The sequence below is a fragment of the Girardinichthys multiradiatus genome, chromosome 10, assembly GCF_021462225.1.
Source record: "Girardinichthys multiradiatus isolate DD_20200921_A chromosome 10, DD_fGirMul_XY1, whole genome shotgun sequence".
NCBI lineage: Eukaryota > Metazoa > Chordata > Actinopteri > Cyprinodontiformes > Goodeidae > Girardinichthys > Girardinichthys multiradiatus.
Window position 1 is genome coordinate 34,351,897 of NC_061803.1, and position 71,324 is coordinate 34,423,220.

Sequence of the window (71,324 nt, forward strand, 5' to 3'; positions counted from 1 at the left end):
CACTTCCCCTCATCACTTCCGCTTTCAAACCCGTTTATGGTGCCACCGTTTTCTCCAAGTTAGATCTTCGTAATGCATACCATTTTGTCAGGATTTGCCAAGGGAATGAGTGGAAGATGGCTTTCAAGACGCCGCTGGGCCATTTTGAGTATTTGGTCATGCCTTTTGGACTATGTAATGCTCCTGCTGTGTTTCAAGCCTTAGTCAACGCCGTTCTTAGAGATTTTTTTGAACATTTTTGTTTTCGTTTACTTGCATATACTTGGATTCTGATTTACTCAAAGGACATTCAGGAGCATTGCAAACACGTTCGCCAAGTTCTTCAGCGTCTTCTGGAGAATCGCCTGTTCGTAAAAGCCGTGAAGTATGAGTTTAACCATTCTTCAATCACTTTCTTGGGCTACATCCTTGAGGGTGGACAGGTACGTTCAGATCCAGAGAAAATAAGAGCAGTACTGGAATGGCCGGTGCCAGACTCACGCAAATCTTTACAGCGTTTTTTAGGATTTGCTAACTTTTACAGACGTTTTATTAAAGACTATAGTCTCGTTGCTGCACCTCTGATTGCTCTGACTTCCTCAAAGATCTCCTTCTCCTGGTTATCCGAAGCCGAAGCAGCTTTTCAAGCTCTCAAGGAAAGGTTCTCCCATGCCCCCATCTTGATCCATCCGGATTCCTCAAGATAGTTCATCCTAGAGGTCGACACCTCTGACATAGGAGTCGGAGAAGTGCTATCGCAGAACTCAGAAGATGGGAAACTTCATCCTTGTGCTTTCTTTTCTTGCAGGTTCAGTAATACTGAAAAGAACTATGACGTGGGTGACAGAGACCTGCTGGGGATTAAATTGGCCTTTGAGGAGTGGCGTCATTGGCTTGAGGGGGCTGAGCATCCCATTCAAGTCTGGACTGACCACAAGAACTTGGCCTACCTACAGTCAGCTAAAAGACCCACGCCATTCTCATTGGTCCTTATTTTTCTCTCGTTTTAATTTATGCATTTCTTTCAGACCCGGACCTAAAAATACTAAGCTGGGTGCCCTCTCCAGACAGTTTGCCACAGATGATTCGGTGAAGGAACCTGCGCCCATCCTACCGCGCAGTTGGACGGTTGGCGCACTCAGATGGGAGATTGAGGATACTGTACTAAAGGCTCAACAACAGGAACCTGACCCTGGCAATGGACTGCCTAACTGCATCTATGTCCCATCTAAAGTACGTTCCAGAATCATCGATTGGCTACACGCAGCTACATTTTCTGCCCATCCTGGTGTTAGTAGAACTATAGCATTCGTTCAAAGAAGGTTTTGGTGGCCATCTATGCACAAAGATGTGAAGGAGTTTGTTCAGGCTTGTGCTACTTGTGCCAGAAATAAGTCCTGTAACCAGTCTCTTGCGGGTCTTCTTCAACCTCTAAGCATCTCAAGTCGACCCTGGTCTCACATAGCTTTGGATTTTGTTACTGGACTTCCCCTCTCCTCAAATATGACAACAGTTCTCACTATAGTGGAGCGCTTCTCTAAAGCATGTCATCTCATTCCCCTCAGAAAATTTTTGTCAGCCCTACAAACAGCCAAACTCCTCACAAAACATGTTTTTCATCTCCATGGAAATCCGCAGGACATCCTATCAGACTGAGGCCCACAGTTAATCAAGTTTGGAAACAGTTTTGTTTAGCTCTCGGAGCTAAGGTTTCATTGACCTCAGGTTACCACCCTCAGTCTAATGGTCAGACCAAAAAATTAAATCAGCAGCTGGAATCTACCTTACAATGTCTCACATCCACTAACCCCTCTGATTGGTGCTCATACCTACCTTGGGTTGAATATGCATTAAATTCTCACATTTCTTCTGCCACTGGACGTTCAACTTTTCAGGCCTCCTTTGGTTATCAGCCACCCCTGTTTGCTGCTGACGAAAAAGATACCGCTGCAAGAACATTTGGAATTCTACTGTCCAGAGCTCACACCATACTGCTTAGAACAAACATTTTGCTGATCGTAAACGCAGACCTGCACCTGAATACCAGCCTGGACAGAAGGTGTGGCTGTCTGCACGAGATATACCCCTTAAGTCTATGTCACAGAAGCTTTCGCCTCGTTTCATCGGTCCCTTTGAGATTGAGACTATAATTAGTCTGTCTGTTGTTCGTCTCCGTTTACCTACAAGTCTTCGTATCCATCCTACATTCCCAGATAAAGTCAGTGATCTCAAGTGACTCAACCTCTTCCCCTCTCTCCATACAGTGAGATTTTTGACCATTACGTTCCTGATTATCATCTTCCTAATAAACAACCTTTTACTCATTCTGTTCTCCAGAGTGTTCTCCGTATGTGGGTCAGATCTATTGCAAATAAAATGATGATAGATAGATAGATAGATAGATAGATAGATAGATAGATAGATAGATAGATAGATAGATAGATAGATAGATAGATAGATAGATAGATAGATAGATAAGCCAGCCATGTTTTGCTATAAAGTGCCATGGGGTGTCTTTTTTGTCAATTGGTGATATATAAGAAAACTGAATTTATTTATTGTTTTTATGAGATATTAAAGACAGTGACTGGCAATAACATAATATTATAGGCTGAGAAATGTGTTAAATAATTTAATTTCCATCCTTTTATTATGAAAATCTAAAGGCTGAAAGAGGAAATTGTTTTACGAGTCAGAACTTTACTTGTCATTCATTGGTCAGTGAGCAAAAGTTATTAAATGTAATAATGTTAGCTTGACTGGGTAGGTCCAGACAGAAGAAAAGCGTATTGTGTGTGTCGGACGACTGTCTCTGCGGGAGTCTTCCGGAGAACACTTCTTCGACGTGTTTTTTTTTTATTCGCTGTGATTATTTCCAGCCGAATATAGCAGCACAAAATGTAATTAGCCTTCATTAGCAAAGAAACTGGGCTGTTAGCAACCGTGGAGCTAAAGCGGCTAACAGTAGAGACTTAACCAGTGCTTCTGAGCTTTTAAAGTTATTGGGTTAGGTCCACAAGACGAGTCCACAGGCTTAGTTAGTGAGACTGTGCGGGGAGGACCACGCCGTCTGTGGACACCTCATCTGATACTTGTTCAGCTGAGGACCGAGAGACTGGAGGCAGTTAAAGTGGAACCAGAAGTTCTGACCAAGATTTCAGACTCTCCGATCTGCAGCATCACTTCAGCTCGGTTTCTTTGGTGTTATTTCACTTTATTTGGTCAGACGCGGATTTGTGCCTGATTCCAGTTTCAGGAAGCAGAAAAACAGAAGATACGATAAATGGCGGAAACCGTGATCTACTAGAACATGTGAAGGTTGCAAACAAGGATTGTGAAAAGGAGAATCCCAAGTGGAGCCAGGATGTCTGAAATTATGAAGTTTGAAGCAGAAGACCCTGGAGGGATCAGTTTGGTTCCTAACGTACCTGGAGCATCCACATCAGAACTGGAGCAGAAACAAGACAGCAAAGATCTCAGTAAGTGACACACATTTGTTTGACTGGATAGGAGAAAATTAACTCTGGCTGGAATTAATAAAATAGCTGCTGGACTGCGGAAAGGATTAAATGATAAAACATATTTAAAAATATCCCAGGAGTCACTGCATCAGAAAAGTACAGCCTGGACAGGTCACTGGTCCATCACAGGTACATCATCAGAAATGACATCTAACCACTCCAGGTCCAAAACAAAATGGAGCTTAATTCTGAAAGTTTTTTTTTGTTGCTTAAACATGACGGTGGAGTAAGACAGACCAGAGAAACACAAAAAACCAAAATAATGATAGTAGACATATAAGTTGAGCATGTAGGGGCTTTTAAATGAAGGCTACATTGTGTTGGAGGAAATGCCTTTGCTGCAGATTACCATAGTGTTGAATGATTGCTTGTAAAATAAATTAGTTTGTAAATTTTGGCACTATTCAAGTATCTGTTGTAATTTCCTGTTTCAGTTTAGAGACGTGTTGCTCCTCTGATGTGGGACTCAGTTTTTCCTGTTTGCCCTCTTCCCGGTCTCTCTTTTTTTTTTTTTTTTAGCTTTTTTGTCACACCTACATGTTTCAGATCATCAAAAAACAAAATCATATCAGATAAAGACTTTAGTAAATACAAAGTCACTAACTGTCACTAGCCACATTGTTCAGTTTCACTAACCACACCCAGGCCCGATAACTGCCAGATTTGTAGGATCAAAAGATCTCTTAAATAGGGCCTGTCTGACAACATGAAGGACAATGCATCATGTCCCAGTGTGAAAAAATATGACAAAAATCACATAGATCCCTTTACAAGGGGTTAAAAGCCATTTCTAAGAATTGTGCCTCTAATGAACCACTAGAGAGCCATTATCCACATATGGAGAAAACATGGAACAGTGGTTAACCTTCCCATTAGAGACTGGCTGACCATAATTACTTCAAGACTGCATAAATTACTCATCCAGGAGGTCACAAAGGAACCCAGAACATTTAAAACACTGCAGGCCTCAGTTAAGGTCAGGGTTCATGTTTCAACAATAAGAAAGAGAGCCTGGGCAAAAATGACAGCCATGACAGAGAGCCAAAGCAATATCCAAAGCCGACCAAAAACTACACAAAGGTCCGTCTCATTAGACAGGAAAAGGTTTTAATGATTTCTAAAATATTCTTTGGCGTGATGAGTGAAAAGTGGAACTTTTTGGATGGTGTGGTTTCATTACCTTTGCTGTAGTGACATAGTAAATATGTTCAAGATCATCACGAATGATTAATGCTAGTTGTTGTTGCCAGGTGTGGCACAACCTGGTAAGTCCAGATTGGTTTGATAGCTTTTATTCACTTAAAAGATTTAATCATCAGTTGTAAACTGCTTTTTATATTTGTTCAGGTTATCTTGTCTGATATTATAATTTGTTTGAAGATCCAAAACATGTCATTGTGACCAAAAAGCTGAAACAGAAGAAATCTGTGAGGTTGGCAGACATTTCTGCACTGTGCAGCATGTAGCCCATCAGGAAAATGTTGCTCAGAGATCATTAAGATGTGTTTTGGCAGACTCTGGACAAGCATCTGTGTTCTCTTTGCTCAGCAGTGGTTTTCACTCTGGCTCTCTTCCAAGGTTACAGTTTTTTTTTTTCTTTTTTGTTAAATCATGAGTGCTGACCTTAGGCCTGCAGTGCTTTAGATGTTTTTCTGGCATCTTTAGTGGCCTCACAGATGAGTCATCGCTGTGCTCTTGGAGCAATTATGGTAGCCCAGCCACTCCTGGGAAGGTTCACTGCCATTCCATGTTTTCTCCATTTGTGGATAATGACTGTCTGTGGTTCCCTGGAGTCCCAAAGCCTTAGAAATGGCTTTTTAACCCTTAGCAGACTGATGGGTGTAAGTGACATTGTTCCTTATGTATTTCAGGGTTTCTTTAGATCTGCATATGATGTGTTGCTTTTTGGTCTGTTTTAGCCTAGATCAGGTTGTCGAACAGGTTTTTTTGTTTTGGATTCTACAGGTCTGGCAGTAATGAGGCCTGGGTGTGGTTAGTGAAACTGAACTCAGCTTTCCAAACAATGTGGATAATCACAGTTAACCGTGATTCATTCAATGGGGGGTGGGCGGATTGGTTTGGATATCCCCTTTTCCTTTTAATATATGAAATCATGATTTGAAAACTGATTGTTTATATATACTGAAGTTATCGTTGTCTGATATTAAAATGTGTTTGATCTGAATCAGAATTCAATTCAGTTCAGTTTATTTATATAGAGCCAATTCACAACACATGTTGTCTCAAGGCACTTCACAACAGTCAGGTACATACATTCCAATTAATCCTAACCATTGAACAGTTCAGTCAGATTCAGTTATTTATTCAAATTGGATAAAAAGTTTTTCTATCTAAGGAAACCCAGCAGATTGCATCCAGTCAGTGACTTGCAGCATTCACTCCTCCTGGATGAGCATGTAGAGACAGTGGACAGTCACTGGTATTGACTTTACAGCAATCCCTCATACTGAGCATGCATGTAGCGACAGTGGAGAGGAAAACTCCCTGTTAACAGGACGAAACCTCCAGCAGAACCAGGCTCAGTGTGAGCGGCCATCTGCCACGACCGACTGGGGGTTTGAGAGAACAGAGCAGAGACACAAAGAGAACACAGAAGCACTGATCCAGGAGTACTTTCTATGGGAATGAAAAGTAAATGTTAATGGATGTAGCTCCTTTAGTCATTTCACCTAGAAAGAAAGAACAGATAAACTCTGAGCCAGAAGAAATCTTTAAATTTTTTTGACAAGTCAAAAACTCGCACCATCAAGCACATCTGCAGCACAAGATGTTTTGTTGTTTTTGCTGCCCAAAGGTTCCAGTTTGGTTCCATCAGACCAAAACACTGATTCAGATACACAATGACTAATTATGTGCAAAAACGTTTTATTTTCCAGCCTTTTTTTGCTTATTAAGTTATCTGAAGAATAGAAAATTGCAGCATAAAGGACTTTTTGTATTAATTTATGTTCAGATGAGTCTCTTAATCTTGAATCTTGATTTGCTGCAACATAAATGACAGGACACACTGTAGAGCAGTGGCTCTTACTTACACTGGGTCCACTTTACATGACAAACTAATTATTGACTTTTATATTAACTAACTAAATAAATTTAAACACTATGAATGAAATAATCTATAGTTAAAGTAAGATAATCCAGTCTAGTCTAATTGCTTTTCATTTTGCATTAGTTTGTTTTGATGCCCATCAGAAACCAATTTTATGGTTCTGTTGTTGGGGAGACCTGGCCAAGGCACCAGTCATATAAATAAAAAACAATTTAAAACACCTAAAACATGAACGTAATGCACAATGAATAACACAACAGATCAGCAGCTATTCTACCACCTCATTAGATAACCAGTGACAGGATCAACACACAGATAGTTGAACCCAAATAGGACAATGTTTTCTATTAAAATATCCAGAATATTCTAAAAATCCTGAAAATGAAATGTGAGTCTGGAAAGGATTTTGATTTTGAAAAGGAAAGCTTGTAGAAACCTCATATATGAAATAAAACGTTATCAGATTTTAAAGTGACAGCAGAACAGAAGATTACTATCTTGCTAAAAATCTAGCAAAACATTAAAAGTAGTTTATTAGCAATGTTTGAACACGTGTAATATCTTGTTCATCTAATATCGCACTTGCTTAGTTTCCCCACTTAAATTTAAGTCAAGTATTTAGCACTCCAAATTATCAACAAATTGTTGCGTTTAAATTTCAGAGAGATACGCTGATATTCGTTTGATAGACCTTTTGTCTGCTAATGGTACTCTGAACACTCATTTTCAGTTCTTTTCAGAACTTCCTAATAGCCTATTTTTTTATTTTAGCAACTAGTTTCAATTTAATCATTCAATTTCAGTAGAAGTGTCAATATTATGATTCTGATAATCAGTATTGGTTTCTGCAGGAATGGCGTCCTGGGCAAGCCCCTCCTACTGCCTTCCCATAACCATTTAAATGCAGGAAATCCTCTGAATTCTGGGCCTTGATAAAAATGCAGGAGAGTCCCACTCCCAGTATATCAAGTAGTCTCCGTGTTCTCAGCAGTAAGCAGAAGCACCAACCCCTCATTGACTGCACATGCATAAAAGCAACAGAAAACATAGACTGGATGAGTTTGATGCAGTTACAGTCAATGCATTAGAATGTACATTCCAATGAGGCTCACTGCTCAGATTAAAAGTACCTTTTAAAAATAACCTTTTAAGCAGGTATTAAATGTTCTTCTCATTATTCCCACTTACAATTATCATAATTAACTGAAATAAAGGCTTTAAAGCATCAGTCTGCATGGAATTAATCTATATAATGTGTTTCACTTAGTAAATTGAATTACTAGAATATAATTTTCTAATTAATCAAATATGACGGTATTTTTTTTGTCTAGTTCTTGTCTGCCCCTCATTTTTAATGACTCCCCAGGCCGCTGCCCATTCGGGCCATACCTACAACAGCCACCACTGATAAATATGTGCAAAACATATCATTTAAGTCTCCTCTTTATAATAGAATAGAATATACTTTATTGATCCCAAGGTGAAATTGCTTATTCTTTGACGTTAGTATGCAAAAAGGTGACTTCGTGATTAAGGGGAATAATTTACTCCTTTTGATTGGTTATTGACTAATTAGAGATGAATAAAAATAAGAATTTTTGTTTTGATATAATTGATATATCATTATTATTATTATTTTATTCTACTTGTTTGATGTCTATTTAGATCAGGCACAGAAACCGCTGATAAAATGAGCTTTTTGTATAAATAGATCACGATATTTCTTTCTTTTAGTTTCATTGTTTGCAAGCAGTTAATGTCAGTGTGTGTTTCTTTGTTCCCAGTCCAGATGGTGGTGATAAAAGAAGAGTATGTCCATGACTGGAGCTCCAGTTCTGACCAGCAGGACCCAGAGCTCCTTGACATAAAGGAGGAAGAGGAGGAACTGTGGATCAGCCAGGAAGAAGAGCAGCTTGTTGTGAAGCTTGAAGATGAAAAGAAATCTCAGTTGTTTGAACTTCATCAAGTCAAAACTCAAGACGACAGAGAAAGAGAAGCTCCAACCAGCAGCTCTGCTGAGCTGATGGAGACAGAACCTGATGGAGACGACTTTGGAGGACCGGACGCAGACTGGAACCCAGATCCATTTTGTTCTTTTCAACCAAGTGACATAACAGTTAAGAAAGGAGGTAAAACATCTAAACTGTGTTCTGGCCTTATGGCGCAGGTTGAAGTCCATGCAGGAGAGAAGCCATTTGGTTGTGTTTTCTGTGGCAAAAGATTCAAACATAAAACATCGGTTAAATTACACATGATGACTCACACTGGAATAAGAGAACATAGCTGTGATCTTTGTGGTAAAGGATTTAAAGAAAAACGTTTTCTTCAGACGCATATGAGACTCCACACTGGGGAGAGACCGTTTGCCTGTAATGTTTGTGATCGCAGGTTTCATGCAAAGAAATTTCTTAAAACTCACCTGGTAGTCCATTCAGAAGAAAAACCATTTTCCTGTGATGTCTGTGGTACCAGATTTAAGATAAAGGAATGTCTTAAAAAGCACATGAGGATCCACACAACAGACAGACCATTTGTTTGTGATATTTGTAATAAACGGTTTTCACTACAAGAGACACTAAAGAGTCACATGCGTGTTCACACAGGAGAGAAACCATTTATTTGTAGCGTTTGCAGCAAAGGCTTTTCACGAAAAGAAAGCCTAAAGGGTCACATGCGTGTTCACACGGGAGAGAAACCGTTTATTTGTAGCGTTTGTAATAAAGGATTTTCACGACAAGTCTATCTGAGAAAGCACATGATGGTTCACACCGCACCATTTAGTTGTAGTGATTGCAGTAAACTTTTTGTAGATGAAATCCAGTTGAAGCGACATGTGAGACTCCACACAGAGGAGAGACCGTTTGGTTGCGACGTCTGTAAAAGCAGGTTTAATCAAAAGCGTCATCTGGAGAATCACATGAAAGGTCATTCAGGAGAGAAACCGTTTGTTTGTGGTGTTTGTAGCAAAGCGTTCTCACAACAAGTCTCTCTGAATAGACACATGCGTGTTCACACGAAAGAGAAACCGTTTGTGTGTAATGTTTGCACTAAAGGATTTTCACAACAAGGGAATCTGAAGAGACACATGAGTGTTCATGTGGGCTGCGACTCATGACTGTTTTTCTATGGTTGATTAAGCTGTGAATATTTCCCTAGTAATTGCTGTGGGCACACCTTCTCTTAGTACATATTTAGTGTCTGTAAATCATTCTATAAATTTCCACAGTAAGTTAAAATCGCTCAGGAAACATGAACTCAAAAAATATATTTTTTCTTCTGTATTCATATTCTGTATTTCCAGATCCAGAATACATAGGATTAATTAAACCTGAATTTAATTTTGCTTCATCGGTTACATTTTAAAAGGCTCTGATAGTGACTGCTCACTCTTCTGAATTATTCTTTTAAATCGGGTGTGTTGGAGCGGGAAGACATCTAAAACATGCAGAGAAGATTTTCCCAAACATTCGATCTGAAACTCGGGGATTATTTTCATCTATTTTGTGGTGAATTGGTACTTTATAAACGAACTGAACTGAATTAAATTGAATAAAACTCTCCAGCTACCTTTAACCTTTAAACATGAATTTATTATGTATCGATGGAGGCTCTGCCCCCACTAGATACCTTTCCATACCAGTGGGAATAATAAATGGGAAATAAAGCTGCAAGCAGCCTTGAAGGCCCTCGCACCTCAGCGCAACTTGGCCTGTGCAGCGACCGCGGGAGCCTGGCATTGCCAGCTGTGCATGACCGACGAGGCTGCCATTAAGTTCCACACATATCCACTAGGAGAGACAGTGAGCGACATGTCATATGATCTTTGGTCATGCAGAGTTTTCATCTGGCGAGAAGCATTTAAAATTTGGGGGAAATCCAACCTTCCAGATGGAAGCTGCATTGAGTTTTTTATTGGTGGGTGGAGCTGAAATGATGTAATGAACTGACTGTGGCAACATGTTCAGCATTGATCCATGATGATGTATACTACATTTCAAGTGGATCCGGTGATGTATGAGGGAGATGGAGCACTGGATATGTCCTAGGGGGCGCTGTTGATCCAAATTTCAATGTAATCCAATAGAGCTGTTTGGGGGGTGACACAGATCAACCATATTCAGTTTGGAGTGAATCGGATCTTCCGATATGGAAGCTACACTCATTTGTTTATTAGTGGGCGGAGCTAAAGTGATGTCATCTATTGACTGTGACAAAATGTCCATCATTAACTCATGATCATGTATACTACATTTCAAGTGGATCCGAGGATGAAGTGACCTAGAGGGCGCTGTTGATCCAAATTCCAATGTAATCCAATAGAGGTCCTTGGGGGCTGACAAAGATCAACCATATTTATTTTGGAGTGAATCAGACCATGCATGTGTAATTTAGAAGCAAATGTATGGCCATGGCCTGGCATCAAAATTCGCCACGCCGCCACAGCCACACCCTCCAGCAATGTCAGTCAATACTGGCGACTTTCTAAGACCATCATGTTATCTGCTACTTGGGATAGTTTCACATTGATTAGGTGAAGAACATCAAAAATTGACTCTCTAAAGGAAAACACGACACTTCCTGTTCTCAGGGGGCGGGGCTTCAATGATGTCAGCATCTGATCAGTGAATATGGTTCAGGGCCAGACGCAGATCAATCTCAGAAGGTTTCAGGTCTCTGTGACCTTCCTTGAAGGAGCTATATCAATTGCATGTTTTATGGCGAGAAGCCAGATTTTAGGATTAGCCACGCCCACACGCTTTCATGTATCAAAAAGCTTTTGATAACTTTTGATCCCCAATCCCTTAAGAGTATACTGAGTGATTTTCAAGTCTCTAAGTCAAAAGCTGTAGGAGGAGTTCACTCAGATATGCGGGCTAGAAATGCCCAAAACAGGGACAAAATGGCAACTTCAATCCAAAATGGCTGACTTTCTGTTGGATTTGGACCAATGCTCCAAGAGACATTTTTGTAAGTCCTGAGAAGTTACATGTGTGTACCAAATTTCAGATTCCTCGATCAAAGCATGGCTTGGGGCTGATTGTTTTATTTTCCAGGGGGCGCTGTGGACGAATTAGGCCACGCCCACCAAATATGTCATCAGATGTCTGTTGGGGACTGGACTAGGATCAATCACATTGAATTTGGTACAGATCAGATGATGTATGTGGAAATTAAAGCCAAACGTATGACCAAGGTGTGACGTCCAACTTTGCCGCGCCACCACGGCCACGCCCTTTTATGAAAAGTTACTGTGCTTCAAACGAAGCTAGACCCACTAGTTATCTGTCTTCTGACACACTTTCAAGTTGATTGGGTCAAGAGGGTCAGAGAGGTACCTTTCCAAGTTAAAAAAGTGACTTCCTGTTCTGAGGGGGCGTGGCTTTGATGATGTCAGCATATGACCCTATAGGATTGTCGGGAACCAGAAGGTCCTCCTTCATGCCAACTTTGGTTTGATTTGGCATTTCTTTGGGAAAGTTATTGCATTTTTTCACTTTGAGCGCGAATGCCAAGTTCGTGTCCCGGCCACGCCCCCTAAACATGCCCAAAAACTCACGACTTTGATAACTTTTAATCCCCCATGCCTTAACTGCATGTTGACCAAATATGAAGCCGATAGCTCAAAATCCCTAGGAGGAGTTCGTTAAAGTTTGAGGTGAGTAAAAGTGAAAAACTGCCAAAAATCGGCCTTTGACCCAAAATGGCCGACTTCCTGTGCGTTTTAGTTCATACCCTCAAGAGACTTTTTTTTTCTTGGTTTGAGGAGCTCTACCTGTGTGCCAAATTTGACAGATCTCTACAACTTATGGTTCGGCCTTTCTCACGTTTGGGGGCATGGCTAAGAGGGTTGGCCACGCCCACTAGCGATGACATTAAGGATGAAGAATTTCACGCGGGGGACAATTTTGGGTAAAATTTGGTGAGTTTTGGTGCATGGCAAAGTCCCCATATTGCCCCGCAAAGACGCAACGGAATAATAATACTAAGAATTCCTACAATTACAATAGACCCTTACAGTTTTCCTGCTCGGGCCTAATAAGCCTTTATGTGTTACTAACCCAAGCTTTGTGGCAGGGATGGAGGAACCTCTAAACAGCTGTAAATACTAAATAAATGGAGCCTATTCAGAAGTTCTGCCTCTGTAATATTTTGTATATTTGTAATATTTTTTCAATTTTTTGTCCAGATTCTGAGAAAAGATCAGTTTGGTGAAAGTAATGGATGTAAATATACAGTTTAAAGCAAGTGTTCCTTGTATAAAAATTAAAGTGACTTGTTGAGTGAATTTTAGCCTGTTGAATATAACCTTACAGAACCATCCTCTAAATTAAAATGCTTTGTTTCCTAAATAAGCATAAAATGTCTTGATTATAAGTTTAAAGTGTGTCTGAGTTATCTTGTCACCTCTGATTATTTAAGTCATTTGTGTAACTTCTCTCTGTAGGTTTGCTAATGTATAAATCTTCTTCACATTGGGTTAACTCAACACCAAATAGATCGGCCTCTGAGGTTTTGATTTATATTTTTCATTCATTCGTTTTTTAGTTACTTGGTATGGTGCTGCAGGTTAAGTCGTTAAAGTCCTATAATTAATGTTTGTCTGTGAAAGGTTAGGTTGGTTCTCTTGTTATTATGATTTGTGGAGAAATGTTAAACACCCGTTGCAACACCGTCCTCTGCTGAAGATTTAAAAACTTCTTTTTGTGTTTGGTTTTACTTTTTTGTGTGATCTGCACAAAAATATGTGTTTTATTACAAGCAATGAAAATCTGTTAAAATTTATGTAATAAATATGTATGAAAGCCGTGGTTGGACTGAATTATATTCTATTTCAAGTTATATTTATAAAGCACTTTTATATAACTTTACTCAAAGTGCTGTACAAAACTAAGATAAATGAGAGACATAAAGCTAAGAGATAAAACATTACAGTTGATCAGATGGAGCTATATGTTAAGTAAATTATAAATTACTGATAAAATGAACATGTTTGAAACAATAAAAAATGTGAATGTAATACATTTGGTTTGAAAGATCTTTTTAAGTAGATTTCTGCACACATTTTATTCTGAAAAACTATTGTTTGTTAGAGGAAGTTTCGTCTCCAGCTGGAACTTCACTTGTCATTCATTGGTTAGTGGGCAGAAAGTAAATGGATGCTACGTTTGCAGATTATTTCCCGACAGAAAGAAAACATCTTGAGGATTATATGAAATAAATGTATGCATGATGCAGGACACTAATGACTGGAGAGTCTTGATGAGGAAATCATGTCTCTATTAAACCACTGTGATTATTTCTAGCCTATGTTTGCTGCACAGAAGGTAATTCGCCTTCGTTAGCAAAGAGTTTTGCCACCGTGGAGCTAAAGCAGCTAATAGTAAAGAGTTAATCCGTGTTTCCGAGCATTAAAAACTCGCAGTGTTGTTCAGCTAAGGACGGCAGGCTGGGGACGGGTTACAAAGTGGAACCATTACTTCTGACCAAGGTTTCGGAATTTCTGCTCTGCGGCATCACTTACTGATACACTTTATTGGATCCAATGCTGATCTGTTACTGGTTCCAGTTTCAGGCAGCATAAAAACAGGATACAGGTGATGTGGCTGAAACCTCGACCTACTTGAAGATGTGAAGGTTTCAAACAAGGATTGTGAAAAAGAAAATCCTAAGTGAGTAAATGCTGCTGCAGCTGTACAAACAGTGTTTATTGATGGTAGATCATAGCATCGCAGCACAATTGTTCACGCCCAGTGTTAACCCACCATTTTCTGTTTTAGTTCTATGTCCGTGATTTAAGGTCATGGTGCATTTAAGCCGATTCGTTTACTAGAATATCTACAAATTAATAATGCCAGAATGACGGTGCCTATATATTTTTTTTTTATCATCAAATGTAACCAAGATCGTATTCGACTCTATATAAATCTGTCTATCAATCCATGCATCAGTATTAATATGCATACATCTATTTATCTGAGCATCAAGCTGTTTGCCAGTCTGACCATCATCCATGTATTCATGCATTTTAAACCTGTCAATAATATACAGTGAGCTTTTTTATTCATATAAAATGGTCTTTTGATGATTGAACAATTCATTAAATGATTTTAAATGATTCGGACATAGTGTAGATTGGTAGATTTAATTGAATGCACAGTGACTTCAATGCCTGTAGGAGGAGCATAATGGTGTCAATTAAATTCTGTTATTTGATTACAAATAATTTGGGGGAAAAAACTTGGGATTTTTATCAATTTAATATGTAATTATTGTGTTAAGTAAAAATGTTGAATGTAGTTCTGCCACTTATATATAAATAGCTGGTATTTATATAACATTTGTTTTTTTAGGTAACAGCTTTGAATTTCTAGAAGTACCTACAGCTGTGTCCTGAAGAACATTTTATTTCATTTCTGATTAAGATGATCCTTCTTAATGACAAAAAAACTTGTTAAAGTTTACCTTTATTTAAAAATATTATAAATTTCTGATCACAGTCACAAAGCTTACTATCCTTAAACTATCATTAAACGCTTAATTACCATTTAAATTTAATGCAATGTAACTAAATAACTAAATCTGTTAGTTTTCTAACATCTTAAATTTGGTTGTTCTCAGTTTAGCTAAGAGGATAAGTCTAAGCCATAAATCAGCTGGTTACATCTGCTGCCATCTAGTGGATAAAGAGAGTTTCTACAGGATGCTTATATTTTTGTTTTAACGTCCAACCAAATCAGGACAAGTAACTATTCTGAACTCTTTTCTCATTTTTTATGTGAATCTTATGTATGAATTAACTCACTGTTTCATGATATGATAAGCTGAATACAATAATTTCAGTTGGTTAGCTGATTAAGTTCATTTATTTAGAGCAAATTCACAAAATAAGTAGCTTCAGAGCACAACACAGGCTTGCAAACATGTTAAGGTAGTTTAAGAATTCTAAAAACTACATGATGCTACATAAATACATGTATGTATTAGACTAAATTTAAGCACAGAGTGGGGAATGTGGTCAAACAAAATAATTTAGCTGGAAACAAGTATAGATTATACAAATAAGAAGCTAAAACGAGTATGGCGAAAGAATGTGTTTATCTTTTTCGGTGATCAGTTAAGTGCCAGCAGGTCCAGTTAAATTAGTTCTCCTAATGGAGCATACAGTTGTGATAATGCATGACAGGGGTTGACATTTGTGTTGATATTGTTTTTCTCCAAACATGGCGTGCTTCATTATAGCCAAACATCTCTACATTGGTCTCATGTGTCCAAAGGACATTCTTCCAGATGTCTTCTGCTTCATTCAGTTGCAGCTTTGCATAGCCAAGCCATACTAGGCTTGACTAAACAATCTACACATGTTCAGTCTTTAGGCAATCCTTCCCAGACCTTCCAATTTCTAACCTACAAAACAGCACTATTCTTGAATAAATCGGCTGTTTAAGTTTCTTTCTACAATGTGAATTAATTTGGGTTATTATGACGACATTAACCCCATCAACTGCGAATATATTGCATTTATCAGTTTGGTTTTTAAAAGCATTATTATGCCATCCTGCAAAGTTGAAGGATGTTTTTTATTCCATAATTATTGATAGATTTCTGGTAAAGGAACACTTGTGATGAAAAGTTTAGCAGTAATTCTAAATTGTTGTGTGTTTTTCAGTGTTCCCTGTCCACCAGAACTCCAGGTTGCATCAACAGAGCCTAGAACCTCTCCAGATAAAGGAGGAAGAGGAGGAACTGTGGATCACTCATACAGGAGAGCAGTCTGCTGTGAAGGGGGAAGATGATGAGAAACCTCAGTTATCAGAGCTTCTTTACGTCAAAACTGAAGACAACAGAGAGACAGAGGCTTCAACCAGCAGCTCAGCTGAACAGATGCAAACAGAACCTGATGGAGATGATTGTGGAGGACCAGAACTATGTTCGAAATATTGCCTTCAGCTAAGTACTGATGAAATTTCTTCAGATTCTTCTGCGACTGAAGTCAGTGATGAGGATGATTGGCAAGGTCCTTTGTCAGGTTCTGAACCAGAAACTAAAAAGAGTCTCAAAAATTGGGAGAACACAGAACCTCAGTCAGAGTCTGCTAAGCAATTTGTATCCAAGCTGTTTCTTCAGACAGGACCAAGCTCTTCCATGTGTTTGGTTAAAAGCAAATGTCTTGTAGTCAAAGAACCTTTGGATTCCCATTCAACTGGTTACAAACGGTTTGGTTGTGATATCTGTGGAAAACATTTTTCCCAAAGGGGAAATCTGGAGAAACACATGATGGTTCACAAACAAGAAAAATCCTTCACCTGTGAGGAATGCGGTAAAAACTTCAAACGACATTTACAGCTTACAGTTCACCTTAGGATTCACAGAGGTGAGAAACCTTTTGGTTGTGATTTTTGTGGTAAAGGCTTTATGGTAAACAGTGCTCTGCAAGCACACAAGAGACTCCACTTAGGAGAGAAACCGTTTGGTTGTGATGTTTGTGGTAAAACATTTCATTTAAGGAGGATTCTGAAAATGCACATGAAGGTGCACGCAGTAGAAAAACCATTTCATTGTACTATGTGTGAAAAACAATTCAAATGTCCGTATATTCTTAAAAAACACATGAGCCTCCACTCTGGACTGAAGCCGTTTGTTTGTGGTATTTGCAGTAAAGCATTTTCACAAGAAGAAACTCTAAAAACGCACATGGTTGTTCACACTACAGAGAAACCATTTGAGTGTGATATCTGTGGTAAAAGCTTCAAATATATGTCCTACGCTCGAAAACACAAACTGTTTCACAGTGGTGAGAGCGGACATAGCTGTGACATTTGTGGTAAAACATTTATATTAAAGCCTGCGCTCACAGCACACAGGAGGAGTCACACAGGGGAGAAACCGTTTTCCTGTGATGATTGTGGAAGAAAGTTTCATGTCAAGGCAAACCTTAAGCAGCACTTGAGGGTCCACTCAGGTGAGAGACCATTTGCCTGTGATGTTTGTGGTAAAAGATTTAGTAGAAAGACGCATCTTAAAGTCCACACAAGGATACACTCTGGAGAAAAACCATTTTTCTGCAATATGTGTGAACAAAGGTTTCGTTTTCAACACAATCTCAAAACCCACATGAGAGTGCACACAGGAGAGAGGCCTTATGTTTGTGATTTTTGTAGTAAAGGATTTTCGCGACAAGAGCATCTGAACAAACACATTGCTGTTCACGCAGCAGAGTAACCTTTCAGCTTTAGGTACTGTGGTCAAAGCTTGATGGTGGTTCTTTAAATTGGTGGTTTAAAATGTTGAAAGTGCTGCCAAAAAACTTCAGTGATTCAGGAAAGATGAAGCATAACTGATGAGCACATTAATGGGTTTTCTGCAGAGGGTCATCTTTAACCAAACTTAGGACACCTTGATGTATAACCAATCTACTCTCATCCTATGCTTTTAGTAAATGTTTCTGGCACTCTGCACTGTATGTCTGCCTGACATAGAGAGCTGGACAGCTAATAATTATTGCCATACCTGGACTTTTTCTGAGCAGGCCTAAGTGACTGCTTTTACAGAAGCAAATCCATTTATCTTCCCACACGCCAAGAACATTTCCTTATCTAAACTGGGCTTCTGTGTTATTTGGGAATTAACATATTCCCTTCCACATCTGTTAAAAGATTTAGAGTCTCTCAAGTAGCTTGAAATCAGCTGTTCAACTGTATGGAAATTAAATACAAGTGGGCAGCATTCAAAACAACTAACATGCCCATGTCTGAACAGGTTCACCTTAGGAGCAAGATGCTATAGGTACTCTCTAAAAACCCTAAGACATCATCATAGGACCTATGGCAGGCTACTGTTGACATAAACGTGATTTTCCATTCATGAAAAGAGCCTCATACCAACTGTTAAGCATGGACTTAAAAGTGACATGGCTGAGAATTACCTGGAAAGTCCTGGATTGAGTCAAAACCCAGATGTTGATTTCACTAAGATGCTGTGGGATTCCTTGAAACAGGCAGTGTATGCAAGAAACCCCTTAAACAGCTCAGCTAAGTGAGGAGTAGGGAAAGGGTTTTCTCAGACCGAGGTCAGAGACTTTTAGATGGCTACAAGATGCAGCTCACTGAAGGTATTTCAACCAAAGGGAGCAGGACTTTCTATTAGGGAGTTGGGGATCCTAACCTTAGATAACTAAAAAGATAACTAAAAAAGTATTAATGAATATTTAATAGGATGTGTCAATATTTTCATGACTACATACAGGTCCTTCTCAAAATATTAGCATATTGTGATAAAGCTAATTATTTTCCATAATGTAATGATGAAAATTGAACATTCATATATTTTAGATTCATTGCACACTAACTGAAATATTTCAGGTCTTTTATTGTCTTAATACGGATGATTTTGGCATACAGCTCATGAAAACCCAAAATTCCTATCTCACAAAATTAGCATATTTCATCCGACCAATAAAAGAAAATTGTTTTTAATACAAAAAACGTCAACCTTCAAATAATCATGTACAGTTATGCTCTCAATACTTGGTCGGGAATCCTTTGGCAGAAATGACTGCTTCAATGCGGCGTGGCATGGAGGCAATCAGCCTGTGGCACTGCTGAGGTCTTATGGAGGCCCAGGATGCTTCGATAGCGGCCTTTAGCTCATCCAGAGTGTTGGGTCTTGAGTCTCTCAACGTTCTCTTCACAATATCCCACAGATTCTCTATGGGGTTCAGGTCAGGAGAGTTGGCAGGCCAATTAAGCACAGTGATACCATGGTCAGTAAACCATTTACCAGTGGTTTTGGCACTGTGAGCAGGTGCCAGGTTGTGCTGAAAAATGAAATCTTCATCTCCATAAAGCTTTTCAGCAGATGGAAGCATGAAGTGCTCCAAAATCTCCTGATAACTAGCTGCATTGACCCTGCCCTTGATAAAACACAGTGGACCAACACCAGCAGCTGACACGGCACCCCAGACCATCACTGACTGTGGGTACTTGACACTGGACTTCTGGCATTTTGGCATTTCCTTCTCCCCAGTCTTCCTCCAGACTCTGGCACCTTGATTTCCGAATGACATGCAGAATTTGCTTTCATCCGAAAAAAGTACTTTGGACCACTGAGCAACAGTCCAGTGCTGCTTCTCTGTAGCCCAGGTCAGGCGCTTCTGCCGCTGTTTCTGGTTCAAAAGTGGCTTGACCTGGGGAATGCGGCACCTGTAGCCCATTTCCTGCACATGCCTGTGCACGGTGGCTCTGGATGTTTCTACTCCAGACTCAGTCCACTGCTTCCGCAGGTCCCCCAAGGTCTGGAATCGGCCCTTCTCCACAATCTTCCTCAGGGTCCGGTCACCTCTTCTCGTTGTGCAGCGTTTTCTGCCACACTTTTTCCTTCCCACAGACTTCCCACCGAGGTGCCTTGATACAGCACTCTGGGAACAGCCTATTCGTTCAGAAATTTCTTTCTGTGTCTTACCCTCTTGCTTGAGGGTGTCAATAGTGGCCTTCTGGACAGCAGTCAGGTCGGCAGTCTTACCCATGATTGGGGTTTTGAGTGATGAACCAGGCTGGGAGTTTTAAAGGCCTCAGGAATCTTTTGCAGGTGTTTAGAGTTAACTCGTTGATTCAGATGATTAGGTTCATAGCTCGTTTAGAGACCCTTTTAATGATATGCTAATTTTGTGAGATAGGAATTTTGGGTTTTCATGAGCTGTATGCCAAAATCATCCGTATTAAGACAATAAAAGACCTGAAATATTTCAGTTAGTGTGCAATGAATCTAAAATATATGAATGTTAAATTTTCATCATGACATTATGGAAAATAATGAACTTTATCACAATATGCTAATATTTTGAGAAGGACCTGTATATCTGATTATGTTGTTTCAGTCTAATTTTTCTGTGTGTGGTAATTGAATGCTAAATGGACTGAACTTGTATAGCGCCTTTGTAGTCACACCGACCATTCAAAGCAAGACACCAGAGCCACATTCACGCAAGCCCACTCACAAACACACACACATTCATACACCAATACTCAGAAAATGACTGGTGAACTGATTAGGCTTGTTACTGTGTTGTTTCAGCTGTACATATTAAGCCAAGCTTTTGATTCAGCTTCATAGTAAGGCCTGCTGGTCCTCAGGGCACACAGACTTGCAAGTCATAGTTTTTCTTTCCTTCTTTAACACTTCATCTTTAAAACTAAGTCTTCTTCAGTGCATAAAATCAGGTGTGTTGGAGCAGGAACAGATGTCCCAATGATCTGTGTTGGTGGAGGTTCTGATTCTCTAGGAACCACAGAGCTTACAGGAAATGAGTCCTTAAAATGTATTCTGTATCAGGAATTTAGAAAACAAGTCCGAGGCCATGGTTCTCGACCAGAAAAGGGTGGCTTGTCCTCTTCAGGTTGGAGGGGAGTTCCTGCCTCAAGTGGAGGTGTTTAAGTATCTCGGGGTCTTGTTCACGAGTGAGGGAAGAAGGAAGCGGGAGATCAACAGACGGATCGGTGCGGCTGCTGCAGTAATGGGGGCACCGTGCCGGTCCGTTGTGGTGAAGAGAAAGCTGAGCCAAAAAGCGAAGCTCTCGATTTACCGGTCAGTCTACCTTCCTACCCTCACCTATGGCCATGAACTTTGGGTCATGACCGAAAGAACGAAATCCCGGATACAAGCGGCTGAAATGAGCTTCCTCCGTAGGGTGGCCGGGCACTCCCTTAGAGATAGGGTGAGGAGCTCGGCCATCCGGGAGGGGCTCGGAGTAGAGCCGCTGCTCCTCCACATCGAGAGGAGCCAGTTGAGGTGGCTCGGGCATCTATACCGGATGCCTCCTGGACGCCTTCCTCGGGAGGTGTTCCAGGCACGTCCCACCGGGAGGAGGCCCAGGGGACGGCCCAGGACACGCTGGAGGGACTATGTCTCTCGGCTGGCCTGGGAACACCTTGGGCTCCATCCGGAGGAGCTGGAGGAGGTGTCTGGGGAGAGGGACGTCTGGGCGTCTCTGCTGAGTCTGCTGCCCCCGCAACCCGGTCCCGGATAAAGCGGAAGACGACAAGTACGAGTACGAATTTAGAAAACTTTTCAGAGCTGTACACACATGTGGTTCTCTCATAGGAATTACCTTTGTAATCTTTAAATCTAAAATTGATGAATGTGAGCAGCAAGTAAAATATTTTTTGTTCTGTTTAGTAAAGCACTGTTTTAACACATGATTTATAGAGAAAGATGGAGGTTATGACTTAAAAGTAAGTAAGTGTTTAAGTACCCCTTTTAAAGAGGCCTTCTGCGCGTTCGTTTATTCACCGTAACCTGGAGGAATTCACAACACATTATAATAAATCACACGGAGACAGCTGTATGCAATTCAAAATACCTGGACCAGGGGAAGCTCTCATGTGATCAGGACACACACCGAGACGACTTCAGAGCTTCCCACTGGGCACATTGTTTTTATTAAAACACACATGAAAATGGGCAGCGCCCTGTTTACAGTTTTTTTCTCACATGTAGTCACGTACAAACTTTTCCGGCTTTACCATATTTAGACAGTCATTGTCCACCAGCTGCACCCCGTATCTACTGATATGAGAAGGGAGTAAGTCAGTCTCTACTTTTCACACACTCCTGCAGTTCTTCAGTAATTTTCCACTTCACCTCCTTGTGAGAAATACTTTTGCAGACCACACAATGTCTTTATACTAATACATGTTATACATTTTATTTCCCACACTGTTTATGAACATAATAATAATGATGCACACTCAGAATATATCTCCACATAAGCAATGTGAGAACTAAATATTTTAAGCTTTTTAAAGAGCTCATTTATTCAAACATTTTTTTTAATTGCATGTTTAACTTTTTGATTGATCAAAGTTAGAATTAAATGTATTAAACTTTACAAAGATACTGACAAAATGTAAATGATTTAAGATTCTGTGATAAGGTATTTTTGGTGATATTTTCTCATTATGGAGTATGTGTACCATCTAATTTTCTGTAGAGTTTTAAGGTTGCCTAACAGAGTATTTAATAAAAGGCGTCTCACCTTAACTTTGTTCTTTCAGATTTCAGGCATATTCTGTACTTCCCTGTATTTCACACACATTGGAAATATTAATGCAAAACCCTGCAAAATAAGGAGTAAATAAATACGAATGAGAAAAAGCCATTGGATACAAAGTAATACACAAAGATTATTAAGAAATGGAACAGAACAATCTCAGTATCTGTTATACAGGTCCTTCTCAAAATATTAGCATATTGTGATAAAGTTAATTATTTTCCATAATATAATGATGAAAATTTAACATTCATATATTTTAGAGTCATTGCACACTAACTGAAATATTTCAGGTCTTTTATTGTCTTAATACGGATGATTTTGGCATACAGCTCATGAAAACCCAAACTTCCTATCTCACAAAATTAGCATATTTCATCCGACCAATAAAAGAAAAGTGTTTTTAATACAAAAAATGTCAACCTTCAAATAATCATGTACAGTTATGCACTCAATACTTGGTCGGGAATCCTTTTGCAGAAATGACTGCTTCAATGCGGCGTGGCATGGAGGCAATCAGCCTGTGGCACTGCTGAGGTCTTATGGAGGCCCAGGATGCTTCGATAGCAGCCAGGTCGTGCTGAAAAATGTGTTCAGAGTGTTGGGTCTTGAGTCTCTCAACGTTCTCTTCACAATATCCCACAGATTCTCTATGGGGTTCAGGTCAGGAGAGTTGGCAGGCCAATTGAGCACAGTGATACCATGGTCAGTAAACCATTTACCAGTGGTTTTGGCACTGTGAGCAGGTGCCAGGTTGTGCTGAAAAATGAAATCTTCATCTCCATAAAGCTTTTCAGCAGATGGAAGCATGAAGTGCTCCAAAATCTCCTGATAACTAGCTGCATTGACCCTGCCCTTGATAAAACACAGTGGACCAACACCAGCAGCTGACACGGCACCCCAGACCATCACTGACTGTGGGTACTTGACACTGGACTTCTGGCATTTTGGCATTTCCTTCTCCCCAGTCTTCCTCCAGACTCTGGCACCTTGATTTCCGAATGACATGCAGAATTTGCTTTCATCCGAAAAAAAGTACTTTGGACCACTGAGCAACAGTCCAGTGCTGCTTCTCTGTAGCCCAGGTCAGGCGCTTCTGCCGCTGTTTCTGGTTCAAAAGTGGCTTGACCTGGGGAATGCGGCACCTGTAGCCCATTTCCTGCACACGCCTGTGCACGGTGGCTCTGGATGTTTCTACTCCAGACTCAGTCCACTGCTTCCGCAGGTCCCCCAAGGTCTGGAATCGGCCCTTCTCCACAATCTTCCTCAGGGTCCGGTCACCTCTTCTCGTTGTGCAGCGTTTTCTGCCACACTTTTTCCTTCCCACAGACTTCCCACTGAGGTGCCTTGATACAGCACTCTGGGAACAGCCTATTCGTTCAGAAATTTCTTTCTGTGTCTTACCCTCTTGCTTGAGGGTGTCAATAGTGGCCTTCTGGACAGCAGTCAGGTCGGCAGTCTTACCCATGATTGGGGTTTTGAGTGATGAACCAGGCTGGGAGTTTTAAAGGCCTCAGGAATCTTTTGCAGGTGTTTAGAGTTAACTCGTTGATTCAGATGATTAGGTTCATAGCTCGTTTAGAGACCCTTTTAATGATATGCTAATTTTGTGAGATAGAAATTTTGGGTTTTCATGAGCTGTATGCCAAAATCATCTGTATTAAGACAATAAAAGACCTGAAATATTTCAGTTAGTGTGCAATGAATCTAAAATATATGAATGTTAAATTTTCATCATGACATTATGGAAAATAATTAACTTTATCACAATATGCTAATTTTTTGAGAAGGACCTGTAGTTCTCAATAATAAAGCATGAAGAACACTTTGTACGGTGACAGTTACAGACAATTCTTTTGGAATTTGTCAAAATAAAGTTTTTTTTTTAGGAACATTACTTGGTAATATTGCATGCTTCAGGAAGATTCTGAACTTATCTTAAAATAACGAGATTTTTTCCTATTAGCCTGTACAATAAAAGTAAAAAAGAAAAAGACATGAATAGAAATATCATATACATTCCATACCACAATATAGGACTGAAGAAAGTAACTACAGATAATTTATCAGTATACACAGTTGGGTTAGTGGTAATAAGTTTAAATTGGATGTGGGACAGTATGTAATAACCTCTGATAGCATTTCTGCTTTATTAAGCATTTGTTAGGATTCCAGCTCATGTGGAAGTGGAGGGAAAATTGAGACATTTCATGCCAAACAATCATTGCAATCTAAAAACGTAGAACCTAAGATTCCATTAAGACTGAATGCCAAATAATTATAGTTATGGTAAAAACAAATTGCCAGAAATATTGGGAAATAAGTCATACATGAAGACACTCATACAGTTTCAAAAATCTTAGGACATGCGAGGAAAAAACAGAAAACAAGATTCTGTTATTACATGTCTAAGAATAGGTCACAAAGGTCTTAATAAAACACTTAAAGTTATTAGAAAGCATACATCAGGATCAATTTGCACGAATATGAACCAGATGGGGAGTTTATGAAATAAAAGCTCAAATCATGTCATTTTCTTAAAAACAAACTTATTAGAAAGAATTTGTTTTCCTAATTTCTGTCCACACATAGTTGGTCTGACCAACCGTCATAAACACCTAAATAAGAAGCAGAAGAAAAGGAAGAAGAGGCAGCTGACCTTTACTCGTCATTCATTGGTCAGTGGGGAGGAAGTAACTGGATGGGATAATGTTAGCTTGAGCCCCTCCGAAAAGACGCCTTAAGGTTTGCGCTAAACTGGTGTGTAATTGATTTTACAGACTCTCATCGACAGTCTTCATGAGGATTTCGCTTCTCCACGTTTGTTTTAAACCGCTGAGATTATTTCCAGCCGAGGTTTCCAGTGCAGCATGTGATTAGCCTTCATTAGCAAAGTGAATGGACTGTTAGCCACCGGGGAGCTAAAGCAGCTAACAGCAGGAGTTATTTAGTGCTTCCGATGTTGAAGCTTTTCAAAGCTTATGGTTTAGTGCTACAGGACGAGTCCAAACTCCGAGACTGTACGGAGAAGGCTATGTCGTCTGTTGCCACCTCTAAGCCTTGCTGTTCATCTGAGGACCGAGAGACTGGAGACAGAGTGGGACCAGAACCTCTGACCAAGGTTTCAGACTCTGCTCAGCAGCATCGCTTCATCTCTGCTACAGTTTCCATTTTCTGTTAATACAATTTATCTGATCAGATGCTGATTTGTGTCTGATTCCAGCTTCAGGCATCAGATAAACAGAAGATACAGGTTATATGGCTGAAACCTTGACCTTCTAGAACGTGTGAAGGTTGCAAACAAGGATTGTGAAAAGCAGAATCCCAAGTGGAGCCAGGATGTCTGAAATGATAAAGGCTGAAGCAGAAGACCCTGGAGGGCTCTGTTTGGTTCCTAACGTACCTGCAGCATCAACATCTGAACTGGAGCAGAAACACGACAGCAAAGATCTCAGTAAGTGACACATACAGGTCCTTCTCAAAATATTAGCATATTGTGATAAAGTTCATTATTTTCCATAATGTAATGATGAAAATTTAACATTCATATATTTTAGATTCATTGCACACTAACTGAAATATTTCAGGTCTTTTATTGTCTTAATACGGATGATTTTGGCATACAGCTCATGAAAACCCAAAATTCCTATCTCACAAAATTAGCATATCATTAAAAGGGTCTCTAAACGAGCTATGAACCTAATCATCTGAATCAACGAGTTAACTCTAAACACCTGCAAAAGATTCCTGAGGCCTTTAAAACTCCCAGCCTGGTTCATCACTTCAAAACCCCAATCATGGGTAAGACTGCCGACCTGACTGCTGTCCAGAAGGCCACTATTGACACCCTCAAGCAAGAGGGTAAGACACAGAAAGACATTTCTGAACGAATAGGCTGTTCCCAGAGTGCTGTATCAAGGCACCTCAGTGGGAAGTCTGTGGGAAGGAAAAAGTGTGGCAGAAAACGCTGCACGAGAAGAGGTGACCGGACCCTGAGGAAGATTGTGGAGAAGGGCTGATTCCAGACCTTGGGGGACCTGCGGAAGCAGTGGACTGAGTCTGGAGTAGAAACATCCAGAGCCACCGTGCACAGGCGTGTGCAGGAAATGGGCTACAGGTGCCGCATTTCCCAGGTCAAGCCACTTTTGAACCAGAAACAGCGGCAGAAGCGCCTGACCTGAGCTACAGAGAAGCAGCACTGGACTGTTGCTCAGTGGTCCAAAGTACTTTTTTCGGATGAAAGCAAATTCTGCATGTCATTCGGAAATCAAGGTGCCAGAGTCTGGAGGAAGACTGGGGAGAAGGAAATGCCAAAATGCCAGAAGTCCAGTGTCAAGTACCCACAGTCAGTGATGGTCTGGGGTGCCGTGTCAGCTGCTGGTGTTGGTCCACTGTGTTTTATCAAGGGCAGGGTCAATGCAGCTAGCTATCAGGAGATTTTGGAGCACTTCATGCTTCCATCTGCTGAAAAGCTTTACGGAGATTAAGATTTCATTTTTCAGCACGACCTGGCACCTGCTCACAGTGCCAAAACCACTGGTAAATGGTTTACTGACCATGGTATCACTGTGCTCAATTGGCCTGCCAACTCTCCTGACCTGAACCCCATAGAGAATCTGTGGGATATTGTGAAGAGAACGTTGAGAGACTCAAGAACCAACACTCTGGATGAGCTAAAGGCCGCTATCGAAGCATCCTGGGCCTCCATAAGACCTCAGCAGTGCCACAGGCTGATTGCCTCCATGCCACACCGCATTGAAGCAGTCATTTCTGCAAAAGGATTCCCGACCAAGTATTGAGTGCATAAGTGTACATGATTATTTAAAGGTTGATGTTTTTTGTATTAAAAACACTTTTCTTTTATTGGTCGGATGAAATATGCTAATTTTGTGAGATAGGAATTTTGGGTTTTCATGAGCTGTATGCCAAAATCATCCGTATTAAGACAATAAAAGGCCTGAAATATTTCAGTTAGTGTGCAATGACTCTAAAATATATGAATGTTAAATTTTCATCATGACATTATGGAAAATAATGGACTTTATCACAATATGCTAATATTTTGAGAAGGACCTGTATATGGTGTCTGAATTGTAGCAGAACAACTCTGGCGGGAAGTTATAGGAGGACTGCTGGGTTGTGATAAAAACAGTGCTGTGAAGTGTTTACAGATTTCCTTTGTTTTTGCTTTTTTTGTCACACTTAATTTTGTTTTTAGCTAATCAAACAAATTTTAACATTGGATAAAGATAACCCGATAAAATCCAAAAGCTGTTTTCAAATGATGATCGCATTCAATGATGGAAAAAAGCTATATAACTCAAACTGGCCCTGGTTAAATTAATCACAGTTAATCATGAATTAACTTTAATTAACACATTTTTTAGAAAGCTGAGCTTAATTTCAACAGCCAAACCCAGAGCTGATTATTTCCTGACCTGTAAATATAATAAATTATTTAAATAGAACATGGCGGAATGATGTCAAAGAGGAATACATCATCTACTTTTTTATTAATTAGGTAGACAAACAAAGTCATTGACATTTATCAGTCTGGAAAATAGTTACATCTATTTCTGAGACTTTTGGAACCACAACTGAAGTAAACAAGCAGCAGTGGTGAGCCGGTCGGTCATGTTAGTGGAGAGGCTGGTAAACCCAAATTACTCCAAAAGCACATTGATTGTTCAATCAGGTCACAAGAACCAGAACATCTGAAGCCCTGTAGGCCTCATTTGCCTCAGTTAATGTTAGAGTTCATGATTTAACAGTAAGAAAGAGAGGCTGGACAAAATGGTCGTCATGGAACAGTTCCAAGGCAGAAACCACGGCTGACCCAAAAGTACACAAAGGCTCGTATCACATTTATCCTAAAACATCTTGATGAGCCTCAAGACGTTTAGGGAAGTAATCTGTGGACTGACGAGACTAAAGGGGAACCTTTTGGAAGGTGTGTGTCATGTAAGATGTGACCTAAAACGAACCCATCATTTCAGAAACAGACCATCGCGCTGACAGTCAACCATGGTGGTGGTGGTAGTGTGGGGTTGAGGCTGCTTTGCTTCTTCAAGGCCCGGATGACTTGCCATTATTGATGGAGTCATGAATTTTGCTCTCTACCAGAAAATCCTGCAAGAGATGGTCCACCCATCAGAACAGGACCTTGAGTCTAATCACACCTTGGTTATGCAGCAGAACAATGATCCAAAGCACAGTAGCAAGGACATCTCTGAATGTCAATGTCCGAAGCTAAATCCAGTTCAGCCACTGTAGTATGACTTTCAACGCGCCTATCAAACCTGAAAACCTTCTAAAGTGGCTAAATTAAAACATTTCTGCAAAAGAGAGGGCCAAAATTTTATGTATTGTAATCATTTGTTGTTATTTTGTTTTTTGGCTTTTTAAATAATTTTTAAGTATGCTGCCTGATATGTTTTTTAAATTTTTAAAGATGTATTCTGATTTTAAAATGTAGCAAATTTTGTAATTGGGATGTTGGAGACATAGAGTCCGAGTGGACCATGTTCTCCACATCTATTGTCGATGCTGCTGCCCGTAGCTGCGGCCGTAAGGTCTGCGGTGCCTGTCGCGGCGGCAATCCCCGGACCCGGTGGTGGACACCGGCAGTAAGGGATGCTGTCAAGCTGACGAAGGAGTCCTATTGGCTGTGGTTGGCTTGTGGGACTCCTGAGGCGGCTGACGGGTACCGTGAGGCCAAGCGTGCCGCGGCCCGGGCGGTGGCAGAGGCAAAAACTCGGACCTGGGAGGAGTTCGGTGAGGCCATGGAGAAGGACTACCGGTTGCCCCCGAAGCGATTCTGGCAAACCGTCCGGCGCCTCAGGAGGGGGAAGCAGTGCTTCGCCAACACTGTTTACAGTGGGGGTGGGGAGCTGCTGACCTCGACTGAGGACATTATTGGGCGGTGGAAGGAGTACTTCGAGGATCTCCTCAATCCTGCCATCACGCATTCCTTGGTGGAAACAGAGGCTGGGGACTCGGGGTTGGACTCTTTCATCACCCAGGCTGAAGTCACCAAGGTGGTTAAAAAGCTCCGCGGTGGCAAGGCTTCGGGGGTGGATGAGATCCACCCTGAGTACCTCAAGTCTTTGGATGTTGTAGGGCTGTCATGGTTGACACGCCTCTTCAACATTGCGTGGCGGTCGGGGACAGTGCCTTTGGATTGGCAGACTGGGGTGGTGGTCTCCCTACATAAGAAGGGTGACCGGAGGGTGTGTTCCAACTACAGGGGGATCACACTCCTCAGCCTCCCTGGTACGGCCTACGCCAGGGTATTGGAGAGGAGAGTCCGGCCGATAGTCGAACCTCGGCTTCAGGAGGAACAGTGTGGTTTTTGTCTGGGCCGTGGGACACTGGACCAGTTCTATACCCTCTACAGGGTGCTCGAGGGTTCATGGGAGTTTGCCCAACCTTTCCACATGTGTTTTGTGGACCTGGAGAAGGCATTCGACTGTGTCCCTCGTGATGCCCCGTGGGGGTGCTCCAGGAGTATGGAATTGGGGGCCCTTTATTAGGGCCCATCCGGTCCCTGTACAAGCGGAGCAGGAGTTTGGTCCGCATTGCCGGCACTAAGTGGGACCTGTTCCCGGTGCATGTTGGACTCCGGCAGGGCTGCCCTTTGTCACCGGTCCTGTTCATAACTTTTATGGACAGGATTTCTAGACGCAGCCAATGGCCGGAGGGGGTCTGGTTTGGGGACCAGAGGATTTCGTCTCTTCTTTTTGCAGATGACATGGTCCTGCTGGCCCTCTCTAGCCAAGACCTACAGCATGCGCTGTGGCGGTTCACAGCCGAGTGTGAAGCGGCTGGGATGAAGATCAGCTCCTCCAAGTCCGAGGCCATGGTTCTCGACCGGAAAAGGGTGGCTTGTCCTCTTCAGGTTGGAGGGGAGTTCCTGCCTCAAGTGGAGGGGTTAAAGTATCTCGGAGTCTTGTTCATGAGTGAGGGAAGAATGGAGCGGGAGATCGACAGACGGATCGGTGCGGCTGCCGCAGTAATGGGGGCGCTGTGCTGGTCCGTTGTGGTGAAGAGAGAACTGAGCCGAAAAGCGAAGCTCTCAATTTACCGGTCGATCTACGTTCCTACCCTCACCTATGGCCATGGACTTTGGGTCGAGATCCCGGATACAAGCGGCTGAATGAGCTTCCTCCGTAGGGTGGCCGGGCACTCCCTTAGAGATAGGGTGAGGAGCTCGGCCATCCGGGAGTGGCTCGGAGTAGAGCCGCTGCTCCTCCACATCGAGAGGAGCCAGTTGAGGTGGCTAGGGCATCTATACCAGATGCCTCCTGGACGCCTTCCTCGGGAGGTGTTCCAGGCACGTCCCACCGGGAGGAGGCCCAGGGGACGGCCCAGGACACGCTGGAGGGACTATGTCTCTCGGCTGGCCTGGGAACGCCTTGGGCTCCACCTGGAGGAGCTGGAGGTGGTGTCTGGGGAGAGGGACGTCTGGGTCTCTGTGCTGAGTCTGCTGCCCCCGCGACCCGGTCCCGGATAAAGCGGAAGACAACAAGTACGAGTACAAATTTTGTGATGGAGGTATCTTGCCAACTTATATTTATTCTATTTTAAATGGTTCCCTGAGGGAGTATGGAAAACATGGCTAATTCTGGCATGTTCTGTGATGTGCATTGCCCCTTTTGAAAAAAAAAAAACATCACCCTCCTCATCAGAATTCCTCAGCGGTGCTGTTAAAGACCTATGGCCAGTTATCACAAACTCTTGATGTCAGTTGTTACTGCTAATGGTGGAACAGCTAGTTATTAGGTTTGGGGGTTAATTCATTTTCCACATAGCGCCAGGTCGGTCTAGAAAGCTTTATTCCCTTAATAAATGAAATCATCACCTGAAAACAGATTTTTGCATTTCCTCTGGTTATCTTTATAAAACCTTGTTTGATAATTTGAAACATTTAAGTTTGACAAGAATATCTTCAAAATAAGGCTCTACATAGTTCCTGCTCTGTTGAATAGAAACAAGTTCATTTTTCATTGTTGTTTTCAAGTAGTTATCAACTCTTGTTTGTTTACTGCTATCTCATCCATTCAAACTTGACATCCTGCCTTTATCAACGCTCAATAGATTTGTTTATTACAGAAAATGTTAAACCTTCAGTTTTTTACTGCTGGTAAGCAGTCCTTTATATCCGTGTGTGTTTCACTGTTCCTAGTTCAGCCGATGTTTGTGATTAAAGATGTTCCCCATGACTGGAGCTCCAGTTTGGATCCCCAGAGCCCAGAACCCAGCTACATAAAGGAGGAAGATGAAGAACTGTGGATCAGTCAGGAGGAAGAGCAGCTTACTATGAAGAGTGAAGAAGAGAAACCTCGGTTATCAGAGCTTCATCACATCAAAATTGAAGACAACAGAAACACTGATGCTCCAACCAGCAGCTCAGCTGAACAAATGGAAACAGAACCAGATGGAGAGGAATTTGGAGGTCAAGTACCAGACAGAATCCCAGATCCAGTATGTTTTTCTCACCACAGTAAGATGACAGTTCACAAAAGAGGTCAAAAATCTAAACTGTGTTCCGAACTTAAGGCTAAGATTGAAGTTCATGTCGAAGAGAAGAGATTTGGTTGCGATGTCTGCGGCAAAAGATTCAAACATGAGACTGATGCTGAATTGCACCTGATGATTCACGCTGGAAAGAGAAACTATATCTGTGAGCTCTGTGGGAAAGGATTTAAAGAAAAGCGTTCTCTTCAGACGCATGTGAGACTCCACACTGGAGAGAGACCATTTGCCTGTGACCACTGTGGAAAACGGTTTCATGCAAGGAAATTTCTTAAAACTCACCTGCTGGTCCATTCGGGAGAAAGACCATTTTCCTGTGATGTTTGTGGGACAGGATTTAAGATAAAGGAATGTCTTAAAAAGCACATGATGATCCATACTGCTGAGAAACCATTTGTTTGTAATTTCTGTGGTAAAAGATTTTCACTACAAGGGACTCTAAACAGACACATACGCGTTCACACAGGAGAAAAACCATTTGTTTGTAGTGTTTGTAGTAACAGCTTTTCTCTGAAAGAGACTCTGAAGAGTCACATGCGTGTTCACACAGGAGAGAAACCGTTTGTTTGTAGTGTTTGTAGTACAGGATTTTCACGACCATTATACCTGAGAAAGCACATGATAGTTCACACTGCGCCTGTTAGCTGTAGTGATTGCAGTAAACTGTTTGTTAATGAAACACAGTTAAAGCGACATGTGAGACTCCACACAAAGGACAGACCATTTGGCTGTGACGTCTGTAAAAGCAGATTTAATCAAAAGCGTCATCTTGACAATCACATGAAAGGCCATTCAGGAGAGAAACCGTTTGTTTGTGTTGTTTGTAGCAAAGCGTTTGCCCAGCAGGTCTCTCTGAGTAGTCACATGCGTGTTCACACAGGAGAGAAACCGTTTGTTTGCAGTGTTTGTAGTAAAGCATTTTCACTACATGGAAATCTGAAAAGACACATGGGAATTCATGAGGACTGCAACTGATGATGTACTTGATTAAAAAAAACTGACTTTTCAGTATTTTTCCAATTAATTATAATCACACCTGTCTGCTTTCTGTTCTCAGTACTTGTATATGTTTTGTGCAACTGTGACTACAACTGTAATTAGTCTCTAAACCTGTGAATTTCATTCTGAAGTTTATAAATGGTCATATAAATTCTAAAGTAAAGTTTCTTGTCAAACCTTTATCAGCAGAGTTTATTATGAGTTGTTTAAAAGTCATACGGATTCGATCAAACGTATCGGGTCCAGATAACTGCATTGTTGATTGATTAGTATCAGAATTAGGGCTACAACCAACGATTATTTTGATAATTGATTCTTCTGTCTGCCATTTTTTTTGATTAATTGATTAATAATTGCATAGCAAGAGGTGCTTAATAGATGTTTTTTTAGAGAATTTGAACCAGGTGAATCTAAAGCTATGCCACCCAAGGTGTGGATGGAGGAACCTCTACATAGCTGCAAATATAAAATGAATGTGGCCTATTCAGAGGTTCTCACTGTAATATTTTCAAATAATAAAGTACTTGAGATCAAACTAGTTGGTGAGAGACAAACATGTAAATATAAAGCTTAAAACAAGCGAGATCCTTTCATATAAGTCAAAGCTGAACAGTTTTATGAGAATTGACTGAATTTTAGTCAGTTTAATACCCTTACCAAACCATCCTCTGTACGTTAGAATTATTAGCTTGTTAAATAAACATTAGAATGTCTTTGTTGTAACTTTTTCAGTTTATTAATCCATGAACATTGAAATAAGTTGTTTCTTCTCTCTACATCTTGGCTAAAGTTTTAAAGCCGTGATCTCTCAACAATTTGAGAGATCACGGCTTAGTTTATTGGGTATTTTCCCAGAGAACATCATTCTGGCCAGTGTTGGAACAGCTACCGCTTTTTGTTCAAGAAAGGAACTGATATGGAGAAAGGTGGTTGGATCTTAAGGTTGACAAAGGTTGACGGCATAGCAGCCTGAAGGCTCCAAAGCTTACAGCTGAGATTTCCAAGCAGGAACATGCAATCAACAATTAATGTTTGAACAATAAGAAAGATCAAAATATTGACTGAATATGAGATGTTATAAAAACAGTAGCAGATATTTTACATGTCCTGTTTTTGTTTTTAAGTGACAACTTCTCACCACAGCTATCAGCCCATTGGGGTAAATTACTCCTCTGACTTTTAACAAAACATTTAAAATCTGAAATAAGTGCAGTAAAAGCCTTTAACAAAAATCACCCACCCGGCCCACAGCAGGTGGCACCGTTTTTCTAAGGACTTTGAAATAACATTACTCTTGAGTGCAATTTTGGCTGCTCTGTCCACCTCTCAGCCTGATAGGATGCTGTAGGAGCTAGCTGTCTCCAGAAGATGGCAGCAGTGAGAATCATGGAGCCAAAGTATGATGTCCGTGCAGAAACCTGATCAAAATTCATCAGAGGTCCAAGAATAACAGAACAGGGATTGACGCTACTATATTCTGTAACGCCTAAGTGGATCCAGTTTGTCAAAAATGTACCCGATTGCTTTTATTCTGAAATCAAAGGGTTCCCCTGAGGAGAGGAAATTCAGAGCCTGAAGATCCAGCTTTCTATGAAGAAGGAAACTTCGACGGAGTATTCCAAATCGTTTTCTTTGAGCATTATAAAAGAGTGCATGTTTAACCATAAAGATGGAGTCATAAAATAAATCCCGGGTTAATATGTGACATATGATTTTATTTCTGATCTGACTGAACTAAATATCTGAACACAACAGTATTATTTGAATTGTATGTAATAACTTTTAGAAATAAAAAAAACCTTGAAGAAAGGAGGAATCCCAGTAACAGCACCAGAGGGAGCATAAGTCCACCATAACTTGTATATTTAACTTCAATTTGTACGGCAGGAATACATTTTTTAACAATCTAGCCATGTGGTTTTATTGTTAAACTTCTAATCGACGTAAGGAAAGCGCTCTTACGAATCAGAACTTGTCACTCATTGGTCCACGAGGAGGAAGTATCCGGATGTAACAATGTTAGCTTGACTGGCTAAGTCCCGAAGGAAAAATTACTTAAAGTTGGTGTAAAAAAACAAAAAAGCCTGTTGTTTATTTATCTGACTACTCGACAGACTTCATGAGGATATCGCTTTTACATGTTCCTTGGAACCGCTGTAATTATTTATTTCTAGTTCGAAATCAGCAATACATGAGGTAGTTAGCCTTTATTAGCAAAGTGATTGGACCGTTAGCCACTGAGGCGAAAACAGCTAACAGCAGAGACAGTGTTTCACAAAACACTTGAAGCTTTTAGAGGTTCGTGGTTTTGTGCTTCAAGACAAGTCCACACTCCGAGTTTGTAAGCAGTGTTGTTGTTGTTTACCTAAGGACCGAGAGAATGGTTGGGCAGTTACAGAATGGAACCAGAACTTCGGACCAAGGTATGAGACTCTCCGCTCTGTATGAGTTTACATTTTCTGTTAATATACTTTATCTGATCAGATGCTGAAATGTGTCTGATTCCAGTTTCAGGCAAAAGAAAAACAGAAAATACAGGTTATATAGCTGAAACCTTGACCAATTGGAACATGTGAAGGTATCAAGCAAGGATTGTGAAAAAGAACATCCTAAGTGGATCAAGGATGTCTGAGATGATGAAGGTTGAAGCAGAAGACCCTGGAGGGCTCAGTTTGATGCCCCTCATACCTGCAGCATCAACATCAGAACTGGAGCAGAAACAAGACGGCAAAGATCTCAGTAAGTGACATATATGTGTTTGTTTGGTTTGGAACAAATTAAGTCTGACTGGAAGTTATAAAGGGACAGCTGGACTATGGAGAGATTCGAAGAGAGACATTTATGTGTAAATAAAGCAGCAGTCATTGTAGGGGAGGAAAGCTCAGATGCTATTCACCCTGTCTAAAAAGGCTAGCGGCGGTTTAAAATTAACACAACTTTTGGTGCATACTTGTTTCTCTGAGTTTCAAGTTGAAAAAAATGTTTGAGACTGCACAGTGAAGTTGGAATACCATCTGGAAAAGTCTGAGCTGTCCCAGAGTTTCATATCCAATATGGCTGGTGTGCATATAGAAGACAGTAAAAGTTGAAGTCTTTGCTATTTGTTAGCATATCAGAGGGTTTGTTTAGCACTAAACCGTAAGCACAAGGAATACACAGATACGAAAATGTGGACCAATGTCAGTTTCCGATATTATTATTGCCACTATGACCAATACCAGATATTTATGATATTAGAATCAGCTTCATTACTAAGTTTGTACAGACAAACAAATAATTTGACTCCAGTACACGTTGCTCTCAGTAATGATTTTTATTGTTTCTTTAGATATTATTGGAAATAAAAAAAAATCTCTTTACATGTACATATATATACAATTGACTTTACAGTAGAATATAATGTGAGATCGGTCCACGTATGCATGGTGTTGTTCTGGGACTGTCAAGTGTTCATCAGAAAAACACCCTGGGGGGAGAAGCTGTCTCTGTGGTGATTGGTTTTAGCAGACACTACTCTGTAGCGCTGACCTGAAGGTAAAAGCCTAAACAGTTTGTATGGAGGGTGTGTGGGGTCTGCAGAGATTATAGCTGCCCCTTTCTGACCCTAGACCTGTATAAGTCCTGGATAGAGGGAATGTCAGCCCTGAAGATTATCCTCAGACCTGATTGTTTGTTGCCATCTGGACATTCCCCCCAAGCTGTCAGAAACAGGAAGGGTAAATGTTCCAGTGCAAAAATACTTTCTTTACAAATAACAAAGAACGAGAAATTCTTTGTCATTATCAATCTGCCTATTTTAGTTTTCTGTTGTTGTAGGACAGTCTCATGAAGAGGATGATCAGGGTTCTCCATAATGTTCTTCATTTTATGAAGAATCCCTCTTTCCACAATGATCTCCAGAGGTTCCAGAGGAGTCCCCAGAACAGAACCAGCCTTTTTTATCAGCTTGTTGAGCTTTTTTAAGTCCCTGGCTCTGATGCTGCTACCTCAGCAGATGATGGCAGAAGAGATCACACTCTCCACAACAGACTTATAGAAGATATGGAGCATCTTGCTGCAAACACCAAAGGACCTAAGCTTCCTCAAGAAGTACAGTCTGCTCTGTCCCTTCTTGTAGATGGCTTCACAGTTGCATCTCCACTCTAGTCTATTGTCCAGATGAACACCGAGGTATTTATACTCCTCCACCACCTCCACTTCTTCTCCCATGATGGAAATAGTTTTTGACTTATTCTTGTTTCTCTTAAAATCCACAATCATCTCCTTTGTTTTCTTCACATTCAAGATGAGATGATTGTTTCCACACCATGCCACAAAGCGGTCCACCAGCCCCCTGTAATCAGCCATTTGTCCATCTCTGATCCACCCCACATCTGAGTATTTCTGCAGATGACAGGAGTCTGTCTTGTACTGGAAGTCTGAGGTGTACAGAGTGAAAAGGAATGGTGAGAGTACAGTCCCCTGTGGTGCTCCTGTGCTGCTGACTACCTGGTTAGACTCACAACCCTTCAGTCTCACAAACTGTGGTCTGTTTGTCAGGTAGTCTTTGATCCAGGAGATTGTTGATGGTTTGAACTTCATCCTTCTCTCTACTCCCTCTCTGCATCCACGGCGCCTTCTTTTCAATTCATCAGGGAAAAAGAAAAACAACCCAGTTGCAACGTTGACGCAACATAACAAATGTCCAAAAGTAAAACAGTATCAGCAAAAATCTTTCCGGCTGGACAGCATCCAATACTAGAGAGGATAATTGTCCAAAAAATATCAAATTTATCCACCACAATAGGAATTTGTGTTGTTAAAAAGAAATAATCAGAATAAAAAGTAACAGAGCCACTCCAACCTGCTGCCACCTTGAGTGGCACAATTCTACAATTTAGTTGAGATGCAGTTACTTTATCTGAATTCTCTTGTCTGGGATTATCTAAGGTAGAGTTTCTCAACCCTGGTCCTCAGGGCTCACTGTACTGCAGGTTTTAGGTGTTGCCCTGCTGCCTCACACCTGACCTGAATGAACAGGTGATTTAAAGGGTTCTGGAGCACTTCATGTCATGCAGGAGGACATGCAGGAGGTGTGCTGGAGCAGAGACCCATCTAAAGAACAGTGGGCCATTGAGGATCAGGGTTGTGAAATTCTGTGACTAACTAGACAAAGGGAGGGAAATTATTAGCCCACCCTTCAGTTAATATATATTTTATTTGTAATATGTTTTTTTTTTTTACTTTAAATTTGGTTATTGTGGCTAAACAGACCGATGAATTGCTGGTAGCTTACAACTATTTCTTTTATAATAACAATTACCCAACAACACATCAGTTATTTAGTTGGTAGCACTTTGTGGCACTTGTGGCCTTTACTTCAAAGTAGACAGTCTTGAAATGGGTGGAAAGAGGGGGAAGACATACAGGAAATGTCTTAGCGGGTCGGGGTATCTACGTCTTGGACTGAGGCCTCCGTACATGGCTCGCATGCTCTACCGCTGTGCCACGAGCACACCCTGGTTTCTAGTTTTAATTGAATACATAAAAAAATCATTCTCAGACTTTAAGAAAAGGGAGGCTAATTGTTTTAATTTGAAAACAACAATTAATAGATATTTGAAATTTTCTGCAACCATTAATGTCTGTGTGTTTCAGTGGTACCAGGCTATCAGATGTTGGTGATTAAAGAAGAGGTTACCCAGCAAAATCCACAACACCCCTGTATAAAGGAGGAAGAGGAGGAGCTGTGGATCAGTCAGGAGGAAGCGCAGCTTGTTGTGAAAAGTGAAGATGAAGAGAAATCTCAGTTATTAGAGCCTTATCACATCAAACCTGAAGACACCAGAGAGACTGAAGCTCCAAGCAGCAGTAGCTTAGCTGGACAGATCGAAACAGTACCTAATGGACAGGGCTGTGGTGGACCAGAACCAGACAGGAACCCAGATGCAGTGTGTTCTTTTGAAGAAAGTAAGATGATAGTTCACAAGAGTGATAAAATATCTAAATGGTGTTCTACAGCTCAGATTGAAGTCCATAGTGGAGAGAAGCCATTTGGTTGCAGTATATGTGGCAAAAGGTTTAAAAGTAAAAACCGTGGTAGATTACACATCATGACTCACACTGGAAATAGAGAACATAGCTGTGATCTTTGTGGTAAAGGATTTCTAGCGAAGGGTCATCTTGAGACTCATATGAGACTCCACACTGGAGAACGACCATTTGGCTGTGATGACTGTGGTAGAAGTTTTCGCGCAAAGACAAATCTTAAAACTCACATGAAGGTCCATTCAAGAGAAAAACCTTTTTCGTGTGATGTTTGTGGAACAAACTTTAAAAGAAAGGAGACCCTCAAGAAACACATATGGATCCACACCGCAGAGAAACCTTTTGTCTGTGATGTTTGCAGTAAAGGATTTTCACGACAAAAGAGTCTAAAAAGTCACATGTGTCTGCACACCGGAGAGAAACCGTTTATTTGCAGTGTTTGTAGTAAAGGATTTGCATTACAGGAGAATCTGAAGAGTCACATGTGCGTTCACACAGGGGAGAAACCATTTATTTGTAGCATTTGTAGTAAAGGGTTTCATCGACATGGAGATCTAAAGCGACATATGCGTATTCATACAGGAGAGAAACCATTTATTTGTAGCGTTTGTAGTAAACGATTTTCGCAGCAAATTCATTTAAAGAGTCACATGCTTGTTCACACTGGAGAGAAACTATTCATTTGTAGTTTTTGCAGTAAAGGATTTTCACAACCAGAAACTTTAAGGAGACACATGCGTGTTCACACAGGACAGAAAGAGTTTATTTGTAATGTTTGTAGTAAAGGATTTTCACTAAAACAACATCTAAAAAACCACATGGAGGTTCACACAGCACCATTTAGCTGTAGTGATTGTGGAAAGCGTTTTGTTAAGGAAACCCAGTTGGAGCGACATGTGAAACTCCACTCAGAGGAGAGGCCGTTTGGTTGTGATGTCTGTAAAAGCAGATTCAACCAAAAGTGTCAGCTTGAGAATCACATGAGAGTCCATTCAGGAGAGAAACCGTTTGTGTGCAGCGTTTGCTGTAAAGCATTTTCACAACAAGGAAATCTGAAGAAACACATGGGTGTTCATGAGGGCTGTAATTAATTCTTATTGTGACACTTGACTAATCTGCCAATGTTTTCCCAATTAGATTATTATTATTCATTTGTACCTTCTGTTGGTTTGTCTTCTCTTCTCTATTGGTTCTGTTTCTAGTCTCTGAACCTGTGATTTCTACCCTAATGTCTCTATTGTATAAATGTCCACAGTAAATTCCCTGTCTGCCACCTACTATTCTCATTAAAGTAATGCTTTTTTTAAACTACATTTGGCAGACTAAGATATGTATGTCTGACTGAAATCTGGCTACTAGAGCAGATAGCTTGGCTGGTTAACCATCTAATATGAGCTTGTTAGATTCCAACCGTTACTCTAAAAGAGTAGAACGATAAGAAAGATAATCTGGACAGTTGAGACTTGAAAATTACTCCCAGATTTGTATGTTTTAAATTAAAGTTTTGTAATAATACCATGATTCTGTGAAAGCGAGTTATTTTAAATAAGGTTATCAAGTGTGAAAAATCTACTTGACCAAAATCCAGGATTGACCAGTCTGAGTATTTCAGTTGATCAAACGTTTCTTGAAAGCAGTGAGAAAATCCTTCTTCAAGTGTTGGGTTGAAAGTCAAATCAGCGTGGTCCTGTGCATTAATATATTACTCCTAATGCTTTAGCTAACATAAATGAGATTGAATATGTTTATCAACCATCTTTCATTTGGCCTTTATCAAAGTTCCATTAAGCTTTTTGTTCAGACCAGGGAGAGGTACTGATCCTATCCCAAATATTGGTTTATAGTTCAGTGCAATTCATTTTTTTAGTGATCTGTATCAGAGAAGCTAACTGTAGTCTGTGTTGTCCAACTGTCTATTGAATAGAGAATGGTTAAGCCTCATTAACGGTTTACCGTTAACTATGTTAATTATGTTACTTGTGTTGAAGAGTCTTTTCTTAACCACTTAACCCTAATTATTAACTTTAGAGAAAGGAATGGGAGGAATACAGGTCCTTCTCAAAAAATTAGCATATTGGGATAAAGTTCATTATTTTCTATAATGTAATGATGAAAATTTAATATTCATATATTTTAGATTCATTGCACACTAACTGAAATATTTCAGGTCCTTTATTGTCTTAATACGGATGATTTTGGCATACAGCTCATGAAAACCCAAAATTCCTATCTCACAAAATTAGCATATTTCATCCGACCAATAAAAGAAAAGTGTTTTTAATACAAAAAACGTCAACCTTCAAATAATCATGTACAGTTATGCACTCGATACTTGGTCGGGAATCCTTTTGCAGAAATGACTGCTTCAATGCGGCGTGGCATGGAGGCAATCAGCCTGTGGCACTGCTGAGGTCTTATGGAGGCCCAGGTTGCTTCGATAGCGGCCTTTAGCTCATCCAGAGTGTTGGGTCTTGAGTCTCTCAACGTTCTCTTCACAATATCCCACAGATTCTCTATGGGGTTCAGGTCAGGAGAGTTGGCAGGCCAATTGAGCACAGTGATACCATGGTCAGTAAACCATTTACCAGTGGTTTTGGCACTGTGAGCAGGTACCAGGTCATACTGAAAAATGAAATCTTCATCTCCATAAAGCTTTTCAGCAGATGGAAGCAAGAAGTGCTCCAAAATCTCCTGATAGCTAGCTGCATTGACCCTGCCCTTGATAAAACACAGTGGACCAACACCAGCAGCTGACACAGCACCCCAGACCATCACTGACTGTGGGTACTTGACACTGGACTTCTGGCATTTTGGCATTTCCTTCTCCCCAGTCTTCCTCCAGACTCTGGCACCTTGATTTCCGAATGACATGCAGAATTTGCTTTCATCCGAAAAAAGTACTTTGGACCACTGAGCAACAGTCCAGTGCTGCTTCTCTGTAGCCCAGGTCTGGGGAATGTGGCACCTGTAGCCCATTTCCTGCACACGCCTGTGCACGGTGGCTCTGGATGTTTCTACTCCAGACTCAGCCCACTGCTTCCGCAGGTCCCCCAAGGTCTGGAATCGGCCCTTCTCCACAATCTTCCTCAGGGTCCGGTCACCTCTTCTCGTTGTGCAGCGTTTTCTGCCACACTTTTTCCTTCCCACAGACTTCCCACTGAGGTGCCTTGATACAGCACTCTGGGAACAGCCTATTTGTTCAGAAATTTCTTTCTGTGTCTTACCCTCTTGCTTGAAGGTGTCAATAGTGGCCTTCTGGACAGCAGTCAGGTCGGCAGTCTTACCCATGATTGGGGTTTTGAGTGATGAGCCAGGCTGGGAGTTTTAAAGGCCTCAGGAATCTTTTGCAGGTGTTTATAGTTAACTCGTTGATTCAGATGATTAGGTTCATAGCTCGTTTAGAGACCCTTTTAATGATATGCTAATTTTGTGAGATAGGAATTTTGGGTTTTCATGAGCTGTATGCCAAAATCATCCGTATTAAGACAATAAAAGACCTGAAATATTTCAGTTAGTGTGCAATGAATCTAAAATATATGAATGTTAAATTTTCATCATTACATTATGGAAAATAATGAACTTTATCACAATATGCTAATTTTTTGAGAAGGACCTGTATATTGTATAAATGTATTTATTTTAGAACCACCATATTGACATTTCAATTGTATTTTGAATAATGAAGTTAGACCTAGTTCCTAATAAAATCAAGAACTTCATATTATTATTGATACTAATATATTTCAGTGATTAAGTAAATTGGAAAGATGCATTCTGATGAGGCTCTTTTGTCAGATTTAAAAGTACCTTCTCAAAATGGCACCTTTTTAAGCAGGCGTTAAACTTTTCAGTAAGCCCTCATTTCTGTATTAAAAATGTTTTTTATTGGTCTGATGTAATATTCAAATCTTAAATGTCATTTTTGTGAGCTGTAAGCAGGAAAATCCTCATAATTAATAGAAATAAAGGCTTGAAAGCATCCATCTGTGTGGATTTAATCTATATAATGTGTTTCATTTAGTGAATAGAGTTACTTTGGGATAATAGTCTAATTTGTAGAAAATGACTAAAGAATAAAGAACACAAAACAAACCAGAAGTTTGACTAAAATAAATTCTGTAGAGAGATGAAAGTAAATGATTAGAATATTATTGTCTGAGTAAAGTTCTAACCTTATTAGAATGTTTGTCTCTGAAAGTTTGGTGCATTAAATCTGAGAAACCCTTTGGCAGAACAAAGGGAAATTTAAAGGGAGAAACTCCTTTATTGGTCTGTTAGGTTTTGATGCCAGTAAACAGGGTTAGATACACTGAAGACACCTTACTCTTAGCCTGGTTCTTGATGTATCACTATTAAATAACCTGGACTGGATAATGGATCTGCGTTTCCTGAATGTCCCGTTTCTCATCTCAGTTGATGGCAGCGTCTTGACACATCTGTTTGACCCATGCTCAAGGTTATGTCTTGGAGGAACCAGCTGTTTGGATCCAGGACAGGGACTAGATTTTCATTGGTTCTTCTTTTTTGAATTTAGGACTAAATTGTAACGGTGCACTCTAAGCAGGGAAAAGATGAAGTTGCTTTCACTTTATGATGAGTTATTCCTTAATAGAGTATTATTTGACATGTAGTAACTTGCATCTGAACTGTTTATTATTACTGCTTCAGTCATAAACATTGCATATGGACATGTTTCAGGTGAAGTAAAACCTGAACAGTCAGCTCAGAATTAATTGAATTTTAGCCAGTTTAATAAACCCCTACAAACCATCTTCTGTAGATCAGAATGATTAAGTAACATTAAAATGTCTTGGTACTAACTCCAAAATGTGCCTGAGTTCTTTTATTAATCTGTGTTCATATGAATAGGCTGTGTCTCTTCTCTCTACAGCTTTGATAATGTTTAAAGCTGCCCCTTCATGACTGGTTAACACAAATAGGTCAGCCTCTGAGTTTTTCTTTACTTTTTTCTTTGGGCACATTGTACATCATCACATCAGGAAAATCATCCCATATTATGCTAAATATTTCTGCATAGCTGCACAGTAAACGTTTTTCTTTAATTTGAATTATTCTCCGTGTAGTTACAGAAGGTAATGAAATCAACAACTAGCCATCACTAAGAGCGAATAAAATAGGTAGAGAAATCCCGTTATGCAAAGCAGAAATCTAGACTCACTTTAAGAAACATATTCATAAGGTATAACAAGCATATTGAGACTTCACTGATAATAAGAGGTGACTTTATATCCAAAATGTTATTTAAAAAATATAAGGTAGGAAAGGGCCTAAGTTCTCATTAAGAATGACTACTTTTGTTGTCATTTTTACAAAAATCTTTATTTTCAGCTTACTTTTTATTCGGAAAGCTAAGAAAAGGAAGTAGCTAATCGAGTTGGAACGTTCCTTGCCATTCATTGGTCAACAAGGAGGAAGTTACCGGAAGTAGCAATGTAGCCTAAATGGCTAAAGTAGGAGACGGATAGCCTGTAAAGGTTGTGTAAAACCACTGTAATTCATGCATCTGATTCAGTATTCACCAGTCGTCGTGAGGACATCACTCCCACATATTTGTTTTGGAGCGTCTTCCTATTTAAAGTCTAATTTATGTACAGAATATATTTAGCCTTCATTAGCAAAGTGAATGGGCTGTTAGCCACCATGGAGCGAAAGCAGCTAACAGCAGAGACTTAGCTTTTAAAAGTTCGTTGTTTAGTGCTATAAGACGACTCAACAATCAGGGGAAGACCACGTCTTCTGTGGACACCTCCCAGACCGAGGGATTAAGGACAGTTAAGGAAACTTGACCAAGGTATCAGAATCTCTTGTTTGCAGCATCGCTTCATCTCTGCTTGGGTTTGCGTTTTCTGTTAATGCACTTTGAGTGTTATCTGACTCCAGTTTCAGGCAGCAGAAAACCAGAAGATACATGTTATATGGCTGAAACCCCGACCTATTAGATCAAGTGAAGGTTGCAAACAAGGATTGTGAAAAGGAGAATCTCAAGTTGATCGAGGATGTCTGAGATGATGAAGGTTGAAGCAGAAGTCCCCGGAGGGATCAGTTTGGAGCCCCCCATACCTGCACCATCAACATCAGAACTGGAGCAAAAACAAGACAGCAAAGATCTCAGTAAGTGGCACATGTGTTTGTCTGGATTGGAGCAAATTAACTGGCTGATTGTAAAAGGGCTGTCAAATGAAAAATAATATAAATGAAGAATATTTTTGAAAATATATGAATATTTTTCCAACTGAAATATGTAAAAAGTGTAGAAGAAAGAGCTACAGAGACTAGAATAAAAGCAGTGGGCACAACTGCAAAATGTCTTACCTTTTTATGATGGTATTAATTAATACCATCTTTCCAAATTATTACATTTGACCTTTTTCTCCCTTAATAACTTGTCTTTTAAAGGGGCTTTTCAATTCAGTTTATTTATATAGCGCCAATTCACAAAACATGTCTCAAGGCACTTCACAAAGGTTTTGGAATGGTATAGGGTTGTTGGGGAGGTTAGATTAAACTAGAGTTTGGCCATTTTAGAATGGGCTATGTGTAGGGGTACTAAGTAAAATAATACACTGATTAGGTTTGTCCATCTAGAGCCCACTGGTGGCCATTGTTATACTAAAAACCACAAGGATTGGGATACCTCTCTCTGTCAGACTGATTATAACCATTGGAAAAGAGAAGGGGTCGCACAGGTAGCAGAAATGGTGGGTGTGTTTGCACCTCAACCATAACTCAGCCCGTTTAGGCTAAACCTGACTCCCCCTTACCCCATCCAACAGGGAGGGAAGAAGGCGGAGGTAAAAATAATTGGAGAGTGTTGTTTCCTGTCGCATTGTATGAAACGTGGGTAACTTTAAAATGGGCTAAGTCAATTCAATCATATCATATAGATTTCAAGTCAGGTACATACATTCCAATTAATCCTAACCATTGAACAGTGCAGTCAGATTCAGTTATTTATTCAAATTGGATAAAAAGTTTTTCTATCTAAGGAAACCCAGCAGATTGCATCGAGTCAGAGATTTGCAGCATTCCCTCCTCCTGGATGAGCATGTAGAGACAGTGGACAGTCACTGGTCTTGACTTTGCAGCAATCACTCATACTGAGCATGCATGTAGCGACAGTGGAGAGGAAAAACTCCCTTTTAACAGGAATAATTCTCCAGCAGAACCAGGCTCAGTGTGAGCGGCAATCTGCCACGACTGACTGAGGGTTTGAGAGATTAGAGCAGAGAAGGAAAAAGAACACAGAAGCACTGATCCAGGAGTCCTTTCTATGGGAAGAAAAAGTAAATGTTAATGGATGTAGTCGTTTCATCTAGGAAGAAAGAACAGATAAACTCTGAGCCAGTCTTCAAGGCTAGAGTATGAAAGAGAGCACATAGAGTTAGTCACAGTAAAAGCTCAGTCAGTAAGAGAGAGAAAGGGTTAAACACTGAAAGACAGGGCCATGTGTATCATCAGTAGAAGGTGAGCATTATGTTGTTGCCAGCAGAAGCTTGGACGATGCCCCCCTCCAGAAAGGTGTCACAGGTAGACACAGAGTCAGGCCAGTTGTAGCTTCTAGGAAGAGAAAAGAGAGAGAACATAAAGTTAAAAGCTGAAATAACAGCAAATAATGCAAAATTGGAGAGTAGTTTGAGAATGTAGCGAAGAGGGTGAAAGTGGTCATTATGTCCTCCAGCGGTCTAAGCCTATAGCAGCATAACTACAGAGATGGCTGAGGATAAACTAAGCCACTCTAACTATAAGCTTTATCAAAAAGGAAAGTTTTAAGCCTAGCCTTAAAAGTAGACAGTTTGTCTGCGTCACGGACTAAAACTGGGATCTGGTTCCACAGGAGAGGAGCCTGATAACTAAAAGATCTGCCTCCCATTCTACTTCTAAAGACTCTAGGAACCACCAGTAAACCTGTATTCTGAGAACGAAGTGCTCTGTTAGGAACATATGGGGGGAGGGGGTCGTCGTGTATCTGTGCTTGTTTGCAGTCCGTATGGCCCAAGCAAGAAGCTGGAAGGGAAGAAACACTGGGACTTAATAATCAAGTATTTTTGATTTGTCAAACTGTTTTCTAGTGGTTTGATTGAGTAAAACAAAATTGGCAGAAGGAAAAAGGAGAAGTTCGAAGTGTCAGAATCACCTTCACAGGTCATTTCCGACCACCAGAAACCACCTTAGCAGAAGAAGTAGAATGCCTTACTGTGGTCCAAATCTTGTTGCGACACCTCAGTGAAACAGACTGGGTCTCTCGACCTGAAGTCCCGATGTCGTCTCCCATGTTTACTGCTCCCAATTATTCCTATGTTGTCACAAGCTGAAGAGTCAGTCAGTAGTCCAATGTGGGAAATGTGTGGGCAATGCCAGTAAACAATATAGATTTGATATTTTTTTTTATATTTAACTTTTTATTGCCATTTGCCAAAACTGCTTACATACAGAACAAATATGAACAATTCACATTCAACGTTAAACAAAAAAAAAACAAAAAAAAAAACTAGCTATTCTTCTAATAATCTTCTTTTCCAGTCCTGTTTGTCAAGTTTTTTTCTTATCCTCGGTCGCTGTCTTTGGTTTTAAATAATGTCCATTTTATCCACTTTTTTTCCATCTGTGTTTGTTGTAGTCTTAGGTGATTTGTCAATTTTTCCATGTTATAGAAATCTATGGAGCTAAATTGGGGCCATAAAGTTTGTTCAAAAGAAAAAAATTTGAACCTGAAAAATAAAAGTTTGTTCAAAAGAAAAAAATTTGAACCCGAAAAATTATTTTGAACCTCCCCCCAAAAATTTGAAAACTGGAAAAAATGTTTTGCAACTGAAAAAAAAACATGTGAAACTGGCAAAACAAGTTCAAAACTACTTATCAGATTCATGAGAGAGAGCATGGGAAATCTCCAACATGGACTTAAAATGCTGTGCAAATCTGTCAAGATCATATTTTCTCCTCTGAGATGCGCGTAAGCTGCTTCTATCGGGGAAGCATGTTATTTTTCAAAATCAATCACATATATATATAGAATATCGATGATGTATTACAGATAATCCCAGTTCCCACGGTCCCTGAATGCAACAGCTGGGAATATGTTGTTCAGCCGCTGTGTTGAGCTGTCAGTCATGATTCCGCAGCCCCGTGATCTGAGGCCCCGCCCCCCACGCCAAAACAGGGCCAAAAGTTTGAAGCCGAAAAAAAATGTGCAAGTTCGAAAAAAAACCTTGAATCTGAAAAGTAGTTTTGAACTTTTTTTTTTCCAGTTTTACATCTTTTTGGGGGAGGTTCAAAATAGTTTTTCAGGTTCAAATGTTTTTATTTTGAACAAACTTTATGGCCCATATTTAGCTCCATACATTTCTTCTATTATCTCTCTCCATTGTTCATGGCAAGGGGGATCCACCTTTCCCCATTTCCTCGTAACAGCTTTCTTTCTTGCTATTAACATTATCTTGATCAAATACCTATCCTTTACTCTTACCTTTTCTTTAATATTGTTAAAATTACAGAGATATAGTAACATGCTACTCATAGGGATATCATATCTCAATATCTTCATTACCGTTCCATGTACATTTTTCCAAAATTGATCAATTTTAGGACAATTCCAAAATATGTGTTAGTGGTCCGCATCCACTGTTCCACAATTCCTCCAACACGTAGTGTCTGTGCCCTTATATCTGTTCTTGACTTTAGGTGTGATAAAAAATTGTATCAGGTTTTTCCAGGCAAAGTCCCTCCATATCCGCAAACTGGTGGTTGTTTGTGTCTTCCACATATCCTCCCAATCTTGATCTGTAATTGTCACGTTAAGCTCTGATTCCCATTTTTCTTTTATGTATTTAGTTGAGTGTTTATCTATCATCAACATTTGATATAAAGTAGATTTGATTTAAATTTTCCTTCCGTTGAATGAGTTGATCACAGTTTGAATCACTCCATTCGCCTCTACAGAGGGGCCCCCCTGATTTCTTTCCTGTAGTAATCTCTGTTGTAGGTATCTGTAAAATTCGTGTTTATTCAAGTCATACTTGTCTTTAATTTCTTGAAAACTCTCCAGTTCCCCATCCTTCTGAAGGATACACCATGCTGTGACCCCCTGTTTACCCATTCTTTTAATTCCTTATCATATTGCTGGCCTGAAATCACTATCATAAGCTACCCATCTGAGAAATTTCATTTCTTTCTTTATCTTATGTTTTATTTAGTATTTTGAACCATATTTCCAGCGTAAATTTTGTAATTGGGTCCATGTGCTTTTTTATCTTCTCATATCTATCTTCGTCTCCAATAATGCTCTGAATTGGTTGTTCCCTAAATTCTTTCTCCATATCTTTCCGTTTTGCTGTGGAATCTGGTGTAAACCAGCATATGACATGTCTGAGCTGAGCTGCATAGAAGTACTCCTTTAGTTTTGGGAGGCCCATACCCCCTCTGTCTTTCGGTAACTGGAGAGCCTCATGTCTAACTCTAGGCTTTTTGCCACCCCAAATAAATCTAGATATTATCTTGTCCCAGGTTGCAAATTGTGTTTGGGGGACCTCTATTGGTAGTAAGTCATGGTTGCACGTTCATTTTGATAACTTCCGTTTTTGAGTTAAGATCTAGGGGTAGTGTAGACCATCTGTCTATGTCTTTTTGTATCTCTTGGCTCATTTTATCATAACTTGCTTTGTAAAGTGTAGATAGCCCTTTAGTGATATTAACCCCCACGTATTTAATTTCCTTCATATTCCATTTGATGGGAAATAATTCCTGAATTTCTTTTGATGGAGTATAGTTGAGTGTTAAAATTTGTGTTTTGGATAGATTAATTTTATATCCCGAAAGATATCCATACTTTTCTAGAAGATTAATCAATGCCGGTAGAGATTTATTTGGTTGTTCAAGGAAGGTTATTACATCGTCTGCAAAAATCCCTATTTTGTGTTCCTCTCCCTTTACTACCACTCCCTTACTTTCTTTTTCTTGCCGTATTGCCTGTGCCAAAGGTTCTATGAAGAGTGCAAACATTTTGGGTGACAGACAGCATCCTTGTCTAGTTGATCTCTGTATACTTAATTTGTCGGTCATGCTTCCATTAATTTGGATTCTTGCAGTGGGGTGTTGATATAATGTTCTTATACACTGTATTGATTTATTACTGAATCCAAATCGTTCTAGCGTTTTATAGTCAAGTCACTGACTGGATACAATCTGCTGGGTTTCCTTAGATAGAAAAACGTTTTATCCAATTTGAATAAAAAGCTAACTCGGACTGCACTGTTCAATTGTTAGGATTAATTGGAATGTATGAACCTGACTGTTGTGAAGTGCTTTGAGACAACATGTGTTGTGAATTGGCGCTATATAAATAAAACTGAATTGAATTGAATTGAATATAAAAAAATTCCCAATTTACTGAATCAAAAGCTTTTTCTGCATCAACACTTACAAGTATGGTACTTTGTTTTTTCTGTTGTACTTGTTCTACTATATGCAGGACTCTTCTAATATTATCATGTGTTTGACGTCTTTGCATAAATCCTGTTTGATCTTTCTCTATCAGTTCTGTTACAAAAGTATTTAATCTCTTAGAAATAACTGTTGTATATATTTTACTAATCTACATTTAATAATGAAATTGGTCTATAGTTCCCACAGTGTTCCTTATCTCTTCCTTGTTTTGGGATGACTGAAATAATGGCTTCAGTCCATGATGGAGGTATTTTATTGTTATTGAGAGTCCAGTTGAAAGAAGCTGTAAGTAATGGTGTCAACTCTTCTTTGAATACCTTGTACCACTCTGCCGGTTATCCATCGCTACCTGGGGTTTTATTGTTCTTTAATGTATTTATTGAGATTTGATTTATTTAAATTATGCTCAGGTAGTCATTAATGACCGTGTGTTTCAATGTTCCCAGTCCATCAGATGTTGGTGATTAAAGTAGTTCCCAATGACTGGAGCCCCGGTTTGGACCAGGAGGACTCAAAGCCCCCCCACATAAAAGAGGAAGAGGAGGAGCTGTGTATCAGTCCATGGGAAGAGCAGCTTACTGTGAAGATTGAAGATGACGAGAAACAAGAGTTATCAAAGCTTCAGCAAATCAAAACTGAAGACAACAGAGAGACAGATGCTACAGTCACCAGCTCAGCTGAAGAGCTAAAAGCAGAATATGACAGAGATGACTGTGAAGAACCAGAAAGGGACACCAACACAGATCCAGTATGTTCTTACCAACATAAGATGACTGTTTACAGAAGAGGTAAAACACCTAAACTGTGTTCCAAACTCATGGCTCAGATGGGATTACACACCGGAGAGAAGCCATTTGGTTGCAATGTTTGTGGCAAAAGATTCAAACATAAGAATAATGTTAAACTCCACATGAATATTCATGTTGAAAATAAAGAACATAACTGTGAACTTTGTGGTAAAGGATTTAAAGCAAAGCATTTTCTTGAGACACATATGAGACTCCACACTGGAGAGAGACCGTTTTCCTGCGATGATTGTGGTAGAAGGTTCCATGCGAAGACAATTCTTAAAAGTCACATGGAGGTTCACTCAGGAGAAAAGACTTTTTCCTGTGATGTTTGTGGTTCAAGATTTAAGAGGAAAGAAACTCTTAAGACACACATGTGGATCCACACCACAGAGAGGCCTTTTGTTTGTAGTATTTGTGGTAAAGGGTTTTCTCAACAAAACAGCCTGAGGATTCACATGTGTGTTCACACAGGACAGAAACTGTTCATTTGCAGTGTTTGTAGTAAAGGATTTTCAGAGCAAGAGACTCTGAAGAGACACATGCGTGTTCACACAGGAGAGAAACCATTTATCTGTAGTTTCTGCTGTAAAGGATTTTCACAACAAATTCATCTAAAGAGACACATGCATGTTCACACAGGAGAGAAGCAGTTTATTTGTGGTGTTTGTAGTAAGGAGTTTTCACAACAGCATCATCTGAAAAACCACATGGAGGTTCACTCAGCATCATTTAGCTGCAATAATTGTAGTAAACGTTTTGTTAAAGAAATCCAACTACAGCGACATGTTAGAGTCCACACAGAGGAGAGACCGTTTGGTTGTGATGTCTGTAAAAGCAGATTTAATCAAAAGTGTCAACTTCAAAACCACATGAGAGTCCATTCAGGGGAGAAACCGTTTCTTTGTGATGTTTGTAGCAGAGCATTTTCACAACAAGGGAATCTGAAGAGACATATGGTTGTTCATAAGGGCTGCAAGCAATGATTATTTTGATAGTTGAATAATATGCCAACAGTTTTCATGTTTTCTGTCATTGGTCGGCAAACTTGTGAATACCCTGATGTCTCTACATTTATATAAATGTTCATATTCAATTAAGATCAACTGTTGGAAGAGAATTTAAAAATAATTTGTCTTCTGCTTTGATCTGCTTTAGCACAAAATCTTAAACACTAAAAACAAGTCTGAATTTGTTTTTTAACTTATTACAACAAACAAGAAAAATGTAAATGGATTATTTACGACTCAACACTTTATCTTTTTACTTGGGCTGCCAATAACAATCTTATTCCTTCCAATAGGCACCGACAAATTTTCAATATTGACACATTTTCCTTCAATAAAAATTGTACATTAGTTTAATTCATTAGATTATGTCATACCTCAAATAAAAATGTAAACAATTTTCCATCTTAAAGTACAGATTGTATGCATGAAGTCTTTCCTCTGGCATTACAAAACAAATGTTGTTTATGTATTTCAAAATAAAAAGCCAGAGTATTCAGAATATCAAATAATAAAAGACTGAACTAGAAAACAACCAAAAACAGGCCCTGGTTTCATCATGAGTACAACTTGAAAGGGAAAACAATCTCTCTCTTTTATACCCTTATCTAAAACATAATTTTTCCATTCATTATCCAATTGACTTGTATTTATTAAGTGTATGTATTATGACCTTGATTTAAAATTTCTAATATTTTCTATATTAACATTTTCTACTGTTACGACTGCTGTCATACGGTGCTTCTTGTGTTTTATGTTGGAGTGTGCCGGTGCTTGTCCGTGATTGGTTGAGGCAGAAGACAGATTTGTGACCTGAGAAGAGGATTACGCTGCTATGGACCCCTCATCATTCATTCTCTGTTCGTCCAAACCAGCCACACAGTCAGCAAAGCGCCTTCGGTTAAACAGCTGTTTGTAAATAACTAAGCAGATTGCAGAGGTGAACCGCCCTTTATTTTAGCCCTTGCTTTATTCTGCTGTTTTAATTATTGAAATTAGCTTTTGTCTTTTGGGTTTGTTTACTTTGAATTGATAAGTTAATAAATTTCCAATAGTTTCCCTTTGTTTGAGGTTGGCCTTGAAGCGATTCTGGCAAACCGTCCGGCGCCTCAGGAGGGGGAAGCAGTGCTTCTCCAACACTGCTTACAGTGGGGTTGGGAGGCTGCTGACCTCGACTGGGGACATTATCGGCCGGTGGAAGTAGTACTTCGAGGATCTCTTCAATCCTGTCATAACGCATTCCCTGGTGGAAACAGAGGCTGGGGACTCGGGGTTGAACTCTTTCATCACCCAGGCTGAAGTCACCGAGGTGGTTAAAAAGCTCCGCGGTGGCAAGGCTTCGGGGGTGGATGAGATCCGCCCTGAGTACCTCAAGTCTCTGGATGTTGTGGGGCTGTCATGGTTGACACGCCTCTTCGACATTGTGTGGCGGTCTGGGACAGTGCCTCTGGACTGGCAGACTGGGGTGGCAGTCCTCCTTCACCGCCAGGGGGATCACACTCCTCAGCCTCCCTGGTAAGGCCTACGCCAGGGTATTGGAGAGGAGAGTCCGGCCGATAGTCGAACCTCGGCTTCAGGAGGAACAGTGTGGTTTTTGTCCTGGCCGTGGAACACTGGACCAGCTGTATACCCTCTACAAGGTACTCGAGGGTTCATGGGAGTTTGCCCAACTGGTCCACATGTCTTTTGTGGACCTGGAGAAAGCATTCGACTGTCTCCCTTGTGATGCCCTGTGGGGGGTGCTCCAGGAGTATGGAATCGGGGGCCCTTTATTAGGGGCCATCCGGTCCCTGTACAAGCGGAGCAGGAGTTTGGTCCGCATTGCCGGCACTAAGTGGGACCTGTTCCCGGTGCATGTTGGACTCCGGCAGGGCTGCCCTTTGTCACCGGTCCTGTTCATAACTTTTATGGACAGGATTTCTAGACGCAGCCAAGGGCCGGAGAGGGTCTGGTTTGGGGATCAGTGGATTTCGTCTCTTCTTTTTGCAGATGACCTGGTCCTGCTGGCCCCCTCTAGCCAAGACATACAGCATGCGCTCGGGCGGTTGAAGAAGATCAGCTCCTCAAAGTCCGAGGCCATGGTACTCGACCGGAAAAAGGTGGCTTGTCCTCTTCAGGTTGGAGGGGAGTTCCTGCCTCAAGTGGAGGGGTTAAAGTATCTCGGGGTCTTGTTCACGAGTGAGGGAAGAATGGAGCGGGAGATCGACAGACGGATCGGTGCGGTTGCCACAGTAATAGGGGCGCTGTGCCGGTCCGTTGTGGTGAAGAGAGAACTGAGCCGAAAAGCGAAGCCCTTGATTTACTGGTCGGTCTACGTTCCTACCCTCACCTATGGCCATGAACTTTGGGTCATGACCGAGAGAACGAGATCCCGGATACAAGTGGCTGAAATGAGCTTCCTCCGTAGGGTGGCCGGGCACTCCCTTAGAGATAGGGTGAGGAGCTCGGCCATCCGGGAGGAGCTCGGAGTAGAGCCGCTGCTCCTCCACATTGAGAGGAGCCAGTTGAGGTGGCTCAGGCATCTATACCGGATGCCTTCCTCGGGAGGTGTTCCAGGCACGTCCCACTGGGAGGAGGCCCAGGGGACGACCCAGGACACGCTGGAGGGACTTTGTCTCTCGGCTGGCCTGTGAACGCCTTGGGCTCCACCCGGAGGAGGTGTCTGGGGAGAGGGACGTCTGAGTGTCTCTGCTGAGTCTTCTGCCCCCGCGACCCGGTCCCGGATAAGCGGAAGACGAGTACGAGTTCCTTTTGTTATTTTGGGGTGAAGTCCTCCTCGGTCTAAAACAAAAGAAATATTTTGTCAATAAATCAATTTAGAATATGTTTGTTACTGTATTGTGTCTGATCAGGATGGATTACTTCCATGTTTTGCTTAGTCACCCTGACAGAGAAACACACCACACTACACAAAGTTAGTTGAAACACATTAACACATGCAGGCATGACATTAAACAAATGTGCATCTAAATGTTTATTTGGATAAAAATTTAGCACACAGTTAACATGTCTAACTTCCTACATTGCATTCAGGGAAGTGAAGAAAAAAATGTCTATTACTGACTCCTCAATATCCTCTGGGTGTTGTTTCTTCAGGTGCTCATTAGACAAGGAGCTGGAGCTGCTTTGATTCGACATAAAACCTCAATTGTGCCCAAATGCTCATCTGCTATCCACCATGTTTACTTAGATGGTGCTGACCAGTGATGGCAGTCAAAAATGATGTTATGTGTGCAAACATGGTCAGAGACGCACAAAAAAAAAAAAAACGTTGCAGCCGCACACTGATATGAGGGAAAGTATATTTTTTTTAAGTTTAGGAAAATAAAAATAAATTCCTAAAAATCTTTTACCGAAGATACTGTTGACTAGATATAGTTTATTAAAGACCACTAGTCATAGCAGGAATAGTTTTTGTCGAATTATTTTCTCTCTGCCTAAACTCAACTAGGCATAATAGCCAACAGAGGACGATGGACAACTCCACTCATTTTGTCTTTTTATTTCTCTAGTTGTCTGATGAATCATAGGTTGATAACCTTAAACAGTAAAGATACATAAATTAAATTCATATCCTTTCTTCAGCAAACAAAATTGATAATCTTAAGGTTATCACACTTGCAATAACTTAAGTAAATTTTTAAAATCATCTTTAACAAATAGTTATGCACACAATCTTGTCCACTCATCGTCTTCAGCTTCATCCGGGACCGGGTTGCGAGGCAGCAGACTCAGTAGAAACACCCAGTAGAGACGTCCCTTTCCCCAGACACCTCCTCCAGCTCCTTCCGGGGGAGCCCTGTCTCTAAGGGAGTGCCTGGCCACACTACGGAGGAAGCTCATTTCAGCTGTAGGAACGTAGACCAACTGGTAAATCGAGAGCTTCGCTTTTCGGCTCAGCTCTCTCTTCATCTCAACGGACCGGCACAGCGTCCCCATTACCGCCCGATAATGTCCCGAGTCGAGGTCAGCAGCTCTAAACCCCCACTGCCCCCGGGTACTTGAGGGTTTGCCAGAATAGCTTCAAAGCCAACCGCTAGTCCTCCTCCATGGCCTCACCGAACTCAAACCAGGCCCGGGTTTTTGCCCCGCAACCAATAGGACTCCTTCAGCTTGACAGCATCCCTTAATGCTGGTGTCCCCCACCGGGTTCGCGGATTGCTGCCGTAACAGGCACCGCAGACCTTATGGCCACAGCTACGGGCAGCAGCATCGACAATAGATGCGGAGAACATGGTCCACTCGGACTCTGTCTCCAACATCCCCCGGAATCTGGTCAAAGCTCTCCCAGAGGTGGGAGTTGAATACATCCCTAGCCGAGGTTTCCCAGCACACCCTCACTATGCACTTGGGCCTGCCAAGTCTGTCCGGCTTTCTCCTCTTCCAGCAGATTCAACTCACCACCAGGTGGTGATCAGTGGACAGCTCAGCCCCTCTCTTCACCGAGTGTCCAAAACATGCGGCCGAAGGTCTGACGACACGACAACAAAGTCGATCGTCGACCTTCTGCCTAGGGTGTCCTGGTGCCAAGTGCATCGATGAACACCCTTATGCTTGAACATGGTGTTCATTATGGACAATCCGTGATTAGCACAGAAGTCCAATAACTACACACCAAGCGGATTCAGATCAGGAGGCCACTCCTCCCGATCACGCCTCTGCAGGTGTCACTGTCGTTTCCCACGTTGCCGTTGAAATCCCCCGGCAGAATGGACTCCTCGGGAGGGGCACTATGCAGCACCCCCGACAGGAACGCCAAGAAGGCTGGGTACTCTGCACTACCGCTTGGCCCGTAGGCCAAAACAACAGTCGGAGACCTCTCCCCAACCCGAAGGCGCAGGGATGCGACCGTCTCATCCACTGGGGTAAACCCCAACACGAGACGGCTGAGCTGGGGGGCAACAAGCAAACCCACCCCAGCCCGTCGAGGTCTCCACCTTTGTCCGCTGCCCAATCCTCTTTGCACTGGTCCCTCATGATTCCCACTGCAGGTGGTGGGTCCACTGGGGGATGGCCTCGCGTCTCTCGTTCGGCCTTGGCCCGGCTGGGTCCCGCGATGAGCAACCCGGCCACCAGGCGTTCTCCGACAAGTCCCTACCCCAGGCCTGGCTCCAGGGTGGGACCCCAGTTCTGCCGTACGGGGCAACGTCACGTGCCTCGATTTTGTCGCCTTATGAAGGTGTCTTGAACCCTTCTTTAAGGTGGCGGTTCAAGGAGGGGTGCACACAATCTTATACAAGAAAATTTCCTGCAGCAATATACGGTACAGACCAAAAGTTTGGACACACCTTCTCATTCAAAGAATTTTCTTTATTTTTATGACTATGAATATTGTAGCTTCACGCTGAAGGCATCAAAACTATGAATTGACACATGTGGAATTATATACTGAACAAAAAAGTGTTAACTGAAAATATGTCTTATATTCTAGGTTTTCCAAAGTATCCACCTTTTGCTGTGATTACTGCTACGCACACTCTTGGCATTCTGTTGATGAGTTTCAAGAGGTAGTCACCTGAAATGGTTTTCACTTCACAGCTGTGCCCTGTCAGGTTTAATAATTGGAATTTCAAGCCTTATAAATGGGGTTGGGACCATCAGTTGTGTTGTACAGGAGGTGGATACAGTACACGCCTGATAGTCCTACTGAATAGACTGTTAGAATTTGTATTATGGCAAGAAAAAAGCAGCTAAGTAAAGAAAAACGAGTGGCCATCATTACTTTAAAAAATGAAGGTCAGTCAGTCCGAACAATTGGGAAAACTTTGAAAGTGTCCCCAAGTGCAGTCGCAAAAACTATCAAGCGCTACAAAGAAACTGGCTCACATGAGGACCGCCCCAGGAAAGGAAGACCAAGAGTCACCTCTGCTGCGGACAATAAATTAATCCCAGTCACCAGCCTCAGAAATTGCAGGTTAACAGCAGCTCAGATTAGAGAACAGGTCAATGCCACACAGAGTTCTAGCAGCAGACACATCTCTAGAACAACTGTTAAGAGGAGACTGTGTGAATCAGGTCTTCATGGTAAAATAGCTGCTAGGAAACCACTGCTGAGGACTGGCAACAAGCAGAAGAGACTTGTTTGGGCTAAAGAACACAAGGAATGGACATTAGACCAGTGGAAATCTGTGCTTTGGTCTGATGAGTCCAAGTTTGAGATCTTTGGTTCCAACCACCGTGTTTTTGTGCGGCGCAGAAGAGGTGAACGGATGGACTCTACATGCCTGGTTCCCACCATGAAGCATGGAGGAGGAGGTGTGATGGTGTGGGGGTGCTTTGCTGGTGACACTGTTGGGTATTTATTCAAAATTGAAGGCATACTGAACCAGCATGGCTACCACAGCATCTTGTAGTGGCATGCTATTCCATCCGGTTTGCGTTTAGTTGGAACATCATTTATTTTTCAACAGGACAATGACCCCAAACACACCTCCAGGCTGTGTAAGGGCTATTTGACCAAGAAGGAGAGTGATGGGTTGCTGCACCAGATGACCTGGTCTCCACAGTCACCGGACCTGAACCCAATCGAGATGGTTTGGGGTGAGCTGGACCGCAGAGTGAAGGCAAAAGGGCCAACAAGTGCTAAGCATCTCTGGGAAGCTCATCAACAGAATGCCAACAGTGTGCGGAGCAGTAATCAAAGCAAAAGGTGGCAACTTTGAAGAACCTAGAATATAAGACATATTTTCAGTTGTTTCACACTTTTTTGTTCAGTATATAATTCCACATGTGTCAATTCATAGTTTGATGCCTTCAGCGTGAAGCTACAATATTCATAGTCATGAAAATAAAGAAAATTCTTTGAATGAGAAGGTGTGTCCAAACCTTTGGTTTGTACTGTATATATATATATATATATTTTTTTTATCTTATACAACACAAAAAATGTCAATTCAAAGAAATAAATTGACATTCCGCTAAATAATTTACAAAGTAAGTAAATCATACATACCAAAGCATCTATGTGGTTCCTCAGCTCTGCCTCAGCAAACAGACTGAAGCAAAACAGAAGAAAACCGATGTCTGGCTGTCAGTAATCAAACCTCTCTCACTTTACCTGAGGACAAGGTGTGCAAATATCCTAACTACCCAATAAAAGCCAATTACCCTGCATGAAAAATACAATAAATTTCTTGTGCAACATAACATCTCTCACTTGTACTCCTGGTTCTTTGAACCCAAAGAAGGTCATACAGTTCTTCCATCTCTACAGAACTTACTGTTCTTTAAATGGGAGTAGGACCACAAGACGTCTGACATCTTGAAGAATGGTGGCAGGGATCTAAAATAAGAGCTCTTTAAATTCATTACTTATTCTTTGTGATGTTTTTCCCTTGACTGACTTTGTTATTGGTACTGGGTAGCCTGGAAAAGTCCTCACATTTTCATCTCTCACTATGCCCTGATTGTCACAATTTACACTGACAACCCTGCCCAATTTATATCAGCCTCTCAGTGTGTTTTGATCTGCCAGCCACACCACATCTCTTGCAACAATGTTTCGTTCCCTTGTGTGCCATTTACTTCTTATGAACAGGTTTGGACCTGCCGATTGAGACCACTTCTAGAACTTGCTGACTTCTCTTTGAATGTTGTGGAGTCTTTTGAATGTGTACCTTTCAAATTGAAAATCTCCTGGATCTCCTTTCAGCTGGCTCTACCAAGTAGTAGCGAGTTAGGACTGAAAAACTCCACACAGTCTTCTCGGCTTTGAACTCTGGCATCTGTTGGTCTTTGATTCACCAAATTTGCAGCCATGAGAAGAAATGTCTAAAATTCCCCCCCATGTGAACACTCCGTCACCGCCCAGATTGGTTAAGGCTCTTTTCATTATCTGGACGGCAGCCTCTGCAGATCCATTTCTGTGAGGGGAGTGTTTTGGAAATCTATTATCAATAGAGTGAGATACTACTTCAATAAATCGATTTCTCCCAAGACTAGTTTTCAAAGTGTTTAGTAGAGTAGAGCTCCCCCCTCTACATGGTGTGACATGAAGATAAAACACTTTTCTGCTGTTGTAGTTTTAGCTGAAAAGTTTGCAAAATGATACCACAAGTTCTGTTTCACCCTTGGTGCCTCCAAAGGACTTTGCACTGGCAATGGAAAAGCTCTTTGTTCCACTCGACCAATTGGAGGGCCAGTGGAAAATGTTATCATGAAAAGAAGAGGGCAATAAATCCCAGGAGGGTGAGGAAAACTTTAGCCATGATTTGACTCCTCTGGTGGTTGAACAGCCTGCAATGCGATGCGTGGACCCACGTGGTTCTTTCAGCGACCTTCACGGCAGTGTGAATGATGAGGAGAATCTGGAAAGGTCCCTGCCACCGTCTGGACTTCCATTGCTTCCTTTGAGGGTCTTTAATTAGCACCCACTGTCTGGGCTGGAATGCATGTAATGGTCTCTGAGCTGTGCTCGGGAGGGTGGTCCTGGTTTTCTGATGAGAAGCACACAAAGACGGTGACAGATTCTGATAATACACCAACATATGCTCCTACAGGGGCGTAGATAAGTTAGTCAGTGGTCTAGTCGGGGTGCTTCCCATGTGTGCTGGTCTGCCAAACAATATTTCATAAGGACTGAGATTTACCAGTGCTCTTTTTCTTAGTCTCATATACATTAGTGCGAGGGCCAACATTTTTGTCCATGAGAGACCTGTCTCCTCACACAATTTTGACAATTTAAGCTTAAGTGTGCCATTCTCTCTCTTTACAGCTCCTCCAGACTGGGTATGATAGGCACAATGTGCTTTAACATGACACCCAGTACTTGGCTTAGTTCCTGTAAAGCTTTATTTAAAAAATTTGTGCCATTATCACTACTGATGACCTGTGGTATTCCCCATTGGGGAATTATTTCAGAGAGTAAGGCCTTTGCTACTGCACGGCTGTCTGCCTGTTGGCTGGGGAACGGCTGTACCCATTCAGATAACATGTCAACCACCATTAGACAGTATTTCTTACCTTCGGAAGGTGTTAGTTCAATGAGAAACTGTGTGGAGCCTATCAGACGATGTATGAAAGAATTTTTGTTCATAAGATTCATCCGGTCCGTTCATCACATGAGCAGTGCAGTGTAAAGCATCAGGACTCATAAAGTCAGCATGTGGACAGACTAAGTTACGCATAACGTGATTAAGTCTGACACACCAGGACCGGTTGGAAGCTCCCATTGGTACACGTATAAAGGTGTGTTAGGCGAATGATGTACCCCAGTGGAAACATCATCAAATGATTTTGCATCTGCACATGAAACTTGTAGTCCTGCAGGGATGACACCAGCGTTAAAGACAATGCACACACCAAATCTCAACCTAACAAATTATTAGGACAATGATGACAAACCAAAAAGGAATGTTTAAATTGTGTCCCTATTTGTGTACTGCAAGACAATTGTACAGAAAATCACTCTTTTACAGAAGCCCCTGAAGCAGAGTCTAAGTAAACATGACATCCACTAAACTCAGGTGTTGGTAAAAGCACAGTGGATGTTAAAACTGAATGTGTTACACAAGAATCTACCATAAACTCCTCCCTTTGACCATTTACAAGAAGGATAAACATAGGCATTGTTTTATAGGCTTCAGCAGATAAATGAGCATAAGTTCCCACACATGGTGTGCTTCTAAGTGTTTAATGGCCTCTGTGAGCATCTGAAATGTATCTGTGGAAGCAGGCGCCTCTAAAAATTTAGGAGGGTGTAGCGGTGTGTGTGTGTGAAACCTCACTCCCCTGTGATGTCTCTGGCCTAAGGTAGGCGTTGCCCGTTCCTGGGGTCCCATCCTCCACTCGGTTGGACTGGGGTGGACCGCCTTCTCTTGGTGGCATACGGCGGAAACTTTTCTCTGAGACCTGCACATAGGCGATCAATGGCATTGCGGAAGGCATTATGGTTGTCTGCGTGGTCCCAGTGTGGGTGCTTAGCATGCAGATCAGGTTCTGGAATTCCAATTAACCCTGCCAGTTCACCAGGTTTTAGCTTACTTAGGGTACATAGTTTTGGATAGGCTATGCAGTTCATCGACAAACTTTTGCCCCCCTTCTTTTGGATCTGGGAGGTGTGATGCTGCTACTTGAACATCAGCAGGGCTCCAAGGGTGATGTACCAACATAAAGCCATCTGGTCCCGCTACTTCCACCATTGGCATGGTGAGCAGTTCTCCCAGTACACGTCTCCATGGAGGATAAGAGTCCAGGTCCGGTTCCGACGCCGGCAGAGCTTGTAAGCTCATCTGTAACGGAGCATATGGAGAAGAAGGTGAGGTATCACCAGTGCTCCATGGAGGTGGTGATTTTTTATCTTTTTCACAGCTTGCATTATCAGTTCTTCCTGCCTCTTTCCCACTTAAATCCCTATTTCCCCCCATTTCTCTTGCCATTGCTTTTCTCTGTCTCAACTCTGCTTCCTCCTTGCACCTTCCCAAACATGTCACATGCATTCTTTTGTGCGCTTACTTTTCCCTTCTATTTCTGTTTCTTCCATTCATTCTCTAGGCTTTGTCTTAAATTTTCTATTTGAACAACACTCAAAGAACCTCCCTCTGGAAATCCGTGATATTTCACCCAATCATTCACGCATTCAACAGCCCGGGTTTCTTTGACATGTCCCTGCACACTGGAGTGTCTAGAGGAGACCCAGGAGTTCTACTGGATCTGGATCCCATATTTTCAGGCAGGACGTCTCCCCCTGGCTTTCCTTCCTTAAAGGTGTAGAAATGCTAAGAACCACTTATATTTGTATGCATTCCTTGAGGTGTAGAAGACGAAAACACCTATTTACCCTCTCCTGTACCCTTCTCCTCCAAACATCCAACACGGTTCAAATTTTAGATTAAATTCTAAATTAATTTTTTGAAATGAAACAGTTCTCACCTGAAAAAGAGGTCACTCTAGTTCTTGTGATCCAGGGAGCTGTTGATGCAGGAGACGGGAGTAAAGGTTCCCCCCGAAGTCTTTTCCTCAGGAGGACTAAAGTGTCCTTTCTGCGTCCTTAAGCTTGGCCAGAGACCTGTCGTCACATCCCCTTGTGTCCAGCTTGCTGGATCCTTCCGACAACGCAGAGTTTGTTATGGAAATCTATTATCAATAGAGTGAGATACTACTTCAATAAATAATTTTCTCCCGAGACTAGTCTTCAGACTGTTTATTTCAAAGGCTCACAGCGTTTGAAAGGCACAAAACACAGTTCAGTGAATGCGCTCTGAAGGGAGTCTTAAGTGCTCCTTTATACATTACAAAGCTAGATAAGAAACAACTTCTGCAAAAACAACTCCCTAGTTAGAGACAATAGAGTGTTCTTTTCAAAAGGCCATCACCTCCTGTCTGAAACTGCTCTGGCAGTTTTTACTCCCTTCCTCTACAAATCTCAGAACAGATTCAGTAAGGTTATGAGAACATTTTAATTAACATTTTTGCATGCAACTATTATAACTGTTGGTTAAAACACTTAAAACTTGGTTAAATCACTTCTTCATACCTAAAGCATAAGACTATTTTTCTACTACAGGAGTCTGCAGGATGGATCTTCCACGACATCTCCGACCCATTTTCTGCAGCTTTGTTTTGAACCTCAGCTTTTTTTTTTTTTACTTTCTCAAGAACGTATACAGCTCTTCAAGTGCAGGCTTTGCTCCCACAAAATTTGAGCCAGGGTCAGACCACACTTTCCTGGGGTGTCTCCTGATTGAGGTAAATCAATGATATGCCAAGAGGAACCCTTCTGATAATTGGTCACTCACAACATCAGCAGCATAAATGGCTCTTGAAACCATGCAGCAAAATACGATGCCCCAGACCTTTGATTTGGTTCTTTTTTCACTTCATCTTTCACCATATAAGGTCCAAATAGATCTACTGTTGTAAATTCAAATGGGTTGGCAGGGTTCACTCTCTCAGGTGGAAGATCATTCATAATCTGCTGACATAGTTTTGCTTTGAGTTTTCTACAGTTTTCCTCATTCTGAGAAGAGTTCCTGCTACTTCCTCATGGTAGGCACTATGGGCTCCTCGTGCTTATAATGTAGATATACATGCATTAAATGGTACAATTGACACGGCAGTCTTGTCTTCTGTGAACATCTGAAACCTGCCTGCGCATACTAAAAGCCCAGAGCTTGGATTTCGGTACACTACTAGTCTTTTAGAGTTGTGTCTGTAAATACAGGTCCTTCTCAAAAAATTTGCATATTGTGATACAGTTCATTATTTTCTATAATGTAATGATGAAAATTTAACATTCATATATTTTAGATTAATTGCACACTAACTGAAATATTTCAGGTCTTTCATTGTCTTAATACGGATGATTTTGGCATACAGCTCATGAAAACCCAAAATTCCTATCTCACAAAATTAGCATATTTCATCCGACCAATAAAAGAAAAGTGTTTTTAATACAAACAACGTCAACCTTCAAATAACCATGTACAGTTATGCACTCAATACTTGGTTGGGAATCCTTTTGCAGAAATGACTGCTTCAATGCGGCGTGGCATGGAGGCAATCAGCCTGTGGCACTGCTGAGGTCTTATGGAGGCCCAGGATGCTTCGATAGCGGCCTTTAGCTCATCCAGAGTGTTGGGTCTTGAGTCTCTCAACGTTCTCTTCACAATATCCCTCAGATTCTCTATGGGGTTCAGGTCAGGAGAGTTGGCAGGCCAATTGAGCACAGTGATACCATGGTCAGTAAACCATTTACCAGTGGTTTTGGCACTGTGAGCAGGTGCCGGGTCGTGCTGAAAAACGAAATCTTCATCTCCATAAAGCTTTTCAGCAGATGGAAGCATGAAGTGCTCCAAAATCTCCTGATAGCTAGCTGCATTGACCCTGCCCTTGATAAAACACAGTGGACCAACACCAGCAGCTGACACGGCACCCCAGACCATCACTGACTGTGGGTACTTGACACTGGACTTCTGGCATTTTGGCATTTCCTTCTCCCCAGTCTTCCTCCAGACTCTGGCACCTTGATTTCCGAATGACATGCAGAATTTGCTTTCATCCGAAAAAAGTACTTTGGACCACTGAGCAACAGTCCAGTGCTGCTTCTCTGTAGCCCAGGTCTGGGGAATGCGGCACCTGTAGCCCATTTCCTGCACACGCCTGTGCACGGTGGCTCTGGATGTTTCTACTCCAGACTCAGTCCACTGCTTCCGCAGGTCCCCCAAGGTCTGGAATCGGTCCTTCACCACAATCTTCCTCAGGGTCCGATCACCTCTTCTCGTTGTGCAGCGTTTTCTGCCACACTTTTTCCTTCCCACAGACTTCCCACTGAGGTGCCTTGATACAGCACTCTGGGAACAGCCTATTCGTTCAGAAATTTCTTTCTGTGTCTTACCCTCTTGCTTGAGGGTGTCAATAGTGGCCTTCTGGACAGCAGTCAGGTCGGCAGTCTTACCCATGATTGGGGTTTTGAGTGATGAACCAGGCTGGGAGTTTTAAAGGCCTCAGGAATCTTTTGCAGGTGTTTAGAGTTAACTCGTTGATTCAGATGATTAGGTTCATAGCTCGTTTAGAAACCCTTTTAATAATATGCTAATTTTGTGAGATAGGAATTTTGGGTTTTCATGAGCTGTATGCCAAAATCATCTGTATTAAGACAATAAAAGACCTGAAATATTTCAGTTAGTGTGCAATGAATCTAAAATATATGAATGTTAAATTTTCATCATGACATTATGGAAAATAATGAACTTTATCACAATATGCTAATTGTTTGAGAAGGACCTGTACATTTCAACCTGGAAAGACTCAAAAAGGCAGAAACAACAAGAAAATGATTAGCAGGTTTATTATTGAAAATTATCTATTTGGAGCTCGGACCCTGGAGGAAGACGTGTAGTCTGAGGATGACGTGAGCTAGAAAGGCCATTTTAGGATTAGGATTTATGTAATTCTTCCCCCAAAAAGCAAGGCCGGGCTGAGGCTGAGACTAAAGAGGGAGTTACAAACTCGAGATTGCAAGTAAAGTATGGGGTTCAGCCCTAGAGTAATTAAGGTTAATCTTAGATAACTACTTCAAATAGAGGTTGCCTGATGAGACGTAGAGAGGGTTGACAGGGCAGATGAGTCTAATAATTGACTGACATGCCTGCTGAGGCCTGATGGAATGCGCCTGCCAAAGGCGGAGATAGTGAAAAGTCTAATCATCTAAATAGAGATGCCTGCAAATTCATAATTGAAAGCGCCTGCAGATGGCAGAGATGGTGAAAGCCTAACCACTTAAATAGAAATGCCTGCCAAGGCATGAATGAAAGCGCCTGCCAATGGCGGAGATAGTGAAAGCCTAACTATCTAGATAGAAATGCCTGCCAAGGCATAAATGAATGCGCCTGGAGATGGCGGAGATAGAAAAGCCTAGCCGTCTAAATAGAGATGCCTGTCAAGGCATGAGAAAACGCCTGCCAATGGCAGAGATAGTGAAAACCTAACTAACTAAGTAGAAATGCCTGCCAAGGCATAATTGAAAGCGCCTGCAGGTGGCGCTTTCTTTGCTTTTTTTTTTTTTGACGTGCCACGGAGGCATCAAGAAATGAATGCATTGCCGCGGAGGCAATGATATTGTGCCGCGGAGGCATCGATAATTAATGAATTGCCACGGAGGCGAAGAGGATGATATTTTGTGTAGCGGAGACATTGAGAAACAGAAACATTGCTGCGAAGGCATCGAAAAATGCATGCATTGCCGCGATGATGAAGAGTTTAGCAGAGAAGGCAAGGAGAGTGGAGATGCCAGTGAGGGAGTAAGAAAGGAGAATTGAACCTATGAGAAGGAAAATGAAGATAAATGAGGATGATGTGATGGTACCTGATAAGAAAAAGCATGAAGTGAAGACTAGGGAGAGGAGTTTATAGATAAAGTTCATATCTTTGTCACTCGGACCCCAGTGGAAGACATGGATGACATGAGATTGAATGGACATCCAGGATTAGATACGGAGATGTTTTACCCCCCAAAAATGGCTGAGGCTGAAATAAAAACAGTATGGGAGTTAGAATGAATGAAGTTGGTCTGACTAGCGGCCGTAGAGAAGGGATGATCTGAGCCTGAAAGATAGCAAAGAAAATTAGTGAGCCTGACAAGGCGTGAAAGGGCTGGACTGTGCCTGACAAGGCATAGAGAGGGATGAGGCGTGTGCCTGACGAGGCGTAGAAGGAGCTTGATCTAGAGAGAATGAAGTGATGAGAAGAAACGTCGGAGACTTAACAGATATCGTCAGCTGATGGAGGTTGTAGGATGGGGACCTTGAAGAGAATGAGGGGAGAGATTGAGGTTTGATAAAATAATCTTACATACCAAGGATAAGTTTAAACTGAAAAGGCAAACCACCACCAGTTAATACAGAAGCTCTTACCTAAGAACTGATAGATCATTGAGCAGAGACCACAGAATGGAAGTTTGGGCGGACATATGAAGAAAATGCTGAAGTCGACCAATGGCCAAGTTGTTGTAGGGAAGCTGTGGAAACTCCTTGGGTAGCTGCTGAAGTGGCTGCCCCGATTCTGAATGAGTGACCTGAGAACTGACTAGGAGGGAGATTGCACTGAACAAAGTTTGCCCTAGAAATTTGAGGGACCAGGAGGCAATCGTGGAAACTCCTTCTGGAATGAGGAAGGGGTGTTCTGATTGAGCTGATTTTGTGACGTTTGAGAGCAAAAGTGAATATGGCTTGGAAAGAACAAAACGGGCTATCAAGGCAAGCAATGGAAATCAAACATGGACCTTGTTGGAAACATTTAAAATACTTAATAGGGTCTGAATTGTTATGCTCAAGTTATGTTTAATAATGTGTGAAATAAAATGTATTGTGTGGCTTGGTGGCCTGGCTAACAGGCCTTCTGTGTGTGTTTGACTTGGATATATCAGTCAGTCCAACTGACATACAGCTCAACTGATATTTGATAGAATGTATGTTTTTCTACCCGGCAACAATGAAGATACTTCAGACAGGCCAACTGACACTTGATAGAATGTATGTTTTGTTTTGCATGTACATGCCTGGCTTTTCAATAAAAACTGCTGAAGCTGGGGAGAAAGGCAGAAGCGTTCGTGGTAAGCAGCAACGGGGCTGCAGCGTTTCTCCTGGCTGGCCAGAATAACTTGACTGCGCAGTCTTTTTATTTTCTTTTATTATCTAGTTTTTACTGAAACAGTATAGCAGGACTTAGCTTTACCAAAACAAACGAGCACACAGGAGTTCTAGGTAACAACTTGGTGAACCCCGACGTGATTTTGGAAAAAAGCAGAGAAATTCGGACAAAACAGAGATCCACCAACAGACATCTGACACCGGGTACCCATCACTGCATAATAAGGTAAGCGGAGACCTGTTTTAATCGAACTTCTGCGTTTGACATTTTTGATAGGACTAAATTAAATGGTGTCTGATGTCCAAGTAAGTGGAAAACTCTGCTAAATTTAGTACTTAATGATGTTTAAAGAAAGGATGAAGAGTAACTGATATACTGTTAAGGGATAAAGAAATGAATTTTGTCTGAGTTTGACAACTCCACATGTTTTTTGACGAAAAAGCGTAATTTTTGCTGGGTTAAAGTCCCGGAGTTTGGGCAGCTCCGAATCCTGAAAGCGGTTTTAAATAGGGTTCGAGTGCCTGAGAGTTTTATGTTTAAAGGAGTCAGAAACTTTTCTTCTAAACATGGACGGAGAATTTGATAGGGAAACGGATGACTCAGGGTCGAGTGCAGAGGCACCAGTTTGGAAAACGTTTAAGGAACAAGTGTATGTTGTGAGACAACTGGTACAGCAGACTCAGGATGGAAAACAGGCTGAAAAGTTGATTAAAAAAATTTAATCTGAAAATACAGGAGGAAGTTGAAAAAGTTGGAACAGACGAACAGAGTAGAAAAAGTGTTGGAAGATGGTTTTGGTTGAATATGAAGAAGGCGAAAAAGGAAAAGGAGGTGGACGAAGGAAAATGTAAAGACAGTAGATGGTTTAATGGCAAGTTTAAAGAGATAAGGGACAAGGCAGCAAAAAATGAGACATTCTGGTCTCAGATGGTGTTAATATGGCAGGGCGTTAAATATGCAATGTTTGATAAACCTGACACCACACATACAGAACCACACACTGACAGGAATAAGGAAGTAGTTGACAAGCCCCCACCTTACGCTCCTCCTGCCGGTCCTGCCCCGTCTCCTCCCCCTCCTACATCTCCTCCCACAGGGCTGTACCCTGTACTTGACGTCAAAGAAGGGCATGTAACTGTTCGTGGCTTGTCCAGCCCACAGGCTGCTCTCACCTACTGTCCCGCCCCTACAGCTCCACAAGAAAAACAAAAGGACTTTCTTTCTTTCTTATCTGAATCACAAGACTCTCTGTCTGTAACTGACCCAGCTTGTTCTGAAGCACTCTCTGTTGGCTCTTATACTCAAGTAAGCCCAGATGAGTTTAAGCTAAGAAGATTGCGAGAAATCTTGGATGGTGTAACAATTCCCCTCCCACCTTTAACTCCATCTCAGCACCATTCCCCAACCTGCACAGATTATTCACCCCAAAGCATGACCATGGCAACACCTGCCCCATCTAAACAAGTAGGCTCAGTGACTGTTGCTGTGTATGGTGACTGGCGGCCTGATGCCACACTTCCACCACAGACATCTACTCCTTGGGCTTCACCCACTCCTAGTGTAGAATGTGAGGCCCAGGAAAATGATGAAGCCGTCTCAAACTTACATGAACCACCAGAAGACACAGCTGAGCGCAGTGCCCCCCAACCAGAAACTCAAACCATGCAACTTTCTCCACCATCTCTGGGATAAGTTCCAACAAGAAGTTCTCCTGGTCATCTGTCAGTTTTATTTACTTCCCCATATTTTTCCATCCTTTGAGTCTTTTGGGCAGAGACAACAATGGTGTTTGGAGGTGCCTTCCTTTCTACAGTCTTTATTTCTACATAGGTAGGTATCTCTGCAATCAGTATCATCCAATCCAAGGCATCTCCTGCAAGCACCAGTTCCTTTTAAAGCTGCATTCTTTTCATGGAGACGCAAACTTTTGAACCTTTTACGGATGGGAATTTTGTTGCAATATTTTCCATCTCCACATACAATACCTACATCTTCCAATCTTTTCTTTGCAATGCTTGTTGATTCAAATCTTCCTTCAGGCTTCTTTCCTGGACTCTGGCACACTTTCTCTGTTTTCTCCCCAATTTTTAGTTGTTCAAGTCTTGCAAGAACTCCTTCCTGCTTTTTCATCAAAATTACGTTCTGGAGTTATTTTATTTTGTCGTCTTTTAACAAAATCAGGCAATTTACTCTCTATTGTCTCGATCACTAGTGTGTTATTCATTGCACTAGAGTTTCCCGGTTCTGCCAGATATTTTAGAGCTTTATCTACAGTCTGTATCAAGTCAATGACTCATCTTGGCTGATTTGCTTTCAAGGGTGGAATTTTCTCCAGTTCTTCAGGGATTTCAATGGCAATTGTGGACTTATTTTCATATTGGTTTCCTAAGATTTTGAAAATCCCATCAGCTGTGTTGTATGATGACAATCTGAGATCCTTCAATAATGCATCATCAACCCTATTTAGTAGATAAACCTTTTAGACCCCAGCAGTTCCAAATGGCTCTCCTTGTCTTTCAAGGTTTTCTCAGTCCTTTCTCCATCTCAATTCAATTCAATTCAATTCAAAGATACTTTATTGATCCCCGAGATATTCTCTTTTGTTCCCACTGAAGATAGGAAGTGCTATTGGTCTGATGTTTAAAATAGGTGAGGCTGGTGCCAGCTGTGCTCCACTTGTCACCCCAGACGTTTCTAAAACTTGTTTTTCATCTCCAGTCTACTGTGCAGTGACAAATTCAAGCTTTTCTCAGCTCAGGCCTGTTGCCAAGTACTTTGCAGTCATATTATTCTGTCAAGATCTCTTAT

At 41.3% G+C, this 71,324-nt stretch overlaps 5 protein-coding genes across 6 annotated transcripts; all 5 read left to right on the forward strand.

Moving 5' to 3' along the window:
• Nucleotides 1–2,711: 2,711 nt before the first annotated feature.
• On the forward strand, nt 2,712–10,143 carry LOC124875274 (zinc finger protein OZF-like). The gene is made up of 2 exons (XM_047377319.1): nt 2,712–3,458; nt 8,355–10,143. The coding sequence occupies exons 1-2, from the start codon at nt 3,344–3,346 to the stop codon at nt 9,683–9,685; spliced, it is 1,446 nt and encodes a 481-aa protein (XP_047233275.1). The 5' UTR covers nt 2,712–3,343; the 3' UTR covers nt 9,686–10,143.
• Nucleotides 10,144–13,722: 3,579 nt separating this feature from the next.
• On the forward strand, nt 13,723–18,912 carry LOC124875473 (gastrula zinc finger protein XlCGF26.1-like). The gene is made up of 3 exons (XM_047377652.1): nt 13,723–14,059; nt 14,138–14,240; nt 16,238–18,912. Coding segments are annotated over exons 2-3 (1,554 nt in total). The 5' UTR covers nt 13,723–14,059; nt 14,138–14,239; the 3' UTR covers nt 17,791–18,912.
• Nucleotides 18,913–25,276: 6,364 nt separating this feature from the next.
• On the forward strand, nt 25,277–33,328 carry LOC124874691 (zinc finger protein OZF-like). Its single transcript, XM_047376164.1, has 3 exons — nt 25,277–25,736; nt 25,839–26,069; nt 31,800–33,328. The coding sequence occupies exons 2-3, from the start codon at nt 25,955–25,957 to the stop codon at nt 33,122–33,124; spliced, it is 1,440 nt and encodes a 479-aa protein (XP_047232120.1). The 5' UTR covers nt 25,277–25,736; nt 25,839–25,954; the 3' UTR covers nt 33,125–33,328.
• Nucleotides 33,329–34,973: 1,645 nt separating this feature from the next.
• Nucleotides 34,974–40,696, forward strand: LOC124874791 (gastrula zinc finger protein XlCGF57.1-like). The gene is made up of 3 exons (XM_047376324.1): nt 34,974–35,571; nt 35,657–35,887; nt 38,786–40,696. The coding sequence occupies exons 2-3, from the start codon at nt 35,773–35,775 to the stop codon at nt 40,264–40,266; spliced, it is 1,596 nt and encodes a 531-aa protein (XP_047232280.1). The 5' UTR covers nt 34,974–35,571; nt 35,657–35,772; the 3' UTR covers nt 40,267–40,696.
• A 3,916-nt stretch (nt 40,697–44,612) lies between these two features.
• On the forward strand, nt 44,613–52,965 carry LOC124874635 (zinc finger protein OZF-like). 2 transcript variants are annotated; one of them, XM_047376070.1, is made up of 3 exons: nt 44,613–44,987; nt 45,077–45,307; nt 51,082–52,965. In XM_047376070.1, the coding sequence occupies exons 2-3, from the start codon at nt 45,193–45,195 to the stop codon at nt 52,407–52,409; spliced, it is 1,443 nt and encodes a 480-aa protein (XP_047232026.1). In that variant the 5' UTR covers nt 44,613–44,987; nt 45,077–45,192; the 3' UTR covers nt 52,410–52,965. The 2 variants fall into 2 exon arrangements, with proteins under 2 accessions (XP_047232026.1, XP_047232028.1); XM_047376072.1 differs by lacking the exon at nt 44,613–44,987 and having other exon boundaries at nt 44,996–45,307.
• Nucleotides 52,966–71,324: the final 18,359 nt, after the last annotated feature.

What these genes read in the sequence shown, in the direction of transcription:
- LOC124875274 (XM_047377319.1), top strand. Translation starts at nt 3,344, where the DNA reads ATGTCTGAAATTATGAAGTTTGAAGCAGAAGACCCTGGAGGGATCAGT. An exon ending in ACAAGACAGCAAAGATCTCA is followed by an intron (nt 3,459 to 8,354) that starts GTAAGTGACACA and finishes CTTTGTTCCCAG; the next exon opens with TCCAGATGGTGGTGATAAAA.
- LOC124874691 (XM_047376164.1), top strand. Translation starts at nt 25,955, where the DNA reads ATGTCTGAAATGATAAAGGCTGAAGCAGAAGACCCTGGAGGGCTCTGT. An exon ending in ACACGACAGCAAAGATCTCA is followed by an intron (nt 26,070 to 31,799) that starts GTAAGTGACACA and finishes CACTGTTCCTAG; the next exon opens with TTCAGCCGATGTTTGTGATT.
- LOC124874791 (XM_047376324.1), top strand. Translation starts at nt 35,773, where the DNA reads ATGTCTGAGATGATGAAGGTTGAAGCAGAAGACCCTGGAGGGCTCAGT. An exon ending in ACAAGACGGCAAAGATCTCA is followed by an intron (nt 35,888 to 38,785) that starts GTAAGTGACATA and finishes TGTGTGTTTCAG; the next exon opens with TGGTACCAGGCTATCAGATG.
- LOC124874635 (XM_047376070.1), top strand. Translation starts at nt 45,193, where the DNA reads ATGTCTGAGATGATGAAGGTTGAAGCAGAAGTCCCCGGAGGGATCAGT. An exon ending in ACAAGACAGCAAAGATCTCA is followed by an intron (nt 45,308 to 51,081) that starts GTAAGTGGCACA and finishes CAATGTTCCCAG; the next exon opens with TCCATCAGATGTTGGTGATT.